Source organism: Lissotriton vulgaris, chromosome 8 (assembly GCF_964263255.1).
Source record: "Lissotriton vulgaris chromosome 8, aLisVul1.2, whole genome shotgun sequence".
NCBI lineage: Eukaryota > Metazoa > Chordata > Amphibia > Caudata > Salamandridae > Lissotriton > Lissotriton vulgaris.
Genome location: NC_141696.1, coordinates 1340090197 through 1340162285, shown reverse-complemented (window position 1 = coordinate 1340162285; position 72089 = coordinate 1340090197).

The following is a 72089-nucleotide window of genomic DNA, read 5'->3' as shown; positions in this document are numbered from 1 at the left end:
TTAGGATGGTATGTAGAATTTATATCAGAATTTGTATAGCTACGTTTTGTGTTAACGTCACTACAGATCATAATGTTACATTTGGACTTAGCAGAATTGAAATTGGACATAAGTTTGCCCACAATACCAAATAATTTCTGAAGATTCCTATTGACAGAACAATAAAAATCATTATTATAGCAATAATATTATATAATTTAAAACAATGAGAGCTAGTCAATTCTAACACATGGACCTCAGAACAGCTGAGATTCACTGGGACTATTTTGGCCTTAACTTCAAGTTTCATACATAATGGAAAACCTCTATTTGGTCGCCCCAATGTAGAAGGATAGCAGGGATAGATACCCATGAATAACCACTGAAAATATCTTGAGTAATAGCCCAGGTTTCTTGCAAGATAATAAAATCAAACAGATCAACCAAGGAAAGCAATGTTTCATGACCAATTTCCTATTAATCCCTGCAATATTCCAGGACATAAAAGTAAACATAGCCAAACATCCCCTGGGCTTAATACTAGGTGCAAAATTCTGATCAGGAGAGAAGACCACAATAAAGGCAGGTAATAAAATACCTGAAGAGCAATACACACCTCATATCCAGTGAAATCTCAAAGTTATAGCCATGGACCCACAGGTTCTATTGCTTTTAATTTCAGGATAGTAAACTTTGTATATAAGTTCACAAACTAGGAAGCTGATTTCTTCTATGTTAAATCCCTGGAAGCACATAAAGACCAATTTTTCCATGCACGGTCCTGTTCTTAAACCTCTTTAAACACATCAAATGCACTGCATGAAGTGCATTTCTTCGTAATATTAATTAAATAAGAGTCAAGCCCAACCGGAATCAGTGAATGTTGCCAGGTAGTTGCTTTGAAACACCTCCAAGTAGCAAATAAAGCTTCGAACAATACATAATCGCATTACAAATGTAATTGGCAGTCAATTAGGCAGTTAGTATGCCAATCTCACCCTCGCATGTATCAAAATGTCATGCAAATAATAATGAATTTGGAAACCAATTAAAAATAATCTATTGTCTCTATAACTGTTTCAAAAGAACTGACATTGCCCTTTAACAACACGCCTGCCATTATTCAAAGAAAGAAACCTGTGATTGGTGTGCATGAGGTATAAAGCTGTAACAGAAAATGGCATCTATTAGGCACAATGGCACCACGCCATATCTAACAAAGAAAATATCATATCTGATTGCCATGTTTTCTATCAAATTTTATAATCAAGAAGCCTAATTTTGATTCACTGATGTATGACAGAATCGCTTACTTGCCATGCAAGCGGGGAAAGAGTCTAAGCCTCCTCTTCAGTGTCAACCTTTAAAAACAGAAATGTCCCTCCTTGTCAGGTGTGGGGCAGATCTAGATATTCTGTTGTTATTTGAGCTTGAACATGACCAGTGGAGATGGAACAGTTTCAAAGTAGAGGTTCTGAGCATTGGTGTCAGCTAGATAAAATAATAGGGTTTTGGAAAATATTTTTCGGCTTCAGTAGGGCATTGGGGACCATACTTGCCTGAACACATGGGTTAAATGCAGTAAGGCTTGTGGTGTAATTTATTCTGAGTGTATTGTAATTAGAAATGTTACCTGGGGGAATTGGGGGGCATATTAGCAAGAACCTCGATAAAATTATCGCTGCCGCTAAACGGCGATAATGGGCTTGCTAATATGCATTATAGAATTCCAATAGAACCCCAGGTTAGATGTGGTCTTCCATCCCCTCTCGCTCAGAAGCTGTGCATTCCAGTGCGGCTCTGACAAGCTCTCACACGGCCCAGCAAGAGCAGCATGACGTAGCAACAGTGAATTATGAGATCTGTAACCCACCTTTCTTTCTTAATCACAGCAGTGAATTATCAGATTCAGAATCTGACATTCACAGTGAGAGCCATACATAACACGTTCTTCTAACAAGTTATGCTCGTCTGTTGTAAAGGCTCATCTGATGAGGATTTTCTGAATAAAATAGAAACAGTGCTCAAATGTAGTAGCCCTTTCTATCTTGAAAATCATGTATACTTTGACTAGCTGGGGGGTGCACTGCAGAAAACTGTTTAATAAACTGCTTCCATCTGCATAATTGAGGCGCAGCCCATGAAATACACATCTAAGATAATGTTAAGAAAAACAACCATTGGCAAATTTAATTGGTTTGTCCTTGGGAAGGTGGTGTGAAGCCTATTTTTCCAAAAACATTTATCTGCAAGTATTTGCCTCAAAACAAAAATATTCAGCTACCTACATTTATTCTGCATGTGCTTGCAGTAAAAATGTTACATTGAAAAACATTCCTTAAAGAGAAGTATTAATAGTGATGATTTTATATATTCAACCTTTTAGTTGTGCCATGCATTTTATTATTAATATTTGTGAAGCAGACAAGAATATATCACCAGCCAACTGAGTACTCAAATCGCATGAAGCTACAAAGTTACTATTTCACCAAAGCACTTTATGACATCAATTTAACAAGCACAGGCAAAATCAATAGGTCTCAACTTTCGGACTTAGTTGCTTTGCCAATGCTGTTTGTCATTGCTTTTCATAATTGTAAAAAAAAGTTAAATGCTTTTTGCCAATGCTTACAGACCAAAGCCACTCTAGTATGCATAATATGTATGATTTTGTGGAAGGCAATAATCTGGTGAGACCACTAAAGGTGTCTAAAGGCTAGACTCAAAAATGGAAAAACAAAATCTGTTATGGTTGGAATATTATGGGAAGTTTACATTTGTTTTATACTTGAAAATGACTAGTGTTTACATTGTAAGAGAATGATGTGCTGGTATTATTCTTTTCTAAAATACTGTACTGCAAATGATTTTGGATAGCTACCTTTACTGGAGGGGCAGCTGATGTCAGCAAGCCCAAAGCGTCTGTGCTGGTGCAGAAGACGGTTTGAGGTGGTGTCAGTGGGCCTTGTAAGGGGTGATCGGGTATGAAGTACTGATTTTGGTGGACGAAGCTCTGATCTTGAGTAAAGTCAGCTGGAGATCAGGCATGACCTGATCCTTGCCTCAGCTGCAGGACTCACAGATTTCAGAGTCCAGGAGCAGTTGTGGGGAGACAAAGTCTTTGATTTCCCTGCGACTTTTGGAACAGGGGGCGAACCAGCAAGTCCTTTGACAGGCTGAGCCAAACTGCTCTGATGAGGTGTGAAGTGGCCTGGAAGGAAACAAAGAGACATCTGTTGGGAGGAGATATGCAACTGCAGAGCAAAAGGCAGGAAGGAGGCTGGGTAGCCAAGCAGGTCTTCAAAGAGAGAAAGACAGCAAGGGCAGAAACCAGACCCACCTCTCCTTCCTGCACCACCAGTCATATGGGAGCCCCTGTAATTGAATTAGCAGAGGAGCTGGTGGGAGAGTTTAAGGGGAATTGAGCCATACCTGTAGGCTGGTTTAGCCACACCAGGGCCTCCAAAAGAGACTTTCACGATTTTTGTGAACACTGCTTTCTGGGACAAGACATTGCTACACTTTAGGGGAACTGAACTAGTCATCATAGAGGGTTGCACCCTGCATCCCATTGGTCAGGGGTACCCCCTTCCTACCAGTCGAGAAACATAGATAAATATGGGAGAGTTGCCCAGTAACTCAGATCCTTACCTGGAAGAAACAAGAAGAAGGAAGCCCTGCTGGACCCTTGGTCTGCCCCAAGAGGACTGCACTCTTAAGGACTGCACCTGCTGCACACTTTGAGCTTCACCAAAAGAAGGACTTTGACTTACTCTGAAAGTTTAAGGAGTGAACGCTCTTAAAGCAACAGTTTAAGAGAGCCACACCTGCATCATCTTCACCAAGAAGAACCCTGCTGACCAGCTTCACCTAGACTTTGAAGGATTTGGTCAGGTGCATTGTGTGTCTTGCAGTCCAATCTTCCCAAGGAGCAACTAAGAGCTTCTGGAACTGTGCATTGGTGTTGTGGGCACTCCAAGGCCCCAGAGGACCTTCTGGAAGCAGATCCAGTAGTTTGACACCATTTGGAGAATTTTTTATAAAAAGCACCATAAGTTGACCGACCCATCATCAAGAGCCAAGCCTGCGACATTAAACCGCGACTTGGCCTGAAATCCAGGTGTGCCCCGCTGAAAGCTCCAGAGCTCTTAGTCCTCGATAATGGGAATCAACACCTCCGGGAGTCACCGAGGCATCGCTGGGAAGCAAGCCACTGTCGTGGAACTTCAATCTGGCCTGACGAGGAGCCTCACTCAATGTCGAGAGAAGAAGCTCCAAATAAGGGACTAAGTCAGAAGGTAAAAACTTGACCGGGCCCTACTGCTTATCGTATACGACCAACACTTCATTGTGGTCAGCCTGAAACTTTGACGTCCCGGTCAAGCGCGACCAGAAGTGCCAGGATGGCGCCTTTGGCTTTTGGGCACTAGAAAGGACTTAATATTAAAAAATTCATATCTCCAGTACCCTACATTTGATTTTTGTCCTTTTGGTGTCATTTTAAGCACACAATATTTTTATAAATTAGTGTTGGATTTCTATTGTGTGTTGCATCCTACTTAGTTACATTAATAGGTGTTTTTAAATGCTTTACACAACTGTCTCGTAGGTTAAGACTTACTGCTCGTAGGTTAAACCTGACTGCTAGTGAGCCAGGCTACGAAGAGTTGAGGAAGGGTTGATTTATTGAGACTTGACTCGACCTTATTTGTGATTGTGGTGTTATCACTAACTGTAGGTACCTACCTGCACCTACTAATAAACCACCTTCAAACAGGTTGAATGAACTGCTAGATGACAGAATACATGAATAGGAGTGATTGAGTGTTTTAGATGGATGGATGGATGGATGACTGACTCCACAAAATGTTGGCCTAATTTGTGGGTAAATCTATTAATTGATGAAGGCAGCATGAGCAGTGTATGGGGGCACAGACCGTGTGTGTGTGTGGGCAAAGGAAGTGAGTGGGAATAAGGATATGATCTTAAGGGTTGGGCAATCAGGGGAACAGAACGGGAAAATCTGCAGAGTATAAGGTAGGCTCAGTAGAAAACGCAGGCATGGTATCAGTGATAATGTCCCTGTCTTTTGTAAAAACACTTAGGGCCATCAGATATGATGGTTTTTATCCGAAGATTAGATCATAATATTCCCATTTTCATTAAGGCTGAAATAGGGTTCATATTACTGGTAATGGTAATCTGTACAATTTTTCCCCGTAAAAGAAAAAAAGGCATAGCGTATCATCAGGAGGGAATATCTTCAGTAGAAAAAATAATAGGTCAGTGTTAATGGAACTCAGTGTGAGACTACAGCATTTGTCGCTGCCTACACAGCGGCAGCAAGAGATAGAGGGGTGCTCCTCCCTAAGGGACGCGAGGGTGCGAGGGTGGTGGTGGGGTGTTGACATGGGAGGGGGTGGGAAAGGAAGGGGGTTAAAAAGGAGGAAAAAGTTTATTGCAAGAATTGAATTTGTTTTAAAGAACACTAGAAAATATTTGTTTAACAAAAGGTACCAACAGAGGGAAACTAATCACAGAGGAGAGATTATAAAATATAAAAATGCTTAAATTAAGACTATTAAATTGGAATGTAGATGGTCTAAATAGTAAAATAAAAAGGAGATTAGTACAAGAAGAGATTAAAATGTATAATCCAGATTTTGTGCTACTTTCAAAAACTAACATTAAGTACCAGGACAGAAAACTGCTGTCCCAGATGGGTTACCAATTGGTTGTTTGCTCTACATTAAATGCGACTATTAGAGGGGTCACCATTTTTAAACAAAGAGGAAGTCGGTTTGAAACAATTAAAACAGCTTCAGACGCTCGGGGTAGGTGGGCAATTGCCCAGATACAATGCGATAACAAAAAATGTGTACTATGTGTGATATATGGACCCAATATCGATGATCCCAAAGTATTTGAAGAGTTAAGTATAGAGCTATTAGAATGGGAGGAAGAATGTATAACTACGGGGGATTTTAATTGTGTCATTAATTATAAAATAGATTCTACTGGGCAAGGTAACCCTAATAGGATGCACAATGTTAGATCAGCAATACTAGAACTAGCAAGATTAAACAACCTGAAAGATATATGACGTTCTAAATATCCTTTGATAGCAGGTTACACTTACTACTCTGCGCCACATAGATCTTGGTCTAGAATAGATATGATATGGGCATCAGACCAGATAGCAGATAATTGTGAATTGGAAATATGCCCAAAAATTACATCAGACCACAACCCTCTGCTACTTGAATTTGTAATAAGAGACCAAAAGAAAGAAACACGAAACTTTACATTCCCAAGATACTTATTGGCTGATGCTAGGTTTATAACATTATTGAAAAACATATACAAGCGTTCATATTACTTAATATTAATACTGCTAATATAAATACAGTATGGGATACTTGTAAATGTAGCATCAGGGGGTTTGCCCAACAATATAGATTGACATCAAATGCTGAGAACCGCCGAGCTAGCAAGAGAATCACCTCTAACATATTACAAATCGAACAACAACTTGCCGAAGCTACGCGACACTCAAAAACTGATATTGATGAGATTAGAATAAAGCTAGTTGAATTACAATCTTGTATTAAAAAAACTTTAAGAGAAAGATATAGTGCAAAAATCCATAAATATAAACTAGCTCAATATGAAGGTGGCGATCGTATAGGCAAAGTACTTGCATATAAGACTGTGGATAAAAAAGCTAGAACTAAAATCAAGGCAATAATATGGTTAGACCAAGGCATCTATGAACAAGCAGACCAAATATTAAATTAGTTTGTTAACTATTACCAAAACCTATGCACCCCAGATAATATACCTACCAAAAGCACAATAATACAATACCTCAATAAATATTTAGTAACACAAAGGGATCTAAATATGGAAGTTTTTCAACAATTAAACTCAAAAATAACACTAATTGAAATAAAACGAGCAATCGACGCTTTACCGCTAGGAAAAGCAGTTGGTGAGGACTGTTTGCCTTTGGAGATATATAAAACCTGTGCCCAAGAACTACTACCACTTTTGGAAAATGTGATCAACTCAATACTCATATCTAAGAAAGCACCACCATCTTGGAAAATTGCTAAAATAATTTTTTTCCTCAAAAAAGGCAAACCCGAAAAAGAGTGCGGTTCGTACCGGCCAATCTCTTTGCTCAACTCTGACGTTAAGATTTTCTCTAAGATTTTAGCCAATCGCCTTGCTCCTATTATGCCTGAAATGGTTAATGTACAACAACACGGCTTCGTAACGGGTAGAGACACTACCGCCAACGTAAATATGGCAATCACAGCTTTTGATGTTGCTGAGACTATCCACACTCCACTCGGTATGATCATGTTAGATGCGGAAAAGGCATTCGATCGAGTGGGGTGGGAATATCTGTGGGAAGTACTAAAGAAAATGGGTATATCCGGACCATATCTGGATTGGGTTTGCTCATTATATGATAATCCACTGGCCAAGATTAGTTATGGGGGTAAAGACTCAGCTAACTTTAAGATAGGAAGAGGAACAAGGCAAGGTTGCCCTCTCTCCCCATTACTTTTTGCTTTATCTCTTGAACCTTTTTTAAATGCACTAAATGAGCAGGCTAATATCATTCCGGTAAACCACAGTGAAAAAACCCTCAAATTAACAGCTTTTGCTGATGATATTGCAATTTATACAACAGACATAAATAAAGCAATGCCTGAGATAATTGGTGAAGCGACAAAATTTGGAAATTTATCTGGATATAAACTAAATGTGAGCAAAACACAAATCATTGCTAATTATACCCCAGAAGAACCTATTTATGATATATGCCAAAATGCTATATATTTAGGAATTAAATTAGCTGCGAATGTGGAGAACATATTAAACATGAATTATGAAGCTTTACTAAAAGAAACTGCTTTAAATCTTAAGAAATGGCACAAGATACCACTTAGTTTAATAGGACGACTTAATTTGATAAAAATGAAGATATTACCCAAAATACTTTACTTATTTAGGGCTATACCACTACAACCTAATAAACCTTTCTTTAAAAAACTAGATGGCATATGTAGCAGTTTTTTATGGGGGTATAAAAAAGCAAGAAGGGCTATCAAGCTTCTTGAATTGCCAATCTCAAAAGGTGGTCTCACATTTCCTGATTTTAATTTGTACTTTCTAGCAACCTTTTTTCGTCGAATAAGGAGCTTAATGAAGAATGAAAATCCATTATTTTTCCATCACTAAATGCTAGGGCCTGATAGTAAACAATTCTCATTTCGTGCACACGACCCGAACTATTTCAAACGTGTTAAATTTAAGACGGCTAAATATATTAAAAAAATCTGGCACCAAATCTTGTCTGTTGACAAAAGTTCATTTTTTAATGCTGAACTTAGACTCTGGAACAATCCAGGTCTTCCTGGTATCTTTTCTGATGGGACGGGAAGCCGATGGATTAGACATGGTATTAATACACTGGGGGACCTCTATGGATCAAAAGGAATTTTAGATTTTGAAAGATTGAAATTAACAAATGGTCTAACAAACGATATGTATTTTAAATACATACAAATAAGAGACTTATTTTTTTGCAAAATGAAAATAACGGAAATAACCCAATCGGATGTACTAGATTGTTTATACTCTGAAAAAACAAAATCATTAATAAGCTTGGGCTATCAACATCTAGCTAAAGGCAAGAGTGACGACACAATCAAAATTGCAACAAAATGGTCTGGTAGACTTAACATGGATATCAATCCTACACAGATTGCAGCGGCACTATCCCATTTAAATAGTATAGTACATTCTTCCAATCTTAGATTACAATCCTACAGAACAATTATACAACTTTATTATACCCCACAAAGAATATCTACTTGGACACAGGGGAATTCAGTAACAGATACAACTAAATGTCCAAAATGTGACACATATGCAGCTGGAATAGAACACGTTGTTTTCTTGTCCTAAATTATCTATATATTGGAATGGAATAATGGAAGTCTTAAAACACAAACAGATAATAACTCCGGTGCTTTCTACACACTTAGTCCTTTTAGATATACAAGAAACTAACTGTCTTAACAAGGACCTCATAACTATACTCTTTGCATGTGCAAGATTAGTTATAGCTAGAACATGGATATCTAAGGATCCCCCTAATGTTTCAGAATGGTGTGCTTTGGTCAGCGAAATAAGAATTATGGAACTCACATTAGCAAAACATAGAGGCCCAAAAGCCTTTAAAAAAAAAGAAAAGATTTGGAAACACTTTTTTGAACCTTAAAAATTGGAACTTCTTACTTGTGACTATCTACTATTAGTTGGGCATTATATATAACTATCTAAAATGTACTCTATAACTTTTCCTTTTGTTTTCCCATTTCTCTGTTGTTCTTTTTACAGCTAAAAATTTAATTTAAGCTAATATTCTGTCACTTTACTGTTACATGAATCGATGTATTTTTCCTTTTTCTTATCTTGCAATAATAAATATATTTAAAAAAAAAAAAGAGACTACAGCATTTGTCACTGATTAAAATGTTTGTGGTGGCCATCAGTGCTCAGTGTGTCTAATATATGAAGGCCAATTTGGGTAGGTCCTGTAGGAATAGGATCTCGAAGATGTTATCTACGCTGTGGGGTTTGATCTCATATAAAGCTACCGCAATATGCAACCATGGGATATCACTTTGTGCAGATGAAAAATCAATAGAAAAATGCTGCAGCAGAGGAAAAAAGTGTGCACATTTGATTGACAGCACATTGAGGTGCAACATCAAATATAGGTGTTAAACTGCCCTTGCTGCAACAATAACTAGAATGTAGAAGAACAGTTTTAATGAATAATCAAGAGGAGTGTGACAACATTTCTGAGAGCAAAACCACATTTCAATGCAAATTCACCCTGGCTGCAATAAGAATAAAAGTGCAGAAGCACTTAAGAGTCCAAATCACATTTAAGATAAAAACACTTTCAGAAAAACAAAAAGTTACAAAATCAAAGGTAGGTGCAAAATCAAGCTTGTGGCGTTTTAGGAAACTGTGCTCCATGCCTGCTGGTGGTCCTAATGATAAGAACTATAATTTTGTGGACACTGGGAACTCTTAAATTATTACATGCCAAAAAGGCACTTCAAGCATACAACGCGGGTGGATGGGTGAGGACTGTTTTAATCCTCAATTTCTTGAGGGGGTGGGTCCCAAGAAAAGGCACAAAAAGATGTAACAAAACATCAATTAATTAAGGGCAGACTCGATAAGTGAGTTTTAGGGCAAAATTAGAAAATGTAAAGATATTTATAAAAAACATTCACAGGGTATAATAATTGAAATTTTGAAGTACAGATCCATATGGCTTTACCATGAAGGCTATCAATAATAGGGCAATAGAGAATGATAAGCAAAATCAAAATTATTCTACGTCCCAGTGAACAGCAAAATCAATAGGAAATCGGAGAGCATCCCCAAAATCATAGGAAAGGTCTCAAGACAGTTCTGGCTCACATCACAGTTGACTCCATACAGGCTACTGGTGATCTTAAACACAGATTATAAGATCCTGAGCAAGGTCCTAACAGACGACTTCTACCCCTACTGCCCCTCCTGGTTCATCACGATGAAAATGGTTTTATTCCAAGCCGCAGCACATCTCTGAATATACGTTGGCTCTTTCATGTCATGGAGTTCGCCCCTTTGATCTTTCTAGGTCAGCATGTCTGGGGCAGGACCTATAAAAGGCTTTTGACTACATGAATTGGAGTTACCTGTTCTAATTGCTCTGGGTCCTGGGGTTCAGGAATCATACAGTGAGCCTTAGTCAACTCCTTTGGCACGTGTTCTCACAATTCCATCATATATCATGACTCATCCTCATATATAGGGGTACCATTTAGTGGTGCCCTATCTATCCTCTTACCCTTGGAGGTGGAACCTCTTGCCATCCAATTCTGGTGTGGGGGGCTGCATAAGACATTCCCTTAGGACAAAGAACACAGATAGTCTCCCTGTATGCAGGTGACCTGCTTTAGTATCTCAAGGATGACTCAGCAGGGTATTAGGACCTAGCAGAAGTTCTCGACTTTCACATTCTTCCAGCCTGCAGGTTAACTTGCAGAAATCGTGTGTGTTTCCTCTCAGTTCCTCAGCTGTTGAGACAACACTAGTAATAGGGGAACAACAGGTGGTATTCTGGTGTACTTTACACTGTCCGTGATGGGCAGAATTGCCCTCTCAAAAATGGTTCTGCTCCTCGCCTTCTTTATTACTTTGCCAACCTGCTGCTTGTTGTCCTTTTTTACGGCTTTGCCCCTCACGCTTCCGACACACTACTTCGTGGAATTAAATAAGCTGTTAGTGGAGTTATCCTGGGCATGGGCAGAGGTACGTTGGCACTCACTAAGCTGTACCGACCGATGCACTAACTCTATTATGCAGCAGCCCAGTTGCAATGGCTGGTGCGATGTTTGGGGGTGGCCTTTTGCTCTGAGCGGGTGGTGGTCCATCTTATTGATGGGATACACATACACACCTGGTTGTCCTCCCCTGGGCTACAGATCCCACAAGTAACACACCAGATCATGGGTACTCACAAACATTTGCCCAGGGGCCACAAAGTACGGTCTGTGGTGTGACCGAGGGCCGTACTGATACCAGCAAGGTGGCGGTAGTGTAGCTGGGTAGGTCAGGGTATGTGTAAGGAGGTCTAAAAAAAATCCTAAACGGGCAAGCATTTATTTGCAGAAATGCTTGCCGGTATATTTAAAACTTCATTCTAAATATTAGCACTCAGCAACTAGACTGCAGCTCGTGCTGCTGTACACCAGGGGGGAGCGCAAGTGAAGGCCAGGAAGGACGCAAGCGCTCACCGGGTGTGCTTTGAGTATTACTGAACCAGATGAAGACAGTGGGCCGGCGATTTCAGAAATACATGTGCGGTAACACGGCCGAGCCCAGTATTCACCACTGTTAGAAACGGGATCCCTGGCTGGCCAGGGCTCACGCCAAAGTCAGTCAGAGACCACCACTCCTAAGTCAGGGCAAGGGAGTTACACGCCAAGATAACCCCTGCTCACCCTCTAGGTAACGTGGCGCGAGCAGCAAGGCTAAACTTGGAGGCGGTATGAGTTAAGTATTTGCGCACGCACCCCAGCAACAACACCCAAGGCCCACCACAAAGGAAACTCCACACAAGGTTATATAAAAAAAATAGCCTTTGTATTGTAGTAAAAACACATTAGATAACACACAAACTTTGCCATCTGCCAACAGGCACGGGCAGAATTTACAAGGGATTATGTACAGGACAGGGCCACATGGACCACTGTCAGGGGTAGGCACTTGTTAGAAATAATACTTGTAGGTATACACTTAGCACATAAACATATAATGACTGTCACCAAAATAGTACATGTAGCACGCAACCAGTAATCACTGGTAAAGAGTAAATATCTCCTACGCAACCCTACACACTGTAGGCAAATCACGCAGGGAACTAGGACCTTATCATCAGGACCTATAGGAACATAAACAATCACCTAAGCAAGTCACATTTAGCAAAGGTAAGGGGACATCAACAATCCTCTAAGCAGGTCACTCTTAGCAAAGGGGATAAAACATAAAATACCTAAGCAGGTCACTTTTAGCAAAAGTAATGGGACATAAACAATCCTCTAAGCAGGTCACTCTTAGCAAAGGGGATACAACATAAAATACCTAAGCAGGTCACTTTTAGCAAAGGTAATGGGACATAAACAATCCTCTAAGCAGGTCACTTTTAGCAAAGGGGATAAAACATAAACACATTGCACAAGAGGCCTTAAAACACATTCAGAGGTGCAGGTTAGAACATTTGCGCAAGAATCACATACACAAGTAAATTACAATGCGCAGGGTGCATGTAGCACAACACTAGAATTGTCCCTCAGGCCAACTGGCCTCGCAAGGGGCTGAAATGCCCTGAGTCTTAATTGTCAGGGGGTCTGCGCAGGCAGCACAAACCACAAGCCTAAACGTAGCAGTTGCCCACAAAGTGCTGGGCAACTGGTGCAGGAAAAGTTAGGGCAACGTTGGAGCCTCGTGGGCTCAAGGACGATGGTGAGGGCAAGGAGCCTCTCAGGGGCTCGCAAAGCAAATGTGGCACCTTAGAGCTCCTGCGCTCTACAACAATGATGGGCGCTCAGGAGCCTCTCAGGCACTCCAACAATAAGGGGGGCGGGAGCCTCTCATAGCTCAATAAACCAAATATGCCCCTCAGAGCCTCGGGGCTCTTAACTCAAACTGGCCGGCTTAGTTGGAGTCCCTCACGGGGGACTCTGGAATCAATTAATGCCCCAAGAGCCTCTCAGGCTCAAAATACGCAACTTGCCCCAGGAGCCTCGGGGCTCCAATCACAGAAAATGCGGGGTCGTGGGAGTCCCTCACGGGGGACTCAGAACAACTGCCAAGGGTCGTTGGGGCGGCCCGCTGCCAACCGGGGCCGCCCGGGATAAACACCAAGAACCCTGTCCCTCACTCACCGGGACCCCACTGGCGGGACGGTTCTGCTTCCTCTCGGCCGGGGCTCTCCCTTCGCTCGGGAGCCTCGGGGACGGCCGGCTGCTCCTCTCCTCGCTGCTCGGCTCCAGGGGCGGAACTTCCGGTTCACCTCTCCCGGGCCGCGCAGCAATTGGCCGGCAAATACAGCACTTCCGGGTCGGCGCAGGCAGTGCGGCGGCCCGGCGGGGGCTCACACACTCCTGGGCTGCGGCGGTGATCACGGGGCAATGCCGGGTGGGCACCGGTTTCCAATAATTCAATAAAACGGGGCAATGCCGGGTGGGCACCGGCTTCGAAATAAAATATGAAGCGAGGTGCGCACTCGCTCTGCCGAAAATCGGCCAAACAAAACGGGCAGATGCCGGGTGGGCACCGGCTGCACACAAAGCGCTCTCAAGCGCTTAGGGACTGAATAAAGCGCTCCCAGCACTAGAAATATATGCAAAGCGCTCCCAGCGCTGAGGGGAGAAAATTATAGCGCTTCCAGGCGCTCTGGCCAAAAGCAAAGCTCCAGAAAGGTCTGGAGGCAGGCAGGGGGGCAAGGCAGGGCCCAGAGCCAGCACACTGGGTCTCCAGGCAGGGAGACAACCAAGTGGCGGTCCTCTTGGCCCCAGCAGCAGCAGCAGCAGCCCCCTCTGGCAAGGATCCAAAGCAGAACAGAGAACAATTTCTGTGGGGATACAGCCCCATTTTTAGACAGCAAAATCCCTTTGTCCGTAGGTGCAGGGTGGGGGAAAGCCAGTCGCAGCTGGTTTTGAAGTACCCTTGATAGCTCTACCACCCATTTCATTCACTGGCAGGGCTAGGGACATCAGTCGCACTACAGGGGGTGGAGCCAGCATTGTGTGGGGAAAGTCCAGCCCCATCAGGGACCAGGTGCACTCCTCCCAAGCCATCAACATGCTAATCTCACACTCACCACCGGGCAGACCCATCCAGCCTTCCTGGAGCCAGGCTCACCAGCCAGCTCCAGCCAATCACACAGCAGGCATATTTTACATTAATATGCCAAGTCCTAGAAGTGGCATTTCTACACATGACACACAAATGCCACATACACCATTGCGAAGCATTCATTCTCACAAGCTCGCACATACCAAATTCGAGCATGCACTCCCCACGCATCAGGAACTACCAGGGACACAGACATTACCCATGCATTCCTATGGGAGAGCAGGCCAGCCTAACTACATGCACGCACTTTACTCTGGGACACAGGGAAAAAGTGAGCACAGACCAGAAAATCATCCATACAGATCACAGATCTAAAGCAAAAAGATTAGGGGTGAACCTGCCTTAAGGGCCAAGTCCAACAACCACTACTTCTTCTTTGGCACACAGCAGCTTCTCAAGGGGTTCACCTGCATCATGAGATACAGAGATAGCGAGACGCGGGAATAAAACACATGGGGGATCTTTTCGGGGAGGGGACATTCTTATGCTTCCAGGAAGTTAGGGACACCTACTGGCGGTCTTGCTCTTCTTATACAGAAACAATTTAGCTTTAATATCACGTACCAAAGTCTGAACATAAATCATATGGTATGTCAGAAAGGCAGTTTACAGAATCCCACACACAGCCATGAAAACAGCAGCATGGATTGCATAAGGCAGCCCACGAACAGAGCGAATTGTCCTTTTGTTGTGCATTTCTGCTGTTCCAGGCAGCTGAGTACTTTAATGCAGAATCATAGTGCATGACATTTCATTTTCATAACCTTTCCTATTTATTCTGCCAAGGCTTCTGTTTAATGAAACCCTACACGGGAGGCTGTGAATCTCTTCCTCAGCACGACAAGATTTATTAGGCAGTCTTGTTTTGTCAGCATGTATAGCAAAGATAAACCAGGTGACTAAAACAGGAACGTTCAAACTTTTATTAATTATACCCTCCAATAAAACATTTAGTTTTCTTTAATCTATTCTTAGGAAGGAGGCAGTGAGTTTCATTTCATATGAGGAATAATGTAGAATATATAACCGCATCCTCTTCATGTGAGGACAGCTGTATCTAGCCTTAGCAGTCTTAAGACCTCTTAGGCCCTGCATGCACAATTTGAGTCTCCTGGTCTTCTCTGGGCAAATGGGATTGTCAATCATAGCACAGCAATTAAGGTGAATGCGAAAATAAAATGTGATGTTGATATGAGAATAGTGTTGGCTAGTAGCCCAGGCACATCAATCTCTACTGCATTCTATCAGCTTGTAATACAACATTTTGTCAAAATGGGGAATGGGCACACACACACACACACACGTGATGGGGAAGGGTTATAAATTATAAATATCCCTTTCTAGCTTAAAAGTACTGATTCACAAAGTGTTTTGACACAGCACAGGGTTTCTTAGTGGCACACAAAAAGGCTTTTCAAAAGTAGATTTCCTATTCCGCTACTCAGAATCAGGATTGGTGGATTTTATCATTTGTAGGCTGACGTTGTGAATGAGGAAAGCCCTCATTGCATTATATCATTCACATGTTTGGGGTTAGAGCTGATGGGATGGTAGTAATTTTTTAGATGGGGCGGGTACTGTCATCTTTGTGTCACTGATGACACACAGCTAATTAGTACCTTGACGCAAGATGAAGGCAGGTCTGTGGACAGTTTTAGATCATGTTTGCTTTAGTTAGCAGAATGGATGGACCACAGCTGCCTAAAGCTGAATACTGAAAAAACAGAAGTCCTGGTCTTGGAAAAAACAACCCTGAATCAGGTCCACTGCATGGCCTGATGCTTTCTGACCAACCCCAACTGATAAACAGAAAGTTAAGAACCTCGGCATCTGGTTTGATGATACTCTTTCTTTTGATAATCAGATAGCCTGCCTTGCCGGGGTCTGCTTCGCCATTTTAAACGTCCTACTGTTGTAACTTAAGCTATGCTTCACCCCTCTCCCATTCCCGGTTTTCCCCCCTCCTCATTGTACCATGTTGGTACCTTCCATGTGACAGCCAGGCGCTCACTGTGGAATGTTGACACAGTGACCCGGGCTACCAGGTGGACAAGCTGACGGCAGTCTGTTATGTGTTATCTGACAATAAATTAACTCCAGTATAAGAACTCTGCGTCCCTCTTCACTACATTTTCCTGGCGACGAGGAGGAGGAAACTGGGCCAGGGACAGTGACTGCCGTTTCCCTGGAATTTATGTATTGCTTGTCGACAAGGAAAGTATTTCACGGAGCCTGTGAGGAAAGTTCAACAGGAGCGTGACTACAATGCTGGCGGACGTGGGAGCTGAGAAAGCAAACAAGTAAGGTGACACGGCGACATCGTTTCAGTCCATTAACTATTCAATAATAAATGCTCGCGTGTTCACGTTCAGCTCGGGTGCCTGGTCGGGCATCGAATGATTTGCAGTGACTGGGTCATGAGTGTGGGGGCGAAGTGAAGTTGCTGGGGTCAGAGGCCAATTAACACATTCGGGTGCCGGGTCGGGCATCGTGTCTTCCGTTCTGACTGGGGAATTCATTTCACAGCTGTGGAAAGGAGTGCAGCCGCCAGGTCGAGCATCGAACGAATGGGCAGTGACTCGATCTGAGCATTCAGGGCGGCTCGATCTATAGACATTGTAAAGTGTTTCAGGACAGACAGCGCAGCTAACCGCTCCGTTTCCCTTTGGAAGACGCTTTTCAGCATCAGATTTCTCCTTCACGGCACTAGCCCCAGCGCGCTCAGTCACAGGCGCTCTGACCCACGCCGAGGCTGTAACCTAGCAACAGCTCCCCGCGCGCTCGACTGACGGCGTTCTCACTGATAAGCACATTAAAGCAGCGCAATCACCTCCTGTCATCCTGAAGGGATTGTGGTGACTCGGCGCTGGGTGTTCTTACCTTGCCTTTGTGGGAGCTTCGGTTTAACAGTCTGGAAAGTCTTTTCTTCGAGGTGCACGTCCTGGAAACTTTGGCTCAGCCGGCAGTCGACATTTTTCTGACAGGAACTACTCTGAGGGAAAGCCTCAACACAGGAAGTTCCCGCCAGTCTAGGGAAAGTAGCAGTTCCATTGGACAAAGAAAAAGTAAACCTGTAGAGGCAGAAAGGGGACTGCACGAACATGGGGTCAATGTGATTCTCCTGTATTTTCATGAAGCTTTTCTGTGTTTACATGTGTAATCCCTCAGTTTAGATCCATTGCAGCAAGAGGAAGAGAGTTGCACTGCTTCTGGGGATATTTTTGTTGTAGTTCCATTGAGCAATATATAGACCAACAGGACTTTGAAGTTGTATGGCAATGGCAGGAGCAGGAATGAGCCAACCTCCACCCTTCCTCAATGAGTTAGGTGAACCAGTTATTCCTTGGAGAAGGTGGGAAGGTATATTCAAATCTTACCTAATAGCTATTGGGGGTAGCAACTACACAAAAATACGCAAACAACATATATTGCTACACAATTTAGGCACACATGGGAGGAAAATATACGAAGATATTACAGGGAGATTGATTGAGGATGAGGATGAGGTGGTGGAGGAAGGTGTCAATGTTTATGAAAGCACGCTGAGGGAATTAGCGGCTCACTTTAAGGAGAAAATAAACGTAGTGATGGAAAGGCATAAGTTCTTCAAGAGAGTGCAGAAGAGGGAGGAGAAAGTGAGCAATTATATAGCAGTGTTAAGAGGGTTGTCAGCCACATGCGAGTTTGGTCAGCTCACAGACTCTTTAATAAGAGACCAACTAGTGAGGTGCACCAATGACACAAAGATACAAGAGGAATTACTTACAAAGAACCCAAATCTGGAGGAGGCAATAAACATTGCTAAGGGACTAGAACACACTGCACGTTGCATGAGGGAAATGAAAGCACCAGAGGGGACTAACAGAGAGAGAGCTGAAGGCAAATCCAGTACAGAGAGTGAAACAGTTTGCAAAGTAGGTGACAAGAGTAAAGAGGTCAATCGCAGCAAGCCCAGTCCTTCTGTGTGTTATAAATGTGGTAGTCCCAATCACTTAGCCAATAACTGGAAATGTCCGGCAAGGAATGTACAGTGCAGAAAGTGCAACCGGTGGGGGCATTTTTCTAAGGTGTGTAAGGCCCCGGGAAAGGCAGTACATGTTATTGAGGAGACACACCAGGAAGAGGAAAGGGAAAAGTCTTACGTTTTTCAAGTGGGGGATGAGGAAGACAACAATGATGATATTTACCCTAAATGTGATGTTTTACTTGATGGGGTCAAGTTTAGTATGTTCGCAGATTCATGCTCCCTATATACGTTAGTAGACAAGAAAGTGTTTGATGACAAATTCGCCAACCACCCTGTAAAATTGTTGCCGCCAGATATCAGTCCCAAGGGTTACAATGAAGGGAAAATTCCCCTGGAGGGCATGGTGACTATGAGAATCTCATTTAAGGATAGACACACAGTAGGGAAGGTGTATGTGTCCACAAGAGGTTCGACTCTATTGAGCTGGAAACATCAGAAGCAGTTGGGGATCACTCTTGATCCAAACAATAGAGAGCAGGTGTTGTTAATTGAACCAGAAGGAATATCAGAGGACCTCACCAAAGAGTTTAGAGAAGTGTTCAGTGATAGATTGGGTGTATTTAAGAATTACATGCACAAGATAGTGTTAAAGGAGGGAGCTGTGCCAGTAGTGCACAAGACCAGGTCCATACCATTGCGCATGAGGGAGCCCCTCCAGCAGGAACTCCAGAGACTAGTCAGTGAGGGGGTCATTACAGAAATTGAGAGTTCAGCATGGCTAGCTCCGATTGTCATCATGGCCAAAGATAAAGGGAACAGCATAAGACTCTGTGTGGACCTGAGAGACCTGAATGCGAACATCCTTGTGGACAGGTTTCCTCTTCCCAGGATAGGGGAGATGCTAAGCACCATAAGGGGGGCCAAGTATTTCAGTGTGCTGGACCTATCGTCGGCCTATTATCAAATCAAACTCCATCCGGATTCCCAACTACTGACAGCATTCACGACCCCATTTGGAAATTTCAAGTTTCAGAGAATGCCATTTGGTTTGGCATCAGCCGCTGCTGCTTTCCAAAGGGTCATGCAACATGCATTAAAAGACTGTAGGAACACCATCTGTTTCCAAGACGATATACTTATCTATGGAAGTGGTGAAGAAGAACACAATGAAATGGCTAGAAGGGTCCTGAAAAAGTTGAAAGAGGTAGGCTTCACCACGAAACCCTCCAAATGCAAACTGGGAGTAAGCTCGGTGGACTACCTGGGACACACCCTATCCGAAGACTGCATCAAGCCAAAACATGACTTAGTGAAGGCAGTGGAGAATGCTCCCGCTCCCAAGAGTAAAGAGGACATACTGTCTTTCCTAGGTCTGGCAGAATATATGGCCAAATTTATTAAGGATTTTGCGATGGTGTCGCAGCCGCTAAGAGACCTGATAAAGAAGGACAGTGTGTTTGATTGGGGAAAAGAACAAGAAACGTCCATGAAGTGCATAAAGAAGGCAATCATCGAAGCTCCATATATAGGGAAGTTTGATCCTAACGGGGTAACCATCATCTCCACGGATGCAAGCAACAGAGGCATTGGCGCTACTCTGGCGCAGAAAGAAGGCAGCAAGATAAATGTGATAGCTTTCGCATCAAGAACCCTCACATTGTCTGAGAAAAATTACTCGACCATAGAGAAGGAGGCCCTAGCTGTGTATTGGGCCGTGTGTCACTACAAATTTTTCATTTGGGGAAATCCATTTGAAATACAGACTGACCACAAACCGTTGGTTTCCCTTTTCACCAAAAAGAACATGGAAAGCATGACGCCAAGGATAGCAAAATGGGCAGTGGGCCTCCAAGCCTATAACTTCACAGTATCCTACATACCGGGGCAACAAAACAGAGTTGCAGACTTCTTGTCGAGAGCACCCACAGAAGGAGAAGAGGAAGAAGAGGAGAAGGGTAGCTCAATCCTGGAGGTGCGCTTAGCAGCAGTGGAAAAGGTGTCATGGGAAACACAGATGGAACGAGACGAAGTATTGAAGAAGGTGAGGAGATATATTTTGGCCGGATGGCCCAAGAAATGCAAGGACATGGAGTCAGAGATCCAGCCATATTGGAATGTGAGAGAGGAGCTATCGGTGGAAGGGGATCTCATACTGAAGTCAGGAAAATTAGTCCCTCCAGAAGCCTTAAGAAACCAAGTAGTGGAACTGGCCCACGAAGGACATCTAGGAAGAAGCTTGTGTAAGGCCAGACTTCATGCAGACTACTGGTTTCCTACAATGGACAGAGAAATGGAGGACAAGGTACGTGATTGTTACGCGTGCGCTCTGAGTGATAAAACTAAGATCACGAGAAGAGCACCGCTGTCACCAGTTGAAGTTCCGGAAGTGCCGTGGAGCAAGTTAGGATTTGATATTGCAGGTCCCATCCATGGTAGAGGACCCCAAGACTGTTACTTATTGGTATTAGTAGACTACTTCTCAAGCTGGATAACCTGCAAGACCGTCCACAGCGTGAGCACTAAGGTGATAGTAGATTTCCTGAAAGAGGTGTTCACCCTAGAAGGCATACCCTCAACTCTGGTGACCGACAATGGCGTTCAACTGGTGTCGGAAGAGATGAAGGATTTCCTCAAAGACTGCTCAGTGACCCACATTCGCACACCACTGTATTGTCCTAAAGCAAACGGAAAGGTGGAGAGAGTCAACCGAATGTTGAAGGAGTGCATACAGTTGGCCAACCGGGCAGGGGAGAACATAGATGAAGCCATAAGGGACATGCTGTGGGCATACCACACCACGCCTAAGTCTACCACTGGATGCACGCCCTTTGAGTTACTGAGGGGAAGAAAAGCGGGCACCAAACTCACACCAGGTTGGATGGGGAGAAAACAGACAACGGAGATCGAGCACGGAGAGGTCAAGAGGAAGATTGAAGACAGCCAACCAAAATACAAGGAATGGTATGACAAGAAGTGGGGAGTGAAGGAAAGAGAATTTCAGGAAGGTCAAGGAGTCTATGTGAAGAAACCCGAGAGACTATGGAGAGGTGGCGACAAGTTCTATGCCTCCAAGACCATCCGGCGGCCAAATAGAAACTCTGTGGTCATGGAAGATGGGAGACTTTGGAGCCATGATCGAGTGGTTCCAGCAGAAGGGAGAGAACATAGGACAGTAGTGAGAAGAGCAGGAGGTAATGACGTCAGAGAAAACATCAGACAAGACAGAAGGAGTGATAGATTTAGAACCTCTCCTCAGTGGCACAAACAGTACATAATGAGATAGACATATACATTACTGGCATAGTCTTCCATTCACCTCAAGATAGATTTCTAGAGCACCCTTGTTATTTCCCTTAAGGGGGATTATGTGTTGTAACTTAAGCTATGCTTCACCCCTCTCCCATTCCCGGTTTTCCCCCCTCCTCATTGTACCATGTTGGTACCTTCCATGTGACAGCCAGGCGCTCACTGTGGAATGTTGACACAGTGACCCGGGCTACCAGGTGGACAAGCTGACGGCAGTCTGTTATGTGTTATCTGACAATAAATTAACTCCAGTATAAGAACTCTGCGTCCCTCTTCACTACACCTACCTTGCCTGGGTCTGCTCCCTGATGTATTCCAAGCCATCTGATCTCCCGTCCGGACTACTGTAACTTTTTGTATCTTGGGGCAACACAAGGCAGTCTACAAAGGCTTCAAAGAGTACAAAATGCTGCAACTAGGCTGCTACTGAACATTCCCAGATACTAATCGATAGGCTCAGCCCTTGCCAAAATTCATTGGCCCCCAATCAGGGAAAGGATTTCCTTCAAAGCCTTGTGCTTTTTTCCACAAGATATTGAACGTGAAAAGATCCCAATATCTTCATCCCCTGATTAAGGCATATCATCTAAGCAGATGTCTCAGGTCTACCAGAGCAGCACTCACTGTCATCCCTACAGTAGAAGGAGCGTGGATGGTAGGCCGCTCTGTTAGTTTCATGGTGGCAAAACTGTGGAACATCCCCCCAGCCGATCTGAGACAGGAACATTAAGAAGTGGTCTTTCGGAAAAAACTTAAGACCTGTTTTTTTAGAGAAATTTAAAATTGCCTTAGCTATGTTATTAACCATTTTAGGGCAGGAATACTAGTGCTGGGACAATGCGTATGAGGGAACCAGGCGCTCAATAAACTCGCTAACATAACATACTGGGAGGAATTCTAAATTTTTCTAATGTTCTCCTCACTTTTCCATCCTGGACATCTGATCTGATATTTGACCTCTGGCACAGCAAAGAAAAGCTGACCAGGCCCCAAAATATGTGCCCTAGCATTCCAGATTCAAATTTTTTCATAATGGCATTCACCACACCAGGTTTTTGTCGAGAAGGAAGGCTCGCTTCAGAGTGGAGTGAAATGCAGGAAGGTAGGAATTTCTGAAAGCTAATCCTCCTACTGTCTGCCAAGGATACAGGGGTCCATGATTTGCTAGTGGAGTCTACTTCTTCATTAACACCGTTATGCTTAAGCTGGAGGTGCAGATGTTCCTGGCGACAAAGCCACTTGAGTGTGCTTAAAAAATAAAATAAGCCATTAGCGAATTTAGCTGCCTGCCATGTGAAACTTTTTTGTCTAAGGAGTAAGGAATACCATTTGGATAAGGAGATTGATGGTGCTTCAGCGGAACCCGAGAAAACAATTTGCTATTTACCTGAACCAGAGATGTGGGTAATGCCCCAGTTAATTACCAGTAATCTTCATTACTCAGAGTGCAATCTTCCTCACCACATGACTAACATAGTGAGCTTCAGTTCCCCAACAGAACCCTCCAAGCAAATTAGCACTCTAATACTCCAATCACTCCCTAACATGGCTGACTTCCTTCACCCCATACTTGATACAAGAGGAGGCACGACCCACCCCACTTCCTGTTATTTAAGTTGTGCATTACAGACTCTTCAAGCAAGTTGCAGGTAAGTGGGGTGAGGTCATGCCGTAGTAGGCCTGACTTCCCAGTATGTCCCCGCATGTCCGGGTGACCGCCAAGTTTGAAATCTACCACTGCCGGCCGAAGTCGACCGTGCAGTGGGCAGTTTCATCCACGGTGGACCTTGGTGACCGTGACGGTCGCTGCCCAATGGCTGTGTACGTCTACGCTGATGACAGCGTATGTGGAGTACATGTATGCCGTAATTTGAAAAATAACTACTTAGCTCCTGACACTGCTGCTGTCAACACCTCCTCCACCTTAGCTGCTATTTGCCAACTCTAGGAGCAATCTTGCTAGGACAAGCAGGTAACAGGGCCCCTGCCTTCTCATCAGAGGAGCTGGAGAAATGGGTTGAAGAGGTCCTTCCCCTCTATGGCCAGCTCTATGGCTCACCAGAGGAACAGGTAGCTAGCTCATATACATATTTTACTCTCTTCAACTCCATCGTTTCCATTACCAGAGGCTACAATGTGCCTCTGAGTCCCAGAGTGAATTTAGATTGTTGTTGCAACATTTTGCCGTCCCTACATAGGACAATCATGTAATGGATTGTAGAGCACTGTAATTTGTGTACTTAATATCACCATTGTTATGTGTGATAAGCCCTATATACTACTTGTGTTGCATGCACATATCTATGCATGCATACATTTCATGGAATCTATGACCTATTTGCTAATCAGATCATGGTAAATGTGCAAAGAAATGTATAGGCTTTACAGCATGAGCTGTGTATGTATACTGTTCGAAGCAGTTGATGATGATGCTATCTATCACTTAGCCCACATCAGGCCTCGCCAAGCTGTTATCTGGGAGAAAGTTATATCTCAAAGACGCCTTCAGAGTTTCACACACGCTTGAGGTCACGTACTAAATGGTCACAAGATGTTCTGTTATGTATTGATTTCGTGGAAATGCTCAGCCTGAAGAGAGCAAGGCCTGACAATGAGTTGTGCCCAGTCTGGGCAATGGCCCAGGCTGAGGCAGAGTTACTGTGGCAAAACAACTGATGCACAGAGTAATCTCCCTCTAGCCCTGCAGAACCTTGGATGTTCCCAAACTTAGTTTTCCGAACCAATATTAGCTCTGATTGCTTTTACATGGACTACATTTGGAATGGTGACTGAGGTAACCCCAGGCCAGACCTGATACTTTTTCCTATTGACTCCCCATGAGGGAAATGTATTAATGACAGGCCCCTTTCTCCCAAAAATCTGTTATCACTTTTCCATAAGTCATGCTTGCAGTGTACATGTCTTTTGTAAGTGTGAAACATTAACAGTGCAGATAGTTGGTTACTTCTGAAGTTATTTTAATATGTGAATCACCAGCTTTGTTACATTCAACCAATCAAACAAGACATACGATGGTATGCTGAAAGTCATCCCTGTAGCAGTCCCACATCTGGTGAAAGGTGAGTCCTGTGATAGCAGTACATACCACGCACACTCAATCAGATGTAGTATGATGTCTCATTAAGTAGTTGACATGTCCACACATCCCCAGAGAGGAAGCTCTCAGTGGCACACATGCTGGTTCTTTCATTGTGAACTAAGTCTTAGGATGTATTCTATACTAAGTTACAAGCCTACATGGACTGTATGCACCATGTCAATGGGCCTGGCTGTAAAGGTTTCTGTACAGTCATGCACAAGTACTTTACCCTACAGAAGGTGATAATGGTGTGTTATGTGCCATAGTAGCACACATCACAGTTCATGTAGGATGGCCCTAGGCAACATAATGTTAGTGGGCTGGCTTAGTAGTGTAGGTTATGACCAGGTTAAGAATAGTCAGCAGATGACTACAAAACTCTGTAGTAATATATTTGTAGTGTTTAGCATGTGAGAATTGCATGTGCAGTTGAAGGACAACCAACAGATAGAAGGGGGTGATTACTGGCCAGAGTTGTGCATGTTGCATTGCCAACTTTGTGTGTTACAGACAGGCACTTCCCCATCAATATTAGGGGTGGCCCATGTGCAACACACAAGAAGAGTTATTGATTGTTTAGGTCTGGTAGTAGGTGCTTTGCCAATTGTATTTATGACCATGAACACAGCAGTTACATGGCTGAGTAAAGTGATGATTCACCTCATGTTTGATGTTGTGGGTGACAATTATACCAAACAATCCACTTGTCTTCAGTGTGTCAGGACTGATGTGCCCTCACAATTGTGTCTCATGTGATGGTGGCCCTCCTACAGGTTACATAGCCAGTCAGTCATTCAAATACCTTTATTCAACTATGCAAGTCATAACAGCCTTACAGATAAAAAGTTTAAGAATTAAGAGTATAAAAGTTAAAATCTCATTTAAAACATTTGTGCAAAGAAGCAATAGGAGCTATCATTATATCAAACATAACATGACAAAACAAAGTTAAAAAGCAACAAGTGCAAAACAGTCTTAAGCACCTTGGCAGGCGTAATGGGCCTGCAAGACCTGATATGTCCACATGCACCTACACAATATTGAAGGACTTCATCATGATCATTTACTTGCCCTGATTTGTTTGGAACGTATGTGCCACATCCACCTCAAGAATTTTGCTACCGGGATTGCGTACCTGAGTGATAGATCGGAGCAAAGGATTTGCTGGGCTATGTTGTGTGATCTTGTGCCCAGTTTCTTACATAGCTGAGCCAGCCAAGCTTTCCGTGGGCCAGCGTAAGAGGAGCAGCCAAAAAGCACATGGGAATATGATTCTTGGACCATTTGGATGAAAAGCACTTCAGGGGCAAAGATCCTGATCTAAATTGGAAGTATTGTTTTCGGTCCAAAGGCTTTCTAATAACATCCCGATAGGGTTCGAGACTCGGGCACTGTTTTATCTGAAGAAAGGGCCCTGAGAGTGAAGTAGGGCCATAGCTCCTAAATTCTTTATTTGCAACCATTTCCCAGTAAGTTTCTTTGAGGCTATTTTTTGACGGAAACGTTAATGTGGAAGGGGAATCCAACAGGTGCGATAAGCCCATTTTATTGATCAGACTTCTCAGATCTCGCAGCCAGCTAATTTTGTGAAAGTGATCCAAATTGATGATATCCCTTAATCCCTCTGTGTATCCTGCCAGTTCCTGCGTACACAAAAATCTACACCAGAATAGAAGTGGCAGTAGTCTAGCTAAATCCGCCAGGGCTTTCCTACTTAGGTCATTTCTTAGGGGGAGGGTGGGTGTACTCTGTGGCAGACTAGTGATCACATGCAAAATCGCATTCTCAGCTATTTTTTAGCTGGGTCAAGTTCTCTAGGCCCCACAGCTCAGCCCCATAAAGGACTGAGCTCACCACTTTGCTGTTGTAAATTTGAAGTACCCAACTAAGGGGCTTTGGCAGAGAGGTTTTAAGATCCTTTATAAGGGTGCCAGCTAACTGCTGATGCTTTAGTTCCATGACTTTGATGTGTGACTTCCACCTCATGTCCTTCTTCAGTTTGATGCCCAGATAGACAAAAGCATCAACCTGCACCAGGAGTAGCCCATCCATCATCATTTTCCCTCTGAACGATCTGTGATGATTAAATGCCATGAACTTTGTCTTAGCGGCATTATTTTAAGACCCCTCAGGAGACAGAACTCTTCATAGCGATGGAGGGCATGCTGCAATCTACTCAGTGTTTTAGAGATTATCAGCATGTGATCCGCAAACATTAAAATGGGGATTTTTCTTCCAGCTAAGACAGGAGCATCAGTGTGGGTGGCACCTAGGAAGTTTTTGCGACTCCATTTATGAAGAGAGAAAACAGTGTGGGAGCCAGCACACATCATTGGCGAACACCCTTTCACACAGGGAAAGGATCTGTCTTATTTTCTGCCACTCCCCAACATATTTGTGCATAATTATCGTTATGGAGGTGGAAGGTTAGGGAGAGTAAATCATGAGGTATCCCTATCTCCTTTAAGACCTCCCACAATGTGTTCTGTGAGACCTGGTCAAAGGCAGATTTGAGGTAGACAAAGACAGTGTACTTGCTGCCTTTGCCGAGAATTATAGTTCTCCAGGATATAAGAACAAAATTAAAGACCTGGTCAGTTGTGCTAATATGGGCCCAAAAGCCTGCCTAGAGAGGGGTGAGGATGAAATGAGCCTCCGATCAGGCCTGGACCTTGGCCAAAAAAAGCCTGGTCACCACTTTCTGTATGAAATCTATAAGGCTTATTGGTCTATAGTTACCAGGTATGGATTTGTCTCCTTTTTTGTAAATTTGAGTCATCTCCGTCCCCGCCAGGTAGCTGGATTAGGTGCTCCTTGGGCTATGGCGTTAGAGAGTAATAGTATGTAGTTGGACCATTTTGGTCTATCATACAAGAAAATGTCGGCAGGGATACAGTCTAACCCTCTAGCCCTGCCACCTGTTGAAGCACAAAGTGCACCACAACCACTTGCCTTCTGGGTGTCAGAAATGATGTTCCCTCACAATTGTGTCTCATTTGATGGTGGCCATCTTACATGTGACATAGCATACAGTGCACTTTGGATGCAGTCACTGAGCAATACTTTCCATTAATAAGTGGGGAATGTACAGTAACATACTGATAGCAAACATCACTGGTGCCATCAGTATGAGTGCCTACATGTTGGCATGTGTACCTTTTCCTGTTGTAGTATCGTATGCACTACTGTTTCATACATCATCTATGTGCCTTCATAGGTTGATGTCCATCACAAATATGTGTGTAGGCAAATCTGTATTTGAAAATAGTTATTTGTGATGGGTATACAGTTCACCTGTTACAACATACAGGAGTGTGTAGACATTTGTGGGTGGGTCACACATACCCTAAACCATTACTCAATGTGATAAGTCAAGTTCAATTGATGAAGCAATGAAGGGAATGACAGGTAGTCTTACAGTAATTTATCAAAATGTGAATTCCCATGCCATTGATGTGGGAGTTTTCAGTTATGTGAATAGTACATGTGGATTTGTCAAGGTTAATTCACTGACTGGTGCCATGCATCATGGAATGACATGCTGAAATGTAGGGATTGTGGGTGAGTGTCTACACTCAGTAATACAATTGAATGTGTTTGCGAGTCAAAAAGGTACTGTGATGTGCCTTCCCATTTAGGACACAGGTTAAACAATCTCTTCATGTAATGGAGATTCCCTTAGCCCAAGAACCTTCAATGGTCTATTGGCATTTAGGTATGGAATGTAAGAAGGGTGTTCTCACCAGTAGCAATCTGGACTGGGGATGTTCCTAGGCCTATCTGATTCATTATGCTGTGGATATATGTTGACAAAACGACCGGATATTTAGGGCAGATTGTTTCTAGTCAACTTTTCTGTGTTACATGTGATACGTAGTGATACAGCTTTCATGAGACTATTCTGACAATGGACATATGAGGAAGTTTCTTTTAGGAAGTGTCAACAGTGTGACTGTACATACTGCTGCAACATAGCAGTATTAGTTGACCATCATTTGGCCATGATGTGGTATTAGGTTAAAGACAATATGCTGATTGTAGGACCTTGTGTGGAATCTGTAGGGATGAATTTGTCACTAAGGTATACTACAAGAGCCAACCTAAACAAGGTAATCAAGTATCCTACTAGATACATGAGGATAGCTATCAAATAAGTACACTCATGTAATTGGAGCTGTCGGCGGTTATGACTTCACTGTGAGCAACTGTTTACAGGTCATGTAGGATGCATGCATGTGCTCATTCTAATGTTGAAGCCACTATAGTGGACCTTGTAGCTAACTTCTCTATACTTTATTAAGGTTATGTGATCAAAGCTGTTGGTCAAGTGTGTTCTGGCACATGCAACAAACCCATTTTAAATGTCATTTCCGCATCATCCCAGGCAAAAAAAGGAGACAGGACCAACATCACTGGGGAAGCAGCTGGCCACAGTGGCTCTGGTCGTGACACGACAGACATCAAGGGAGCCTGTGGCCCAGAGGGTGAGGAGAGTGCCAAGGAGGACACAGACTCAATGTAATCATTTTCAGAGTTTATTAATAAAGTTTTATATAGTGCGAACAAGATCCCGAAGGATATCAGAGCGCTTTACAAAAATGATGGAATGAAGGACATAGGAGCAATGATGACATCGAGTAAGAATACAAAAATTGTTTTTTTTTAAAACAAGGACTAATCACATAATTACTAGGCAAATAAGACAGGATGAGTAATGCAATAAACAGGTATATAGCAAGCTACGCATGAGGGCACATTATGTGGTAATGAAGAACAGCATCAAATGTTTGTACAGTGAATGTAGGATCACTTGCTTCGAGCAGGAGAAACCTAGCCCAATTATGATAAAAAATGTATTCATTAGGACTCTTTTAGCTTCCAGTTTGAAAGCCGCCGTTGAGGAGAATCTGCGAATTTCCGGTGGAAGAGAGTTCCATATCTTTGGGGCCACACCCTAGAAGTTCTCTTTTTGCTAAGGATGGGTTTATTTTATTTTATTTTTATTTTGGCAGTTTTGTATAGCGGGAACAAGACCCTTTGCAGGTATCAGAACGCTTTACAAGGCACATAACAGTGATTGACAAATACATAGGAATATGTTGTTTTAAGCGAGTACATACATGGTAAAAATTTGGCGACTAGCACATATCAACAAGAATATATAAGAAAGTTCAGGTGAATCTAACTAAGAGGATTTCTTTCACTTCTTTTTTGAAGAAGGCAGCGGACGGTTTCGGGGGGCAGGGCATTCCAAATCCTGGGGGCCATTCCTGAGAGGGTTCAATTGTAAGTTTTTTTTGGGGGGGAGAACGCTGTGGTTTTAGTAGAAGACTATCAGAGCTCCTAGTAGTTCTGCTGCCACCCGATAGTATTAGTTTCTCGGCAAGGTATCTCGTTGTATTTTGGTGCAATGCCTTGTGAGTCATGCATGTGATTTTCAAATGGATTCTGGCCTCAAAAGGTAACCAGTTGAGGGCACGGAGGTCGGGGGAAATGTGGCAATTTCTTCTGGAGCCTGTGATGAGTCTAGCCACTGTATTGATTGAGGCTCTTAACGGAGCGATTGTTGATCTGGGAAGGCCGCAGAGAGCGACACTCCCGTAATCCACTCTGGGAATTACTAGGGTTTGGACTGCCTGTTTGAAGTAATTCGCGGGTATGAATGGTTTCAGTCTTCTTAGTGTGTTCATCTGAATATTGGCTGCTTTAGTTGCTGCGCTGATGTGTTTCTGCATGTTTAGATTGTTATCCAGAGTTATTCCTAGGGATTTCGCAGACTCAATAATATGAGGTTGACCATCGAGTGCAGTTAGGTTCTGCATCCATTCACGGATTGTGTCTGTTTGTTTGGGGGGAGTTATAAGGAGAAATTCCGTTTTTTGTGTGTTAAGTTTTAAATGGTTGTTTGCCAGCCAAATCTGTGTGTTTTGGAGCATTGAGTTAAGGGACTTGATGTCTTCAAGAGTGTCGACCTTAATGTAGAGCTGTGTGTCGTCGGCGTACATGTGATATTGGATGTTTGAGGAGTTGAGAAGCGCAGTGAGTGGTTCCATAAACAGATTGAAGAGTGTAGGGGAGAGGGAGGATCCCTGAGGTACTCCCAAGGTGACTGGAGTGAGTGGGATTGGATAAAGATTGGTTGATCTTAAATCTTTGCGTTCTGTCTTGGAGGAAAGAAGTGAACCAGTTGAACACTGTTCAGGATAAACCAATTCTATGTTGTAAGAGGTCTAGTAAGTTGCTGTGTTTGACTGTATCGAAGGCTGAGGATAAGTCAAGTAGGATTAACAAACAGGCTTTGTTTTGATCTAGTATTTGTAAAGCGTCATCTATGATGTTGGTTATGGCTGATTCGGTACTATGCCCCGATCGAAAGCCAGATTGGAATTGATCTAACAGATTGAAGTAGTCGATGTGGTTACTCAGCTGCATGTGGACACATTATTCGAGCAATTTGGCCAGTGTCGAAATGTTGGATAAAGGGCGATAGTTATTCAAGTCTGATGGGTCAGCTGATACCTTCTTTAGAATGGGGGATACCTGACCAGCTTTGAGGATGTCGGGGATGGTTCCTTGACAAAGAGAGGTGTTTATAATCCTGGTCCATAGGGCTACTAGCTATGGCAGAAAGGTCTTTAAGTGGGATGCCAGGAGAGGATCTGTGAAATGGTTAGAGGGATTCAAGGCCATAAGCGTTTTTAAGATAGGTTCTTCACCGTAGGAGTTGAAGGTGGACCAGGAAGCATTGTTCTTGAGGTCGAGCTTTGAAGAACAATTGGTCAGGGTCACTGGTATGGTCAGCGTGGTAATAGTGTGTGTATGGGTGTGGGATAGTAAGTCATTACGTAGGTCTGTCTTTAAATTTTCAGTCTTTGTAGTGAAAAAGGGGGCCAGCTCCTCGCAATTGGGGAGTGTTTCTGGACTAGCTTGGGGGGAGTGGGAGACACAGTTTGATTATTTTTTGATTATTTAAAAAAGTTTTTAGGAGCGGTTCTTAATTTGGTCTAATTGTTTACATATGAAGTCCGCTTTTCAGCGTCTAATCTTGCTGTAATAGGAGTTTCTGGTGCTTCTTAGTAGTTTGAGGTGGGCAGCGATTGGTGCTGATCTTGCAGGCACCATCTGGTGCTGTGTCAGTTTAGGTCCCCATATGACGCACTGTGAGCTACCCAGGAATTAGGTCAACAAATCCAAATGGTATGCCCGGACTCAGTCCCACATAGTTTTGATGCTTATGTTGCCCAAACGCACAGTCTTACTGAGAAAACAAAACTGTACAATATCTTTCGGATAGGGTATCCAGGTGCTTGCAGGCCCCCAGAGGCTTATTCATACAGCCAGGTCTTGAGGGCCATTTGGAATTCCGGAAGTGAGGTGATGGTCCAGACGTAAGTGGGGAGGCTGCTCCAGGTCTTTTGCTGCAATATGGGAGAACATCCTCCACTTCTTTATCGAAGGCTAGTCTCCCTTACACTTCGCTGCACAGACCTTGACTGGTGGCACAAAAAAGATTTTGAGATGCAATAGTGGCATCCTGGACCATTAGCCTACCTAAGTAGACTTAATCCAGTAACCTAGGTCAAATAGTGCACCGTAGTGTATGTTTTATGATAAAAAAAATTCACAACCTTCATGTTTTGGAATTATGCATAAGAACATCACAAGATGTACCTTTATGGTTACCTGTAAAAGGGGAACCTTTCTTAATATTGAGAAGCACAGTAGAAGAAGGTTAAATACCATAAATCCTTACAGGAGAGATCCAATCCATCCAGCCTTCTCATCTACATTCCACTAATAGTTCTAAAATACCTCATGACATTCTAAAGCAGAAGTGTAAAGGGACATTACAAACCTTTAATTATATATATATATATACATAGAGACTTGTCTTAATAGCAATGTCTTTGTATTCAATAACGAGGTGTTTAGACAACTAAGAGGGGTGGCCATGTGGGCATGCTTTTCACCTACCTACGCGGGGCTCCACGTGGGGTGGTGGGAGGGTCACTCATGAAACATGGTGGAATAACAATATCATTAATTATTGGAGGTATATTGATGATATTTTCATCATATGGCATGGCAGTGTGCAAGAAGCTGAAACATTTGTTACTGATATCAACAGTAATCAATTGAATCTTAAATTTTCAGCAGATATTAGGAAGGATGAAGCAACATTCCTAGATGTGCATGTAAAAATAAAAGAGGGTAAAATTGTGACTAGCCTTTACAGGAAATCTACCTCTGGGAATACCATCTTGCATGCCCAAAGTTTCCATCCTAAGCACACTATAGCTGCCATCCCTTATGGAGAATTTTTGAGAATCCATAGATCATGTAGCACAGTAGAGGAAAGAGACCATCATCAAGAGGAGTGCAGACACCGACTCCTATTGAGGGGTTATGATAACAAGAAGCTGCTTGCTAGCATGATTAAAGCCAACAGAATAGATCGTCAAGAGCTTCTTGATCTCCTCAGACCCAATCTTAATGCCTCTCCCATTTAAAAAAACGAAACCAATACCATCCGCCTTATAACTGGTTATAGCCGGCAGGCAAAAGAAATAACTAGAATAATGAAACGCGAATGGCCCATTATACTAACTGACAATGTCCTTAAAGACATTATGCCACTTTCCCCCACTGTCACATTTAGAAGAGCGTATTCAATGCGCAATGACTTGGTTAACAACAGCCCTGAAATACCCTTGGACAATTGGTTATCTCCCCGTAAGGTATTTTGTCGCTTTATTAGTTGTAGGGCTTGTAAATTCGGTGTTAACACTAAATCCTGCTTGACACCGTTCGACAACAAACCAATTATGCTTAAATCCCACTATACATGCCGTACAGAGTTGGCGGTTTATGTATTGAAATGCAGCTGTGATCTCATTTATGTGGGAAGTACCAAGGGAGCAGTATATTTGCGCATTCTCCAACATCTGAGGGCAATTGTAAATGCGGACCCCACGTACCCGGTTGCTCGACACTTTCAACAGGCACACAACCAGAATTTAAATCATCTGAAGTACTTTGTTATTGATGCGATCATACCGAGTAAAAAAGGTGGGGACAATGAGAAACGTTTACGCCAGCTAGAATCCAAGTACATTGTCATGTTAAACAGTAAACATCCGGGGGGATTGAACACAGGGGAGGACCTTCGCAACTTTCTGTACAATCATGCAGTTTATCAAATTCTTACACATCTAACTGCATGAGTCTGGTTATCCGTATATGGGCAGAGTAGATCTTATAAACCCATTACATAACCATGTTTCGGAGGTATAATACACAGTTCAGGGTGTCTATAATTCAGTACATTTTTTGAGGCCCCACTTACCTGTACCCAGAATCTCATATCCAGGAGGAGATAAAAGGTGGGCAGAAAGAGTCCTTCATATGAACTAATTAAATAATTTTTTGTTCAACATTACAGCACTTTATTTGCACTTATTATACACTTTTAAGGCTCTCACATTATTTATATGAGATGACCTTTTTTAGCCTTCACTTATGTATGGAGTGTCGAACTAGGAATTACATTACGATCGTTAAAGGCAGTTAATGTTGGGCCCATCCACTAATCAATTGGATTGTTTGAAATAACAGGGAATATAGGAGGAGGTCTTGATTAATTTGACCACACTATTGTTATAATGCCCTTTTCTGGTGATAAGTTACATGAACGTGTGTGTCCCGAGGTACCTAATGGTACAGTTTATAGAGGGAATCAGCTCTGTAACTGACTTCACGAGATGACAGAGTTCATCTATCTATACTCGCTATTATTTTAGCTTGTTCTGTGTATTTGTACAGATAGTACCCAACATTTATCATGTTTTAACTTAACCAACCAATACTGTAACACACATTGCATTGAGATTTGTGGAGTATCATTTTTGTATTTTGCAATCATAATCACTGTACCCCATGAGCATGCATGAGATATGATCAGTTTGCATACAATATAAGTATTTGTACGGATAGTTAATCACACACAAGTGTGGAAAGCAAACAGAACATCGTTCTATATGATACACTCATGGGGTAACGTTATGAATAAGAGTGTAATATTGTTCCCTATAGGCACAGTTACGAGAGTCACATTAGCATTTTATACATTGGTAATGATTTGTGATGGTTGCAATGACGAAAAACAGACGATTTAACACCATGCACTGTGTTACAGTTTTTATGTTGTGTTGGACAGGGTATACATTCATTGCACATCTTTTACCATTGTAATATGGCGCCCACGAAATGGGATAGGAAGGAGACTTGTAATGTTAGTCCATCCTTTATCTTTACTATGGCCTGCGAAGGCGCGAAATTTGAATGTTTACCAAACCCTTTTTATGTTTGACCTCCGCCATACCCGCTCATCAGTGAGCAAGGACGCATGTCCGAAACGCGTCTGATGACTGGCACCATCACTACCACTTTATGAAATAAATAACTTCTTGAACTCAAGACTGGTTTGCGGCAATCATTTTGGGAGTCTGTGTACCTGTTCACTGACTGACGGCTGCAGCCGGCGACTCGTTGGAGTTTCATATATATATATATATATATATCACGCTCCCTGTCCCACTGGAAAGTCAGGGCACTCGCGGGCGGGTGCGGTTTGCGGTAATGGGTACCCGCAATAACACTCTGCTCGGCTTCAGAACTCGTATCTTCCAAAGAACCGCACTCGTGGAACCAAAGTTTTTGCAGTGCTCACACCATAAGTTTATTCACAGATGTTAACAGACGCGTTTCAGCATTACGCCTGACGAAGGCGTCTGTTAACATCTGTGAATAAACTTATGGTGTGAGCACTGCAAAAACTTTGGTTCCACGAGTGCGGTTCTATATATATATATATATATATATATATATATATATATATATATATATATATATATATATATATATATATATATATATATATATATATATATATATATATTACCTACTGGCGGTCGCCAGTAGGTATATATAGTTAGTTTTTTTTCTCTATGGAACCTTTGAAAATTCTATGTCTAATAAGTTTGGCGTTTGTGGACGGAATCGGCTGAAATTTTCAAGAAAATGGCACATTTTGTTTCTGATCAGCCCCTGAAAATTTGGGGGGGTTTCGTCAAGGGGGAGCCGAGAAAAAAGGGGGGTCTCAAAATGCGTTTTTCCCATTCATTTTTCCATAGGGCCTTTGGCCTCACTTTTAGCTCGAACGGCTGAATGGATTTACACGAAACTTTGGCAAAATTATAGGGACTGTTAGCCTGATGTGCCTTTTCTGGGTCTCAATATATGTGCTCCAGTGGATTTTGAGAAATTAACGTTTAAAAAAACAGATATATCTGTGACAGCGTCCTAGATAGCGCACCAGATTGCGTACTTTTCGCGTAACGGAGCTTTGCGTAGCGAAGCTGATTGGCTCTCCGGTGTCTGTCAACATTCTAAACAGTCTGGTGCAGCCGCCATCTTGTCTCTCGGTAGGATCGAGAGACAAGAGGAGGAGAAAAACGAAGGGGGAATTTAATGAAAGGGGGAAAGGTAGATCCTTCTTGACCCCCTAGGAATGATGTTGGGGTTATTAAAGGGTCCCGTGGGGCAAATAATTCAAATTTGATTTTTCGCGGTAGAAGTGCTTCTCAGTTCGCGAACCGGGTCGCAAACTGGTAGCGAAACGTGAATTCGCCATTTTGTGTTTCGATTTAATTAAATTACTAGGTATAAGGGGGTACGGGAGACGTATCCTGACCCCTTATGTTTTCGGAGGGTGGCTGAGGAGGCTCATATATGTTGATACATGTCTTCCAGCGGCTGTGCGTGAGCTTTTTTTTTTTTTGCTGCGTGACGTCTGTTAACGTTCGATTCGATGGAAATCAGGAACTGTTGACCGCCATTTTGTCACTGCGAGTAAATATTTTGTTAAAAATAATTGTTATAAATTATTCCTTATTGATAAACATTGTCTGCGCCATCTTGCCTTTTTTGCAATGCCACACTATTGTTGAGCACGGCAGCCATTTTAGATGCCTTGACCAGACCTACTCTCGGCACGCCGCCGATCCTCAGCATGGCTCCCCACCCTCGCAAGCATCTCCCCCACGCACTGGTCACCCCCGCTCTCTCTCTCATGCATGGGCCAGAAACCTCCTCCCATCTGCGCTGTTCGTGAGCGTTTTTTTTTTTGCTGCGTGCACCCCCGCTCTCTCTCTCATGCATGGGCCAGAAACCTCCTCCCATCTGCGCTGTTCGTAACCTTTTTTTTTCTTTTTTTGCTGCGTGACGTCTGTTAACGTTCGATTCGATGGAAATCAGGAACTGTTGACCGCTATTTTGTCACTGCGATTAAATATTTTGTTAAAAATAATTGTTATAAATTAATCCTTATTGATAAACATTGTCTGTGCCATCTTGCCTTTTTTGCAATGCCACACTTTTGTTGAGCACGGCAGCCATTTTAGATGCCTTGACCAGACCCACTCTCTGCACGCCGCTGATCCTCAGCATGGCTTCCCACCCTCGCAAGCATCTCCCCCACGCACTGGTCACCCCGCTCTCTCTCTCATGCATGGGCCAGAAACCTCCTCCCATCTGCGCTGTTCTTCTCTGAGAATCACACCCTGTGCCCGCCCGACACCTCCCTTTCACCCTATTCACTACCGCACCCTCTGACACTCCTCTTCCTCTGTGTCCGATTGTCCAGGCCGGTCCCAGGCTATCACCTAGTCCTGCAGGTGTAGTTTATGGCCCCAGCTGTAGAGAATCACCCCTCTTCAAAGGAGTTACAGTAGATCAAGGCCCCCACCCGATGAGATCCGTCACACCACACGCGTTCCTACTATCTGATAACCATCCTGTATTGTGCTTGGGGAGGGGATTCTCACTGTGAGGGTGTGTGGGTCCGAGCCTGAAGCGGAAGATTCCAGGGATGGCTCTTTGTACATCAAAGTTTTTACAATTATGTGTCACATTAAAAATATATAGCACTCCAACAAAGTAGTAGGATTATAACATTTTAATAACTTAGAAATATATACAACGCAACAAAAACAGTAAATACATTTAAACATTTTTTTTAAAAAGAAGCAACAATGGTCAGTATCTGTGTTTTGTGCGAATAGTCCCAAGGCACCCAGGTGATGTTACCTGGGTGCCGCACTGGTTTTTGGTATCCTACAATGCAGCTCCGAAAAACGGCGTGGGGCGTCCCGGGTGGTGCGGGGGGAGGCCTCGTCAGTAGCGGTCTGTTGTGCGAATAGTCCCAAGGCAGCAGAACGCCCTGAGATGTGGATGGCACCCAGGTGATGTCCAGTAAGTTGCCGCACTGGTTTTGGCATCCTACAATGCTGCTCGCTAAAACGGCTTGGGGCGCCCCGGGGGTGGGGGGGGAGGCGGCGTGAACGGGCCTCCCCAGGTGGAGGCTCGTCTGCTGTACTGGGGCGCCTCTTTACCGTTTCAGTTGCCATTCCACCCGCTTTTGCTACACTGTGCCTCATCCTCCATTCAGCTGGTTATCGCCCGCTCTTGCGGCTACAGCATCTTGCTCACCATGTAGTTGAGTTGCGCCCACTCTTGCGGTGCAGCGATAGGCGGCTGCTACAGGACTCTTAAAATGGCGGACGGCTCTTCGGATTTGGGCCTGGTCCACTAAAATGGCCCTGGGACACCTTGGAACTCGGATGTCCCCTGAGCCTTGAAGATTTTACAAAAGTCTTGAGGGCCCCCGACTCCTGCAGGCTTCCGGTGGGGAGCGGCTGCCATGATTGCTCGCGGAATGACCACGACAGAGCCACGAGATGGTGGTGCTCTCATGCTGACGCCAGCTTCAGTCTGAAACATCCAGAAACAAGGTGGGGCTTTCATCGTTTGGGAAAAAAATAAATGTTTTAATCCAATGAAAAGTGTTATTTTTAGGTCATATGATCAAGCCTTCTATCATTAGGAAACCAAAAGTAAAATGAACCAATGAAAAGTTTTATAAACAAGTCACATGACCTGTTATGCTTACGTTATGCGCTGGTATAAAAAGCGTAGAAAATCCGTTGGCACGTGAGGCGGCGTCAGTAGCGGACCGATGTGCGAATAGGCCGAAGGCAGCACAACGCGCCAAAATCCGGATGGCACCGAGGTGGTGTTCAGCAAGTTGACGCACTGGTGTGGCCATCCTACAATGCTGCGCCGAAAGTCGGCGTGGGGCGCCCCGTTGGCCTGTGAGGTCGCGTCAGTCAGTGGGGGCTGTTTGAGAAAGCAATGTGATGCTGTGCGTCGCCCCCAAGATGGAGGCTCCTCGGCTGCAGTGGGGCGCCCCTTGTTGTTTCACTCGCTATCCAGCTGAGTTGCGTCCGCACTTGCGGCTACAGTAGGCCAAAGGCAGCACAACGCGCCGAGATCTGGATGGCACCGAGGTGGTGTCCAGCAAGTTGCTGCACTGGTGTGGCCATCCTACAATGCTGCGCCGAAAGTCGGCGTGGGGTGCCCCGTTGGCTTATGAGGTGGTGTCAGTAGCGGACCGATGTGTGAATAGGTCGGAACCAGCACAAGGCGCCAAGATCCGGATGGCAAGTCCTGGATGTTGGGTGCCATAGTTGAGAGCCAAGATCCGGATGGCAAGTCCTGGATGTTGGGTGCCATAGTTGAGAGTTCTGAGCAGTGCATGTAACACTGTCTGAAGCTTATTTGCACCTGCTGCAGCTTCACTATTGCCCTGGTGTGGCCAAAGATCGCCCATGACATAGGCGGCCGGCTCCCATGGTCCGGCGGAACTTTTTTCCTTTTCCTTTCTGCATCTTGTCCCACAATCCGTTTGACCTGAAGACACGACCAGGTCCCTGAATGTGTGCAGGGACACGCTATTGATTGAATCAAAATGGCGGCTTCACACAAAGCTGACTCAAGCGTTGCTGGTGATGCTATACAGACAAAAAATGGTTTTCAGTTTGTACATTCTTCAGGATTTTTCCATCCAAGTCTGGTTGAGAGTTTGTAGAACAATGGCTTTAGATCTTGCCCTCCCCTCTTTTGACTGTTGGTTCTTGTTGCCTATCTCTTCTGTTGTCATTTAATTGAACATTTTTTGACTGCCGAAAGGGGTTCTGGTCCGACCGCTGGTTGGTGGAGACATTTTGACTATATCCTGGACCTGCCCGGCCTCGCCCAAAATGGCGCCGGTATAAATGGGACTCGTAACTCCTTGTTGTGTACTGGTTGAACAACCTTGATATCACGAGATACGTATGCAGTTTTGAAGCACATGGCGGGCGGGGACGAGAATTGATTGAATATTTCGACATCCTTATTGATATTAAGTTCTGATGTGTTATTGATTACTGTACTATTGTAAGTTCGAATTAACGTCACCCATGACGTATATCTAGAAAATTTTATTGTAAGTGGCCCTGTCGTATTTTAATTACAAAATGTACGTCCACCGATTCTGCAACTGTTAGACACCTTAGTTCTTGCAACCTAATGGCCCGCTCGTTACGTTCCTCTACAGTGTGAATGTTTCCTCATCATATACGATTCCAGTTTGCTCCGTGGCCGGCCCACGTGGTTATAGGCCCGTATTTGTATACTGACATTTTCACAATAAAGGTTTTTAAAACAAAACATGGTAGTAGTATTTACATTGGTAAAGTTTTTAATTTTAGTCACTGTTTTCGAATCAGTAAAAGGCAAGTGAAATAAAGCAGTCCAATTATATGACGGATAAAAGGTATAATACGCAGGAACGCAGTTAAGATAAATGGTCAAGGGCTGTTGTGTTTTTTACTCCTGCAACATAAAGTGATCGATAAGAATCTGATATTCAGGCGTATCGGCGACTAAGACAGCAGGCCGAGCATCTTTTGCTCAACGGCTCCGTCATGGGACGAAGAAACGCCCTTTTGCTAAAAAAGGAATATATTTTACTTGCAGGACAGTTGTAAATTTTCCGGGAAAGTACATTAGCCTGGAACATTATAACATATATGTTTAAGAAAAAATAATGTTCGAAAGCAATAAAAAGCGTAATTTTTAGGTCATATGACCAAGCCTTTCATCATTAGAATAACAAAAGTAAAATGAACCAATGAAAAGTTTTATAAACAAGTCACATGACCTGTTATGCTTACGTTACGCGCCCCGCCCCGGATCGCTTCCGGGAAGCTGCGCTTCGCGCACCGGAGCACTGCGCTAACGCGGCGTGTCATATAACGCATTACGCGACAACGTAGGTCCAGAATATAGCCAAAATGTCTCCACCAACCAGCGGTCGGAACACAACCCCTTTCAGTAGTCTAAAAAGTTCTGTTAAATGACAACAGAAGGGACAGGCAACAAGAACCATCAGTCAAAGAGGGGAGGGCAAGTTCTTCCCTACCGGGTCACGTTGGGGCGCTACCGGAACTGATCGAATTGGTAGTCTACAGTGTTTCTGGATGTTTCAGACTGAAGCTGGCGTCAGCATGGGAGCACCACCATCTCGTAGCTCAGTCGTGGCCATTCCACGAGCAATCATGGCAGCCGCTCCCCACCAGAAGCCTGCGCGAGTCGGGGCCCCCAAGACTTTTGTAGAATCTTCAAGGCTCAGGGGACGCTTTCGAGAATGGGGCCCAAGCCCTAGCAGACAAGCGTCCGAGTTCCAAGGTGTCCCAGGGCCATTTTAGTGGATCACGCCCAAATCTGAAGAGCCGACCGCCATTTTGAGAGTCTTGTGGCAGCCGCCTATCGCTGCATCGCAAGAGCGGGAGCAACTCAACTACATGGTGAACGAGACGCTGTAGTCGCAAGAGCGGGCGGTAAACAGCTGAATGGCGGAAGAGGCACAGTGTAGCAAAAGCGGGCGGAATGGCAACTGAAACGGTAAAGGGGCGCCCCACTACAGCGTGTCTTCAGGTCAAACGGATTGTGGGACAAGGTCCAGAATGGAAGAGTCATCAAAAGGCAAAAAGTTCCGCCGGACCCCGGGAGCCGGCCGCCTATGTCGGGGGCGATCTTAGGCCACACCAGGGCAACACGACTTGGGAAGGGGGCAGGAGCCAAGCGCCCCCTCCCAGTCTGCGCCACCACACCGTATGTTGAAAATCTGAAGCTATCGTTCTACAAACTCTCAACCAGCCTTGGATGGAAAAATCTTGATGAATGTACAAACTGAAAACCAGTTTTTGTCTGCATAGCATCAGCAGCAACGCTTGCTATCAGAGTTTATGAGTTTCATGCTCGATCGATTGAGCTAGCCGGATCAGGCAACAAACAGTATAAAATAGTTATGTAAATAGTTATTTAATAAAATGTTTTACCCTGTTACTTTGCTGGTGTGTTGTATATATTTATAATATTTGCATAGAGTTTATCGTTATTTTGGGCGGGGTGGGTGGCGGAGCCGAGCTGTCTTGCAGCCCTCATGGTGTGGAGCTCAGTTCATCTCACTATTTTCGTATTTCTCATGAAGGGTTGTTCCTAATGTTTCTATTTTAGCGACGTCAAAAAGAGATCCCATTAGTGGCCTACTGATTTTGCTTGATTACTTTTGTTTTTTTACACGATTTTTCACTATCTGCAAAGACTAAACAGAGTATTGCGACTTTGTGCTTGTTTGTAAATAGAGAATGAACCAAAAAGAATCAATTGTAAAACAGTAGATACTTGGATAACAATCAATCAAATGGAGAGACAAGCAGGCACGACGGATTACAACGGGGGTAAAGGCCTGCGTTAACTACCCTTCACTATCTACAAAGAGAGAGTACTACTAAGAGAAAAGAGGGGGGGGCAGCGTTCAAAGCACATCAGCGTGCATAAACACGAAAAAGTTTTTACCTATCACGTACTTGACATTTGACAGCTTTTGATATTTGCTATTAAAAAACCAATGAAATTCACTGAAAAAAGCATAGGTTTTAGCCCATATATAGTTAGGGATTAGCATTTACAAAACCTTAATTTACTCGCACAAAACCATAGAATTTCGCATATATAGTTAGATGCAATAACTATATATCGCGCACCCGCAACCCACTGCTGATGATGTCACATATTACATCATTCATGACATGGTCAGTGACATCACTGATGACATCACTGATGACATCTCAAATGACATCATTCATGACATGGTCAGTGACATCACTGATGACATCACTGATGATATTTCAAATGACATCACTTGTAAAATCACTGATAACATCTCATTTGTCATTACTGATCACATCACTGATGATATCATTCATGTGATAATACGATCAACCTCTTCAGGCTCTAATATAACCTTAGATACAATCAGTGTAAACAGACTCTCACAGACTGTCACTCATCCATGGAGTTACTCACACACCTAGTCAGTCATGCAAAGAATCAATCACACCTCCATTTCCTCAACTATACAGTTATACACACCTTACTTAATCAAACATATACTAACACATATTTACTCTCTTATACAATCCCTGATACAAGTTCACAATGATCCATGCAGCCACTCACACATTCACTGGCTCTTATGCACAGTTATTTATATATGTCAACTCTTACATGTACTGTGTTTTACATATGTAGTTACTTTGACATGTAGCACTGAGATATCCATTCACTCACCAATACACTCATGCACACAGTCAACCGCCCATACAGCTGTTTTCACATGCACTTTTGAACCCATACATCTACTGAATCACCTGCTCACACATCTATGCACAGAGTCACACACCTCTCAGCCACCCCCACACACACACTCAGTCTCCCATACAAATATTTGGGCAACCAATCAATAATCCATATAGTTACTCATATAGCTACTGATCAACAAATGCAGCAGTTTACAGAGCTACAGTAATAATGATGCACAAATTAAGACAGTTTAGTCACTAACCCATGCACTCAGTGAGACACATTTAATCATTCTCTCATACAGTCAGTCATGCACCTACTAAATCCTTCATCCAAACATTTATACATCCACTCATTCTTCAATATGTAAGACATATTTTAACTTTACAGAAACATACAGTCACTGGATGTTGTCATTTGAGATGTCATCAGTGATGTCATTTGAGATGTCATCAGTGATGTCATCAGTGATGTCACTGACCATGTCATGAATGATGTAATATGTGACATCATCAGCAGTGGGTTGCGGGTGCAACATATATAGTTATTGCATCTAACTATATATGCGAATTTCTATGGTTTTGCGCGAGTAAATTAAGGTTTTGTAAATGCTAATCCCTAACTATATATGGGCTAAAACCTATGGTTTTTTCAGTGTAGATATATATATATATATATATATATATATATATATTAGCCCGAACGGCTGAATGGATTTCCACGAAACTTGGCAAAATTGTAGGGACTGTTAGCCCGATGTGCCTTTGCTAGGTCTCAATATATGTGCTTCAGTGGATTTTGAGAAATTAACGTTTAAAACAAGATATATATCTGTAACAGCACTCCGGGCTGCGCTCCGGTTCGCGTACTTTTCGCGTATCGGAACTTTGCGAAGCGAAGCTGATTGGCTCTCCGGTGTCTGTCAACATTCTAAACAGTCCGGAGCGGCCGCCATCTTGTCTCTCGGTAGGATCGAGAGACAAGAGAAGGCCAAAACAAAGGGGGAAATGAAGGAAAGGGGGCAAGGTAGACCCCTTCTGACCCCCTAGGATTGATGAGGGGGATATTATAGAGCCACGCGGGGCCCCAAAAAAAAAAAAAATCCGATTTTTTCACCGTAGAGACGCGTCTTGGTACGCGAACCGGGCAGCTAACCGGGAAGCTAACCGGCAGTGTAACGGGAGTCTGAGGAGTAGCTGATAGGCTGTCAACATTGTAAACAGTCCGGAGCGGCCGCCATCTTGTCTCTCGGTAGGATCGAGAGACAAGAGGAGACCAAAACAAAGGGGGAAATGAAGGAAAGAGGGCAAGGTAGACCCCTTCTGACCCCATAGGATTGATGAGGGGGATATTATAAAGCCACGCGGGGCCCAAAAAAAAAATCCGATTTTTTCGCCGTAGAGACGCATCTTGGTACGCGAACCAGGCAGCTAACCGGGCAGCTAACCGGGAAGCTAACCGGCAGTGTAACGGGAGTCTGAGGAGTAGCTGATTGGCTGTCAACATTGTAAACAGTCCGGAGCGGCCGCCATCTTGTCTCTCAGTAGGATCGAGAGACAAGAGGTGGAAAAAAAAAAGGTATAAATGAATGAAAGGGGTAAGGCAGACCCCTCCTGAACCCCTAGGATTGATGAGGGGGCTATTAAAGTTCCCTGCGGGGCATAAGAAAAAACAAATTGCAATTTTTCGCGGTAAAGGTGCTTCCTGGTACGTTAACCGGGCAGCTAACCGGCAGCGTAACGGGAGTCCGACATATTGTGTTTTTTGAACGTTTGTGATATGTGCACGTGTGGATTTTGTCTAATTAAGGTTAAAAAAATATATATATATCTTTAAGCGTGTTCTGGCGCGCTTACGTTTTGGGTTTGGTTTGCGCTGCAGAGACGATACGTCACGGTTATGCGATGCATCATGAGGCGTCTCACGGGCTACGTGATACGTCACTTAATAAAGAATATATTTTACAGCTATAGATATTAGCTTTTAAAAAACCAATGAAATTCACAGAAAAAACCATAGGTTATAGACCATATATAGTTAGGAATTTGCATTTACAAAACCTTGAAAATTCACTGAAAAAACCATAGGTTATAGACCATATATAGTTAGGGATTAGCATTTAAAAAACCTTATTTTATTTGCACAAAAACATTGAAATTCCATATATAGTTAGTTGCACTAACTATATATCGCGGACCCGCAATCCACTGCTAATGATGTCACATATTACATCATTCATGACATGGTCAGTGACATCACTGATGACATCACTGATGACATCTCAAATGACATCACTGATGACATCACTGATGACATCTCAAATGACATCACTGATGACATCACTGACATCTCATTTGACATTACTGATTACATCACTGATGATATCATTTATGTGATAATACATCTTCAGACTCTAATATAATCTTAGATACACTCAGTGTAAACAGGCACTCACAGACTGTCACACATCCATGGAGTTACTCACACACCTAGTCAGTCATGCAAAGAATCAATCACATCTCCATTTCCTCAACTATACAGTCATACACACCTTACTTATTCAAACATATAGTAACACATATTTACTCTCTTATACAATCCTTGATACAAGTTCACAATGATTCATACAGCCACTCACACATTCACTGGCTCTTATGTTCAGTTATTTATATATGTCAACTCTCACATGGAGTGTGTTTTACATATGTACTTACTTTGACATGTAGCACTGAGATATCCATTCACTCACCAATATACTCATGCACACAGTCAACTGTCCATACAGCTGTTTCTACATGCACTTTTGAACCCATACACCTAGGGAATCAACTGCTCACACATCTATGCACAGAGTTATACACCTCCCAGCCACCCACACACATACTCAGTCTCCCATACAAATACTTGGGCAACCATTCAATAACCCATATAGTTACTGATATAGCTACTGATTTAAACATGCAGCAGTTTACAGAACAACATAAATAATGATTGCCAAATTAAGACACTTTAATCACTAACCCATACACTCAGTGAGACACATTTAATCATTCTCTCATACAGTCAGTCATGCACCTACTAAATCCTTCATCCAGACACTTATACATCCACTCATTCTTCAATATGTAAGGCATATTTTAACTTTACAGAAACATACAGTCACTGGGTGTTGTCATCAGTGATGTCATCAGTGATGTCATCAGGGATGTCATTTGAGATGTCATTAGTGATGTCATCAGTGATGTCACTGACCATGTCATGAATGATGTAATATGTGACATCATTAGCAGTGGATTGCGGGTCCGCGATATATAGTTAGTGCAACTAACTATATATGGAATTTCAATGGTTTTGTGCAAATAAAATAAGGTTTTTTAAATGCTAATCCCTAACTATATATGGTCTATAACCTATGGTTTTTTCAGTGAATTTTCAAGGTTTTGTAAATGCAAATTCCTAACTATATATGGTCTATAACCTATGGTTTTTTCTGTGAATATATATATGTATGTATGTATGTATGTATGTATGTATGTATGTATGTATGTATATATATATATATATATATATATATATATATATATATATATATTTTTTTTTTTTTTAATTATGGAATGGCTGGAAAACAATACTGCATGCTCACTGAACATGATGCGAATTCTAATCAAGCATGCCAAAATTGACATAGACGACATCACTATTAAGATAAATGAATTAGAAGAAAATATAAAGCAACAAATACAAAAGGATGAAGCATCTAAAATGAGAAAAGAAATGGACGACAGACTTGAGAAATATGAGACTGAAATAGAGGAGTGTAAAGAGAGAAAATTCAAAAGAGATGAAAAAGACTATTCGGTGGGAAGAATTCTCACATTTGCAAAAAGATTTGACCATCTCAAAAAGAACTACCAACGTCAAGTCGTACCTAATGCACCAGCCAGTGTAAGTGGATCTGAATTAAGTGAAGACGGAGGGTCCGATAGTGGAGCAAGTATCCAAGGTTTTGATTTTTTAGACGAGGTCCTCCTGTGGAACATGGACAAATCCATGTCCAGAGGAGGAGGCCGCGGAAGAGGATCATACCAGCCCAGAGGAAGAGGAAAAAATCCCGCTACGGGACAACAAGGAAAACCAGAAGAGCCAAAAGAAAAAGAGAAAAAGACATATCCTCTGAGGAATCGGAAATAGAAAATCTTATAATAAATCTCTCAGAGCATACACTAACAGAAGAAGAAACTACTCTGTTGAATAAAGGTCTCTCATTCTGTCCCGAAAAACACTTTAACCCTACAGAAACCAGAATAGACTTATACAAATACATTCACAAGCTTAAACTTGCGAAGTTTCATGCCAAGCGCCCTAAAAAGACGTTGAACACGGAAAATGGAGAGGCATCAGACAAACATCCGAACTGGCAGATTGAAGAATTACCTGATCTCCAGAGTATATTCGGACTCCTATATGAACCCAACACAGTAGAAACACCAGAAATCTCGGGAACACAGCTGCTAGAAGACCTGAACATCAGAACTGACCGTAGAGTCAAGAGCGGTCTAAAGAGAAAATCTAAATTCTGTCCAATTTTGTCACCAGGTAATAGAATTGATATGTTCTCAGAAGCTGTGGTTGAGAGATTGAAAAACTGACGGCACAAAGAAAAGGAAACAAAAGAGAAAACCTCACTCAGAGAGAAAGACAAGCTATAAAGGCTTTGAATGATGATATCAATCTCACGATAAAGCCGGCGGACAAAGGCGGGAATATCGTCTTAATGAATACAACAGACTATGTACAAGAAGCCAAAAGACAGCTAGACAACCGAGACAACTACTCTAAATTACCAACGAGCCCGATTAACCAGATGACGTTGCAACTAAATGGATTAATTCACAAATGGAAACAAGACGGATTATTAGATGAGGAAGAAAAGAAATTCCTAATGAATGAGCACCCAATAATCCCCACAATTTATTTTCTGCCGAAAATTCATAAAACCCTAACCAACCCTCCCGGCAGACCAATTGTGGCATCATGTGAAAGCCTCTACGAGAACATCTCACAATACGTAGATCTGTTCCTAGCACCCATTGCTAAAAGCATGAGTTCGTACATCAAAGACACTGGGGACTTTTTAAAGATATTGGATAACATTGCCTGGAACGAGAACTACCTATTGATAACAATTGATGCAGTCTCACTGTATACCTCGATAAGACATGATATTGGCTTAGGGGCTTGCAATTATTTCCTTAAGCAACGAAACATCGGAGAACGTAGACACACAGAAATGCTCATGAAAATGATTGAGTTATGTTTAACCAACAATGTATTCCTATTTGACACCCAACTATACAAACAAGAATGTGGAACTGCTATGGGGATTTCATTTTCTCCCAACTACGCTAATGTGACAATGGGATGGTGGGAGAAAACCGTTGCATGGGATCCCATGAACCAAATAGATCTGGAAAAAATAATACTGTGGGTTCGATATATCGACGACCTGTTCTTAATTTGGAATGGAACCAAAAAGGATTTTGAGGTATACTTTGAAAAACTGTGCAATAATGACATTGGGCTACAATTCACTCACTCCATCAGTGAAAAGGAAATTGACTTCCTGGATATAAAGGTGTATGTAGAGAATGAACAGTTACAAACCACACTTTTCCGGAAACAGACAGCCACCAACAGTATCCTCCATGGGACAAGCTTCCACCCACAACCCTTATTGGCTAGTATCCCATATGGCGAATTCATTCGCATGAAAAGAAATTGTTCCGTAGAACAGGATGCAGAAAAGAAAATAATGGAAACCACAGAAAGACTGAGATCGAGAGGATACAGTAAGAGAATACTTGAAAAGAGCAAGAAAAAAGTTGAACTGAAAACAAGATCCATGATAATGTCTACAAAAAGAGTAAAGGAGAAGTCTGATGAAGCACCAAGATTTGTGACAACGTTCAGTAAAGAGAGTGGCATCATTAAAAACAAGATCCAAAAATACTGGCATCTAATTTCTGGAGACCCGGATTTGAAGAAGATTATAGGTGCCGGACCAAAAATGAGCTACAAAAAACCTACGTCCTTGAAGGATCAATTTGTAAAGAGTCATTTTAAATCCAAAAAAACGGGGGGAACCAATAACTGGTTAACGAACCAACGAAATGGATTTCGAAAATGCAATGTTTGTAAAGCATGTAAAATTGGCCTGAACACAAACACATACGATGAACCGGACGGCAAAAAAACACTCATTGAAGGTCAAATCACCTGCTCCTCCACATATGTAGTCTATGTGATACAATGTAAATGTGGATCATGTTATATTGGAAGTACTACTTGTGCCCTGAAAAAACGGATTTTAGAACATATCCGAGCAGTAAAAAACAAAAACTTGGCCTATGCGACAGCAAAGCACATGATATCATGTCAGAAAGGAGACTGGAAATCAATGTCGTATTTTGGGATACACATGGTCAACCTGGGAGAACGAGGAGGAAACAGACTACGCAAATTAAGACAAATCGAATCCAAATTTATAATCAGATTAAAGACCAAGATGCCCAGAGGGATGAATTTTGATGAGGAACTTTATGTGCACTTGGAATGATTGGGAAATAATGACTTAATTCATATGCAGACTGAGAATCGATCATTGTACTGTAGGGTACTATACCCTGATATATGATTCATGTTTGACAATTGATAATTCGACACCTTGAATAATCCCTACAATACCTATAATTTATGCTGTAACTACAGCTAAAGTCGATATATGCTGGGAAATCGATAATGTTGAATGAGAACTGTACTATAATAGAAATGGGTACTACACCCAATACTTGAGAATATGTCTACATATGAACACAATATGAGGCTGTAAAAATGCATTATGCGCGTAAATCAGAGCGTGTGTTTTAAAAACTGTAAATATTATAAGTATACGTTGCAATCTGCAATCTGCAAAAGTCATGAGAAATGTAACTTGACCACAAATCCCATAATGCACCATAATTGTTTTAAATGGGATAAACGGTGGACATAGAAAAAAGCTCACTTACCGTGAACAAAGCCTGTGATGGCTGAAACGCGTTGGTCCGAGCTGGAGAAATAAAGTATATGCTGTTTAAACCTTATAAACGCTGAGTGCCGCATCCTTGGGGAGAAAATTGTTATGGGCCCTGATCCGGCCCCTTTGCAGAGCACCCACAGTTGAGCGCCCGGAGCCCGAGGATCGCTTTGGTGGAGAAATATATATATATATATAAATCCACGAGTGTCCCCACTTAGGAAATCACACCTGAAGGGGTTACCGCACTCGCACCCATGGTCATGGCAGTCAGCACAGTACACAGCTTCCAGCTTGCACAGAGAACCAGACGCGTTTCAACCGTAGCTCTTCTTCGGTGGCATGCAAGAAAGGTAACAGAGGCATCACAGCATTTTCGAATATTTTATTAGTTAGCTCAGTCCCGCCCTTGTGGGCGTGCGCAGGCTAGGCATTATGGTTAATGAAGTCCGTAGCCCTGCTTCTGAAGTTCGATCTGCCCAAGTGGGTCTAGATGCCTCTGTAGTACACTGCAGTCCCAGTGGTTGTGTACTAATATCAAAATAAAAAATCCCAGTGGATGAAAGATGTCACTGACCATGTCATGAGTGATGTAATATGTGACGTCATCAGCAGTGCATTGCACGCGCAAGTTATAGTGAGTCCAACTAACTATAACATGGGAATTTCAATGGTTTTATGCGAGTAAAATTTCCACCTAACTATAACTGGTGTGAAACCTATGGTTTTTTCAGTGAATATATATATATATATATTGGTATAAATGTGCATTACGCTATCTTCTATCTCATATGAAACTGCATTCATGCTGTAATGTTGTGCAAACCCAATATGCAAATAACTGAATGAGGCCTTTAAAAACTACAAGTCCCACATGCATATTTGTTTAGTATTTCCTCCATTTCTATACATCACATAGAGGAGATGAAAGCATCACACAAAAAAACTGTATCAAAACTAAAAGTGGACTACATGTTTGTTAATTGAGAAAGAATACAAAGGTATTCGAAACGCGTCTGACAAACTGGTGAATTAAAGACCTGCATTTTCCACAACATTTGGAGTCTGTATTTCGTCCTTTGGTTGTGTTCCGGCTGGGCACTGCAGAGAGGTTTGGAGATATCCATATATATATATATATATATATATGATGCTCCAAATCCTCCTAGAACTCCAACGAAAGGATGAGACAGCACTCGGAGGGTGAAATGTTTCAAACACGCTAGATTTTATTCCGCGCAGGGGCACACACAATATATATTTATGTCACCAAAAAGAAAACGCAAGGAAAACGCAGCACTCTCTCAGATTTTGGCAGTATAGGGAGTTTAATCAAGGCTTTAGCAGAGCCATATCTCCTTCTCAACTTGGGTGAGGAGGAGATATGGCTCTGCTAAAGCCTTGATTAAACTCGCTATACTGCCAAAATCTGAGAGAGGGCTGTGTTTTCTTTTCGCCTTGCAAATTTACTGAAAAAAACAGAGGTTTCACACATGTTATAGTTAGCTGGACATTTCACTCATACAAAACCATTGAAATTCCCCCCTTATAGTTAGTTCAGCCAACTAAAACTCACGCACCGGCAATGCATTGCTGATGACGTCACATATTACATCACTCATGACATGGTCAGTGACATCACTCATGACATCACTGATGACATCTCAAATGACATCAGCGATAATGTATCGCCTTATATTGTTGATAATATGCCCCTTCGTTCCGTGCCCTGTATCGCATTTTGCGATGCAGGGCGCGCTACGAAATTCGGGGCATATTATCAAGGATAATATGGCCCATAATCCTTTAATGTTCAGAGAGGCACAAACTGATATTAAACAAAAAAACATAACAGCATGCATTATAGCAAAACACATTTACTAATATAAAACGTTTAACAACGGACGAATATAGGGGCATATTATCAAGACAGGCGATAAAATTATTGCCGCTTTATCTGCAGTTTTCTACCCATAAAGCGGCAATAATATTATCGCCTGTCTTGATATACCCCATAATTCCTTAATGTACAAAGATGCACCGCACAAACTCCCATACAAATTATCAACTCACCTTGCAAATTGATTTGTAGATTAAGAAGAATACCACTCACACAGTGGATATACTTGTACAGAATCTCTCTAGTTCCGTGTTTGCACCAGAACTGTCAAATGGAAATTTTCCCCTCTCATTTTAAACATACATACATATAAATAACCAATTAAAATCCTGCACACATTAATTCAAAACAAAACACACATTTCTATTGATTTAACATTCCAAATCTTTCCAACTGACATAACTTTCCACCCTACCCCAAACAGATCATGCAAAAGTCAACTGTCAGCAGAGGTCAAAAGTTAAGCACTGTATAAAACACTGCTCCTCAACAAATTTAGACTATGGATAAGCACTTACTTATAAGTACCAATAAATCAAAAACGTCTCATTACAAGCAACAAAGATATACACACATAAACTTGATAAATATCTGTAAAATATTTATTTAAAAATTTTTTTTCTTGCTGACGTATGCTTATGGAACAACTTTCAAAATTCACACTGTACGCGCACAATAAATATACCATAAAAAAAAATAGCACACATCACTCATTTTTTACAATCACCGGACATCCCATCCACCAAGCCTCAAATATAACATTCAAGACGTAGGTAGAGCCCCAAATCCAGCACAGTACCAGCCGCCTCCCTGCATCATTCGGGAGCGGGAATTGCTTTTGGTCAGAGAAACTACCTTACATACTGCTCTCCAGGCCCGGTTCTAGCAGGTGGGTCGGGTGAGCCAGGCCCACCCAAACTTCGGCTTGACCCACCCAAACATAAACCTGGGCCCTGGCAGTGACATCAGCAAGGCCAGCAGAAAATGGCCACTGCAATTTAAAACATTCTCTGAACGTTATTTTTCTTCTTTCTTTAGGAGTTGTGTGATTGGCCCTTGGCTCGTACCCCCAATCACGTATCTCCTATTGGAAAGGTGGGCTTTGTCTCTGCCCACTCGTGCAGGTACAATTGGGGCATGGCAAAAGGCACAAATCCTTTAGTTGGCACTGGATTTGTGTACCGTCCTGCTGCGTGGATACTTCATTCTTCTAAGCTGGTGAAGAGGAGTTTGTTTTTGACGATTCATTTTCCTGGCCTTCCTGAACCCTTGAGCTGTTTATCAGATCAGGCTGTACAGAGTTCGTAATTAGCAGGTAAGAGACTGTGTGGCTATTGTTGTGTTTTTAAACCTGTGACCAAGACACAATCTTTGTGTGCCGCGTATACTTAATTTAAATCGTTTGTTTAAATCTTGTCATTATCATTCATGACTTGTTCTGCCAAGGATGCACGGCAACTAAATGTCCAGATAACTCTGGGGATTAATATACTGCTGACGAGCAATATTTTGTCTGTTTGTAGTTTTTAAATGCAGAGAAACTGCAGTTAACGTGGATAGCTCAGTGGGTTACTGCCTTTGTCACAGATATCCTTTGATTATTTGCAGTTCAGAAGTTACAATCCTAACATAGGACAATGACCTATGGACTATCATCAAAGACCTGCATTCAAACCAGAATGGTATAATTAGATATTTTTTTTTTGTATTGCTAGTTAGTTCGAATTTTCCCAGTCTTTCATTATTCTAATGTTGCAAAAAAGAGTTTGGCCAGATATACATTCTAATCAGTAAAGTCAACCACAAGAGTATGCTTTGAATCCTGTGTGTGTGCTTCTCCAGACCCAACCCTCTTAAAACATATGCCCCAGCAGCATGGATGACATGTGATTCCTACACCTGCTAATCCTCATGTAACATTCCCTATAGGCTGATTTGCATATTTTTATGAATCATTGTCCCTGCATAGTGTGTGTGATGTACAGTACTGTGACACCCTACACTATGAATAGCGCTGTACAACAAATAAAATGCATATGAGAGAGGGGCTACAGAGAGATGATTGGCACTGTTGGAGGGTGTCAATTAGGGAATCCGAGGGGGACATCATGGGGGTGGGGCTTTGAAGAGATGAGGGGCACTGGGAGGCAATGAGGTAACCCGAGGAGGAGGTCCTGGGGGTGGAGATACGGAGAGATGAGGGGCACTGGTATAGGTTATTTGTGAGGGAATCTGAGGAGTAGGTCATGGGGAGGGGCTTTGGAGTGATGAGAGGCACTGGTGGAGGGTGGTAGGAAGGGACTCTGAGGAGGAGGGTGGGACTCTGATGAGGAGGTCATGGGGAGGGGCTATGGAGCGATGAGGGGGGAGTGGCTTTGGAGCAATGAGGGGCACTGGTGGAGGGTTGTAGGGAGGAAGTCTGAGGAGGAGGTCATGAGGGGAAGGTCATAGGGGGCTTTGGAGTGATGAGGGACACTGGTGGTAGTGGGGGAGTCTGGGAGGAGGGTGGCAATGAGGGAATCCACAGAGGAGGTCATGAGGGGGAGGCGCTTTGGAGCGATGAGGGGCACTGGTAGAGGGTAACAGTGAGGAAATGAGAGGAGGAGGTCAATGGGGAAGGGGCTAAGGAGGGATGAGGGGCACTAGTGGATGGTGGAAGTCTGAGGAGGAGTGTGGCAGTGAGGGAATCAGAGGAGGAGGTCAATGGGGGAAAGGGCTATGGAGCAATGAGGGGTGCTGGTGGAGGGTATTTGTGAGGACGTCTGAGGAGGGAGTTATGTAGAGGGGCTTTAGAGATGAAGTGCACCGTTGGAGGGTGGTAGTAAAGGTGTTTACCGAGAAAGAGGTCAGTGGTTGGACGCCAATAAATACTTTCGCACCAGCGCTAAAATAGACCCTGTAATGGCCTTTCTGTTTTTGCTTATTTAATTAGCAGTTGGGTCATTAGGGCCACAGTGTAATATATTTTTGAAGTGTGTGCTAATAGTATTGACTGTTATATTCACGGTTTTGAGTTTGAAGGTAATTTTACTAATGTTTATTTAGTGGGAATAAGGAAAATGAACCCGGGTGGTGGCTGATATGGGGCTGGGGACCAAGGTTAGCTGTGAGATAAGGTGCACGGTAGAGGGATGGTAGAAAATTGATAATCAGGCCTTGAAGGGAGTGTGCTGCAGAGTGTGGGTCAGGTGGATGTATTGATGAAGAGAGATTCTCTCTGAAGGCTGGCAACGAGGGAGGCTGAGTAGTGTTACTTGCCTGATACTCCCACCTCAGAAACCTCCTCTTCCCATCAAAGGGACCTTACATGGGGAACAAAACACTTTTTGAGAGTGTTAACGATTAGAAATATTTGCAAAATAATGCATTTTACTGGGCCTTGTAAGACTAAGGAGAGATAAACAAGGGCCCTGAAGTAGGCCTTGCTAGATATATGGGCCCATCTCTAGGGGTGGGTGGGACAACAAATTAACAGGAAGAGCCGAGGAAGTTGAGCAATCTGATTGGCTTGGTTCAAAGACCCTGGCAACAAGCCGAGAACTGAAAGTTTGCACTGTAAATTGTACAGCATACCGCCTGTGAAATCTCTTCAATATTAAAAAAGTCCTTTCTTAAATGTTGAAGAGATTTTCCAGAGGGGTAACATCCATTCTCTGGAGGAAATAGGTTCTCTGCATAGAGAGTACCAGCACTTCTAAGGAGCAAGTAGGTTCTACGGAAAGAGATTTCTGCATGTTCTCAGGAGCAAATAGTTACTCTGAATAGAGAGTACTACACTTCTCTGGGGAAAATAAGTACTCCGGAAATAGAGCTCTGTCATGTGCTTATCTAGGTTCCTGATCGATACTGTGACCTTATGCCCCTATTCGGCTATAAATCCATTTATTCCCTATATTGGCATAACCGTTCAAGTGCGATTTTCTGTAAAGTCATCTCTGGCCTCACACGAGCAGAGCCACAGAGCCACATTCCAGCATGACTCTCTGCTACTTCCTTTGCGACCAATTAGTGCAATGACAGAGCAGCAGTCACTATCTGATATTCCTAGATAACACTCCGAGTTCTTCAACAAGATAAAAACTTAGCAAACCTGGAAATCCCCGCTTGCTATGTTTTGATTAGTAATAGAACTCTAATGAGCAACTGATAGCTGCCACTTCCTAGTGACATCTTTAATTGACGTCTTATGTCCAGCAAACTTGCGTCAAACCCGGCACCTGTCAGGTATAAATATTACCAACGTTGCCTTAAGCAATGAGCGAACATGTTGCTGATGCCAGCTGCCTGCATGACCCCGTGTTGGTAAAAACTAGCACTCTGTCGCTGCAGCCTGCTATCCTGTGGTGGTGAAGCTACTGATTACCATTATCGCCGCTACAGCGCGACCTATGGTGCAGTACGCTTGAGGAGCCGTGCAGCCGTCCTCTGAGAAGACATCCAGCCCAGCTGCCCGCGGACGCTGTCACCCCTCCTTCCTCCAGACGCGCTGAGAGAAGCCGCTGCCTTTCTCGTGCAGAGAAATCCAGTCCCGGCGCTTCCAGTTTACCCTCGCGGGTGACTGGGATATCGAGAGAGACCCCTGAAGGAGATACCAATCCTCCATCATTCTATTCAGAGGTATGGTGTTGACTAAACCCTTAGAAGAGAATTCTTGAAACAAACCTTGGCAAAACCAACTTAACTTTAAGCTACTTACTTACTCCCCTTCTCACGTGTTAGGCTTAGGTCAGGCACACCGGGGTAGGCTTAGTTAGAAGCACCAGTTGAGTATGTTAGCCTAATGTATATATGACTGTATATATGTTTTATTACTTTTAAACCATTGTATGGCTAAGAAACCATATCAATGCTTTTACAGTTCTATTTCGCTATTCTTATCTTACTGTACGTACTTTTTATAATAACAGTTATTGCAATTGTGGCAATACATCTCTCTTGTATGAGAAGAAAGACTGTTCAATAAATGTTAACCCTTTATTGATACACGCCCGTCTCTCTATTCTCTACATACTGTGAAAGTAAACTGCACTAGACTGACTGAGTGAAATCTGTGTCTATTGTTTCACACGACCCTAGAGATCGACTCTTGATCTGAGGAGCAAAGTTGTCATGTTGCACGGTTGTTGGAAAGCTGAATCCCTTCTTGTCTGTGCCAAGGAAGCTGATCACTTCCTATGCAGAGAAGAAAGTTTCCAGTGACCTCTGAGCTAGTTGGTAACACAACCCAATTAAGTTTAGCATAGTCAGTGGAGGCCTGGAATATAGCCAGTTCCACGTCGATACTACTGTTTATGTTATTCCAATGCGCAGGGCCTAGTGGGAAACTAGGAACTACACTACATGGCGCCCTAACGTTTGGTAAGGCGATAAACTAACGTAAGACTTGTAGAGTAACTCAGTCGTGCATATTTCACACCCCTTTCTCCCGTAAATACTCCAATAGACGTCTGGAGTGGGTGAAAGGTTAAAATCCGCCCGACCTTAGTAGGAAGAGATTCCTATGTAAAGCTCTGGTTTATTCAACGTTGAAGGATACAGTGTTCCAAAATATTGTGCATCTAATCTTTGTCTCCTTGGAGACCTACTCTGCAAACCTGCATTTTTTGAAATGTCAGTAGAAAACAACGGCACCACTGGGGCCGCAGTAGATGCGACTCAGCAAGGTCCCGAATACACAGACCCGGATGCTATTATCATCCCGGTCCACTTAAGAAGATCTATAACTTTAAAACTTATAGAACACGGACTGCCACCTCAAGGTGGTACAGTAATTTTCGTGATAGAGGCTCACGAGTATCGGCAGACAGAGGTATTCTATTCATGGATAAACTTTCCAGCGGTAAACGCTATAACACAAGAGTTTCACTATTACAAAATAGAGGAACCTCCGGATGAGTACGCCCCTTTCGAGGAGGTTGAAATTCCACTTAAATTTCAAGAGCACCTGCTCTGGTTTAATGGCGCCCTAAAACACAATGATCACATAACCAGGCTCGGTCCACTAGGTAGACCAGGAGCCACGTGGCCGGTTCTAGCCAGCTACACACCACATCCTGACATTATAAAAATGTCTAGAGAAGAGCTGTTAGCACAGCTAAACACATTAATAAAAATACATAGGCAATTAGTCCAATATGTAATACGGACTGCAACAGTCCAGCCAGCTGTTAATTCACACCAGCTGACCCCTCATCAGGGGAACACAAATAAAATTACACCACAGAACATACAGTCATGTCTTGGTAAAACACCCGTAAAACGGGAACAAATTCCTTTCTGGTTAGCCCAGAAAATCACTCAAATAGAGGCAGTATTTCCTGATACTACCCCTATTGAGAAACACAGAATCTTGACCATCTGCCTTCCTATGGGAATCGCACCACACGTGGAGGACTGTGACACTTGGGGTACAGTCTTTGCTTCCATTTACACAAAAACACACGGTGTTCCGTCTATGGCGGTAATACCAGACGTGCTAAAACAGATTCAAAATGAATTCGGTCCAGAACCAGCTTTAAATCTAGGTATGAAATTACTGAAAGACTTCAAGCAGGTCACGGCTATATTATTAGCCAATGTAAAGGGAGAAGCAGCATCTGTGGCGATTCGCCAGAAGTTGAGGGAAACAGATATAAAAGATCCTGTTGAGCTTGCAAAAATCATAGAAAAATGCTATGAAGAATTAGGTAGAGACAGCTTGGGTGGGAAACCAGTAAAGCCCCAACTGCTCGAAAATCCTGAAAAATTATTTATTAAAAATAATTTAAACACTCCTAAAAAGAGCTGGGATGGAAATAAACAATCCACTCCCAAGGAAAAAGTTTTCCAGTCCAGAGGAAGGTCTCCTCGACGGAGGGAAAGAACTCCGACTCGAGAACGCCAGTCTCCCCAACGGGAGCCCTCTGAGAAAAGATATAACCTTAGAAATAGGGATAATATAAAAAAACCTGATAGATATCAAAGTATTGATACACGTCCCTCTCGATCTTTTCCACAGAATTCGGAAAGAAGAGGACGGTCAGACCCAGGAGAGCACACCAAGTCCAAAGACAAGGAACCTGCTCAAAATAAGAAATCTCAATTTCAGAAAAAGAAGGTAGCCAGTATTAGAGTAATCAACAATGCCGAGAATACTGAGGACACAGTTGAAAAACGGGGAGTGGGCATTGACAATGTTGGACAGTGCAGCAGAAATCAGTATAGCGCGCAAGAACTTGATGAGTCATCTGGAGACAGTGGACACGAATGAATACATTCAGGTTGAAACTGCCGACGCCAGACTTAGCGAGCCCCATAAAATATACGAAATAACATTGCGTATAGAGGGTGATAAGACTAGGAAAATTAAGGGTCTGTTTTGGGATAAGCTCTCAAAAGGCTATGATATTCTGTTAGCTGAAAAAGATTGGCCCCCGGAGTTTGTCAGGGAGTGCCCTCGTGGCGAAGAAGTGATTATGCCTGCCTTCTCGAATCACATACCGATTCACAAAAAATATACATATGCAAGGAAATGGGCTGTAGCCCAGGCACCTGCATTGTATAAAAATCATGTAGGATGGGATGAGGATTCTACACCTCACAAAATCCAACTAAAAAGTGAACCAACTGCCCAACGGCAGTATCCCATAAAGCAAGAAGCTAAAAAACAGGTCAGGGAGATCTTGGATCAACTTGAGTACCAGGGGGTGATTGAAACATGCACCTCTCAAATGAACAATCCTTTGTTTCCTGTCTCCAAGCCAGACAATTCATATCGTCTAGTTTTGGACTACAGACATCTTAATACATGTTGCAAAACTTTTGCAGTACAAAACTCGCATAGTGCAGCCCTAATGAATAATATAGTTAGGAAAAAATACAAAACGACATTAGACATTTCTAATGGTTTCTTTTGTCAAAACATTGCACCAGAAAGCAGATACTTGACCGCTTTCTCCGCATTTGGGTCACAGAAAAAATTCTGTCGACTCCCACAGGGGTTCAAGAACAGCCCAGGACTATTCTCAGCTAGGGTAACAGAGTTACTACAAATCTATGATGATGAAGCATTATCTTACGTAGATGATATTTATCTCACAGACGACGACTTGGATACTCACTTGAAAAGAGTGAACACCATTATACTTGGGTTCGCAGCAGAGGGTTACAAATTCAACTTTAAAAAGTCTCGAATTGCCCATCTGACAGTACTGTTTTTAGGGTACGAATTATCAAGTGAAGGGAAAAGCCTAGCGGACAACTTCTTAGAGAAGTGCGCTGTACTCCAAGCTCCAAAAACGCTGAAGAATTTACAATCAATACTAGGTTTTCTGAATTTCGGAAGAACTTATATTCTAAATTACGCAGAGAGGGTTAAACCTCTCTACGAACTAATAAAACCTGATTTAAAACAAATCAATTGGACTCAAAAACACACAGAAATTTTGAGATCACTGCAAACAGACATGTTAGCAAAAACTAAATTAGATACACGTGACAACACGATCGATCTTGTAATCCGAGTCATCCCAGGAAGATGCGGATTCACGTACCTAACCTCTAATGAGGGAGAAAAGGTACCAATTTCAATTAAGTCTCACTTGTACACACAAGCAGAAAAAACATTCAGTCGCACAGAAAGAACTGTGAACGCAGTGCAAATCGCATTAGCAAATGAAAGAGAACTAGCACACGGCAAACGGATTAATATCCTTACAGCGGAATCCGCCTTCGAGGCGCTATTCAGCCCAGTAAACCTGCCTACAGTGTCACTGGATCCAAAATGGATACAATACATAGATTCTCTAGGAGCGGAAGACGTGAAATACTATTTCGCCCCGCAATACGAAGAACTGAATGATTTAGAATATGAAGAAGAATATCCTCTGCCAATCGAAATCCTGCCTCTCCCACAATACGCATGTATAATCTATACAGATAGCTTTGTACAGCATTTTAATGTAGAGAGCAAATCCTACAATGCAGCATGTGCGATCATTAAAGGTCGTTGGCTGTGCGGTAAATTCAGACCGAAAGTAACAAAAACTGAATCTGTAAGAAACTGTTCGGTTCAGAGAACTGAAATCAGATCTTTAAAGATGGCGCTCGAAAATGCAGAACGCGAATTCCCCACACTTATCGTGTGCGATTCTCATTTTTGCGTCAACTCTTACAACAATAAGCTGCAGAGTTGGATTGAAAATGACTACAAAGATGACACAGGTGCCACAATAAAGCATAAATTGCTCTGGAACGAGGTAGCTCTTTTACACAAAGAACTACAAAAGACTCACGTGATTCACGCACAGAGTCTTCAACGTGATGGCGTTCACGTTGCAGGGAATTCATTGGCTAATACAGCCACCACGGAAGCAACTAAACCGGCTTCCGTAGCCACAAAAAAGCGTACAGATAAGTATATAGACGGGGAAACCATGCTAGCAGTAAAAACGACCGTAAAAGGCGACTGTGCAGCACTACCCGTAAACTATCCACTCAATTATGCATACATAATCGATGCAAACTCCGTTCCTTTTGCTCGAATCCCTGGAGTGGGGGATAGAGTAATTCCAAACAGGAGCAGGAGGGGCTTCCTCCTACTGGAAGCACACATGGGGTTGGGTCTGAAACACCAAACAATCAAAGCCTCTCTGAAAGAATTGCAATCAGAGTACTGGTGGCCAGGAATGAGTATAGATATTCAATGTTTTGCTCAAAATTGTGAAGACTGCAACAGAGATCGCAGTAATGAACAGGCCAGTGTAGTTTCAGGATCCCTGCTAGACAGCATAAGGCGGTCTATCTGCGCAATCAAAGAAGAGAAGCGCGTCCCAGTGTACAACGTTTAAGACGAAAAGCACTTAAAAAAATGAGGCCACCAGCACTCGGCTGACGCCTAGAACGGTTATAAAAGATTTGCGAGTCTTTATCGGCACATACGCAATTACCACGTTCCATTCTGACCAGGGTCCTGCTTTCAGCTCTCGAGCTTATAGGGAGGCCATGGCCAGCATGGGAATTGGGTTGCGGTATTCTTGTCCGTCGCACAAGTGTGATAGAAAGAAAAAACCGGGACATAAAGCAATCTATAACAGCGAAGGTATTAGGTTCAGGCGCTGGGTGGGTCAAACATTTAATAAGTGTCCAGACTAGTCTTAACAACATGCCAAGAAATTCTCTAAAAGGTTTCAGCCCATACGAACTATTGTTCGGAATAAGAATGCGCGTTCAGGACCTCGATAGTCAGATGTCAGTGGTACAAGAAGAAACAAAGCAGTTTGAAGTAAAAGACCGTTTGGCTGTTTTACAGGAACTGAATGAAACAAGAAAATCATTAAGCAACATAAAGTTAAAGCAACAGCCAAATACCACTGACGAGGCACCACCCGCAACAGCCCCAGCAAGGCCTGTCTGGATTCCAAAGATTGGGGATCTAGTCAGAGAAAAGATCGCGGTGAAGAAGGAATTTGGGCCTTCTTACAGAAAAGCAGTACCTGTCTTAGCAGTCACCGGAACAAGATCAGTTGTGCTACCGCCCCTTGCTGGTAAAAAGGAGAACAGAGTCGTGTCCATCGATCTGGTAAAACCACAAGCATGTGGCCTATAATCAACAGTAGGCCCAGTGGACTCCCAAGAAACAACAGAATACCCAAACTTGCAACAATCCAAGAGGTTCAAACTGAAAGACTAATCACATTCGATCAGCCTGCAGTGCACAATGAAGGACTATGCAATACAGCCATGGAACTCGTGCCTCTTGAAACACAGATTGAAACAGTTCGTCAAGAAACAACACCAGTCTACAATGATGTGGCATCAGAAAGTGCTACCGAGAGACAGATTGAAAGAACAATCCCATCAATTGACAGAACTGCCTCTGGTTATTTCATCAACTTCGACAACTTCTCTGAAGATTTTAACGACCCCGAAGTGATGCCAGAAACAAAAAAGTCTTTTAAAGAAAAAGCAACGGAACTCTTTCATCAACTGAAGGAAATCTACCTTATTTCCCCTTGGTTAGAGTTCTGGTTCGGTCTAGGTGTATTTTTCCTCCTGCTTTGGCTCATCATGGTACTGTGTTTGGGAAAATTCATTGAAGGAAAATATATTACAATGGACACAGCAAGTCAGAACATCAACCTAGTCCTGAAACCACACAGATCATCCCACGTGAAGAAAAGAGAACTGTCAACAGTAAATGTCACAGCAATTCCAATACCTGGTGGGGTAGTATGGGAGAAAACAGACTATGAGATCTATAGTCCGGTCGAAATCCTGAAGTATCCTCATCAACTAAAGGTTTCCTTAAGTGACTTTGTGACACCAAGTACATTCTCTGATGATGGGGACTTTAACAGTATTAATGACATGATGTCTGATCTAGTAATGTCAGCTAGATTCACAGATCATGATTATTTACAAGGTTCATCTAGTTATGAGCAGTTATTCTGTTACACCCACTATGGGGATCATTACTTGCATAAATCTGCACAGCCTAGAAATGTTTTTATGTATAATCAATGGGAACATTGTTCTACACCACCTAAAAGCAGTTCTAAAGCATTTTTTGAGAAATTCAAATATTTTTCAGGGTTTAACACCAGTGATGCAGAAACGTTTTATTATAAACTGTTAGATAAAACAGGAATGAAAACAATGCTGACAAATTCTAAATTGATATATTCAGAAGCATTTTATGACAAAATGATGACATTCGGTTTTGATTATTGGAAAAATAATATTGAAACAAAAACAATTTGGGGTACAAAAGATTGGCAGGTGCAAGGCATAGAAGCACTGTTTAGAACCTGCATGATACCAGAACAAATGTTATTTTTAAATGACACTGTACACCAAACATCTTGTCTTGGCCTAGCTAAGAACAAAGAAATGAAAACACCGTCTATACCAAAACCAATAGCTGAGAATACAACTGCAGATAATGAGTTAGACGTGTCACACATTTTACATTTCAACAGAACACATCCTGATTGGAAAAAGTGGTTAATCTGGCCTACAGACACAAATAGCTGTCAAGATAGGTTCCTGAATAAAACACAGGGTTTAAAAATGACCAGATTAGACTCAAGATATTCCCAGAGACAACATCCAGGAATTATAACCACATACAGTGTAGGCAAACTCTGCCTAGAATGGCTAACTACATCCACACTGGCTGAAATTAAGCAACACTTGTCTTTATTAAAAGATGGTGCTGATTTGCGCGATTTCATTCTTGGACCACGCAAACAGCGTCAAAAGCGTTTCATAGCGACCAGCATCTATGCTGCTTACAACGAGGCTTGGAAAGTAAAGCAAATTGAAACTGCTGAAAAGATACGAGAAATTGATCGTATTAATTTGGAAAAATCACTTTCTGTAGTAGACAATGGGTTAATGACTCTGTCTTCCAGAATATATTCTTTGGACAATATTGTATCCTCTGCCTTTGATGTGATAGACAGAGATTTGCTAATGTTACAACATGGCCAGTCTCAATTACGCTCTATTATAGAACTAGGCTGGACGCTGCAAAATCTTCGTTCAGGCTATGTGCCTTGGCGTCTGATAAACACAACGTCATTATTTTCCATTTTTAACCTTACTGATAAACAGATCAGTTTGGCACAGAAAGGAGCAGACTATACAATCTTGAGCATCGAGAAACTCGAGAGATTACCATTGACAATGTCAGAGAGTCCTGTCATTGAATGGATAATACACGGAATTATCGCAATTCCGATAACAACTTTCCGCTTTAAGAAATGCCTTGAATACATACCTGCTGGCCAGTATGAACAATTGGGTAAGGGATATGTAAAATCCGAATGGAAATTACCATACACTCATTCTTGCTATAGTGACAGCGACAAAAATGTATTTCTTAGTGGTGAAAATTGTAAACACTCACTAAGCGGTATACTTTTGTGTCAGGGTATTAATTTACACGGAGCATGTGATGGCAATTCAAACAACCTTTCATGCCACCAGCTAGTCACACCTGCAACTCAGATAGAGCCCTTCTTTATGCAACTCGCAAACGGGAGTTACATTCTAAGAACGGATCACAGGTGCTGTGGCCTCGCGCCCGGACTAAGTTATCTAGTAGAAGTTACGTCCATGGTCAAATGTTGCATGCAAGCATTGTTCCCGAGCGGGCCTCCAGACACAGTGACTCCCCTCTGGCCTCGTCTGAATCTCTATTCTATACGAATTGATACATTAAGCAAAATGAAATCTGTGCTTTTACAGACAACAGTGCCTATAACGTCATCTAAAGAGACGTATGATCTTCTAGTCGCAAGGACGGCTACTGAGGTCCATGACCTTTTATCGACAAATTGCCCCGTGCATTTCGTACAAATACTCGAGCAACTCCTTAACATGTCTAGTGCTACAAGCATCCCAGGCATATTTAAGACAGTCTTTACGGGACTGCTAACACCCTTCCAGGCAATTTTGGGAATCTTTCCTAATTTTGTGCACTCCATCTTTGGTGGTATTCCACTATTTTTTGGACTCATCGCAGGGATTCTATTTTTGACCCTCCTGCTACGTTATGGCAAACCTCGGCTCAGACATAGCTCCCATGGGAATGGAAGAAACAATCCTAGCAATGCGCTACAGGGACAGGATAACTAACGTCCTCGGATTGGCCAGGCTGAGAGATCTAAACATGACCTGGTTCCTTTCATTCAGACCAATATGGCAAAATTGCATTTTACCTGTGCTACGGTGTATGCTTTGCGGCGAGGAATGCGTGTTGGACATCTGTCTTTCACTTCCATCAGCAGTACCAATGGACGTCGATACTTTGCTAAGTCCAATAACGGCTCACGCATTGTGTTGTCCCCAGCGGCTACCAATCCTGATGACGGCATTCGTGGAGACTCCTGTACTACAGCCAAGTGGTAACAGTGGAGCGAGTGACAAAAGCAACATCATCCAGGTACAACGTTCTGTGAGCATTGCTGATCCTGCATTCGATGACAGCAATCATTCTCACACCTGCCAAGTTTCAGCGCTATCTAATTTGGTTGAACTATCACCTGATTTTGTAGACCAATTCTTTGCGAGCCTGTCTGATACGATGTTCTCACCCACAGAGAAACAATAACTTTTGAGAAGCTTTCCGACACACAGCGTTCCCATGAACTCTGAATTCGGCCTTCAGTTTTGATCAACATAAAACTGCCAGGAGCTTTGGAAAACTGATTTTTCTTTGAATTGGACAATTTTTTAAAAAAAATATTGACCCTTTCCTTTTGGCACGAAACAATTCTTTGCTTAACGTAAAAACTATTCTTAGAGAACAGAAGCTTCACACTTCTATTTCTAAACACATCTAGAGACATAACAACATAACACCAGCCTCTAGCACACATGTTATTACAATGCATTTTTATGTGATGATTTATCTCGCATTTCTTCTGTCAGAGATACTTCATGTGTAATTCTTTATGCATAATCGTTCATTGATTTCATATGCAATAATTTTTTGAATGATTACTATGCTTTTTAAAAAAACGTACAGTACCTAAATTCCATGTATTACAAGTACGCCTATTTCGAATGCATTTATGTATTTTGGGGTGGGCTATGTTACACAATGTTACACATACATCTAATTGCTTAGTTTTAGTAATTTTGATGGACATGAATTCGTGGAGTGGGTGTCATGTGCTTATCTAGGTTCCTGATCGATACTGTGACCTTATGCCCCTATTCGGCTATAAATCCATTTATTCCCTATATTGGCATAACCGTTCAAGTGCGATTTTCTGTAAAGTCATCTCTGGCCTCACACGAGCAGAGCCACAGAGCCACATTCCAGCATGACTCTCTGCTACTTCCTTTGCGACCAATTAGTGCAATGACAGAGCAGCAGTCACTATCTGATATTCCTAGATAACACTCCGAGTTCTTCAACAAGATAAAAACTTAGCAAACCTGGAAATCCCCGCTTGCTATGTTTTGATTAGTAATAGAACTCTAATGAGCAACTGATAGCTGCCACTTCCTAGTGACATCTTTAATTGACGTCTTATGTCCAGCAAACTTGCGTCAAACCCGGCACCTGTCAGGTATAAATATTACCAACGTTGCCTTAAGCAATGAGCGAACATGTTGCTGATGCCAGCTGCCTGCATGACCCCGTGTTGGTAAAAACTAGCACTCTGTCGCTGCAGCCTGCTATCCTGTGGTGGTGAAGCTACTGATTACCATTATCGCCGCTACAGCGCGACCTATGGTGCAGTACGCTTGAGGAGCCGTGCAGCCGTCCTCTGAGAAGACATCCAGCCCAGCTGCCCGCGGACGCTGTCACCCCTCCTTCCTCCAGACGCGCTGAGAGAAGCCGCTGCCTTTCTCGTGCAGAGAAATCCAGTCCCGGCGCTTCCAGTTTACCCTCGCGGGTGACTGGGATATCGAGAGAGACCCCTGAAGGAGATACCAATCCTCCATCATTCTATTCAGAGGTATGGTGTTGACTAAACCCTTAGAAGAGAATTCTTGAAACAAACCTTGGCAAAACCAACTTAACTTTAAGCTACTTACTTACTCCCCTTCTCACGTGTTAGGCTTAGGTCAGGCACACCGGGGTAGGCTTAGTTAGAAGCACCAGTTGAGTATGTTAGCCTAATGTATATATGACTGTATATATGTTTTATTACTTTTAAACCATTGTATGGCTAAGAAACCATATCAATGCTTTTACAGTTCTATTTCGCTATTCTTATCTTACTGTACGTACTTTTTATAATAACAGTTATTGCAATTGTGGCAATACATCTCTCTTGTATGAGAAGAAAGACTGTTCAATAAATGTTAACCCTTTATTGATACACGCCCGTCTCTCTATTCTCTACATACTGTGAAAGTAAACTGCACTAGACTGACTGAGTGAAATCTGTGTCTATTGTTTCACACGACCCTAGAGATCGACTCTTGATCTGAGGAGCAAAGTTGTCATGTTGCACGGTTGTTGGAAAGCTGAATCCCTTCTTGTCTGTGCCAAGGAAGCTGATCACTTCCTATGCAGAGAAGAAAGTTTCCAGTGACCTCTGAGCTAGTTGGTAACACAACCCAATTAAGTTTAGCATAGTCAGTGGAGGCCTGGAATATAGCCAGTTCCACGTCGATACTACTGTTTATGTTATTCCAATGCGCAGGGCCTAGTGGGAAACTAGGAACTACACTACAGCTCCTGCACTTCTGGATTCTTGAGCTCTTACAATGCATCTTAGTACTGATTTGCAGCCCTGCTATTTCTGCATTAATAATCACTAAAGTCCTTTACATTACATTTAAATGGTGACTAGTAGTACTCCTGCTTTGCCGTCTTGAAAACTGCCTCCAGGCTGATTATTGTCCTACTGTTTTTGAACTTTTAAATACTCACATGTTAAACCTCATTCACTGTTCACTCGGTGCACATCAACTAGGATCCTTGCCTGCAGTGCCATTTCTGTATTAATCAAATCTGAACTAAAAGGCCAGCTGTTATGTGTGACCTACTTGTGGCTTAGATTCTTAGTGCAGAAGAAGCATTATTATAGTATACTTAATTAAACAGAAAATGTGTTTTCCATGGTGCACAGCTAGAACACATGTATTTGAAGGTGCACTCTTATGTGATGGTGAATAAAGGAGACTCTTGGAAATAAAGATTTGGCTCAGATCACACAATTGGGTCAAGCATGGAAGCCAGGATTGATCCCAGGTTTTGGAGTTTCACATTGTGCAAGTCACTCAATAGATATGTGTCTCACTCTCCTGTTTTGCATTACAGATTAATGCTTTACCTTTCATACTTGGCATATGACATTACAGCCTGGGCAGCAGGAAGAAGCCAAATGAAAGCTAGGCTTGTTTTGGAGCATGAGGATCAAAGAGGACCTTGAGCTGAACCAGGCATCTGGCTCAAACCTTAAGTGACTCTTGCAGCAGAACTAACTGTTTTAAAACCATTGTTACAAAAGAAAGTCCCAGATGGTGCAGATGTTGCCACCATTTGTGAACTGGTATGTGATTATGCTGAAGCTTTCCTAGCACTTCATGAAATGTATGCTTCTGCGCTGGTTATAGGGCTTTCAACCGCAGCCTGTGAGAGCTCCTTTTCAATTTCAAACCTATCCCACGTCCTCACAACTTTCCGACGCACAATGAATCGTGATTGGAAACAGAATTTGACTATTTTAGCACATGAGAAAGAGCTCACAGCAAGCCTATGTATGGATGAGTTTGTAAGGGAGTTTTCAAAGAACAATAGAAGATTACCTCTTACTGGAACTGGCAGTTTTGAAATGGTCGGTGTGAATACTGCTGGCAGTTTTCAAAAATACTCCTTTCTCTTTTTTCAAATGTGTTACTGTTTTTCAAGACTTTTTATCTATGAAAGTACTTTGCAAAAAAATGACAAGAAAATAAAATGTATAAAGTTACATTTGTGCAGAGAAATAAGTGTTGGGCAAATTGCAATGGGTAAATTGCCAGCCTTTCTAGTGCAATGGTGTCAAGGCTTTGGTGTAGTAATAGGGACTTCCTTACTTTTGAATGCTTCATAATATGCTTAGCATTCAAGTACTTGTGTTGAAGCCAGGGAGCTGGAATTTGGGGGTTTGCAGTTAAGTCCAGACATTGCTCTTACTGCTTGACCAGTTGGAATTCGAGGGTTTGCAGGTAGGCCCAGACATTGGTCTTACTTTAAAATAACTCTCCACATGCTCTGGGTACACACAGAAGCAATCCGTTGTCTCATGCTGCCTGTTTGCAAGTGCATATGCTAAAAATCTAGGGCTTGTAGGCTACCTCTAGAAGCGACAAATTGGGCCCGCAGCGGCCCACCCGAATGCGCCCTTGGCCCAACCAAATAAAAATTCTGTGGAGCCGAGCCTGCTGCTCTCTCAGACGAAAAACAATCTGCTTTCCTACTTCAAAGAGAACTCTCGCCCAACCATAGCAAACAGCAGTTACCCACGAATAGGCACCCAATAACACTACAAGAGCTGACCCTCGGAGACGGTGCTCCCCAGGGCCATCAAAGGCTCAACAAAGGCCATCAAAGATTTTGAACTTGGACATCATTGTAAATCCCTCTAAGCAGTCCTATGGGATCAGGAAGTCCTATAGCAAATAGCAAACTTTTCCGATCAAACTACACACTCAATCTACACACACATATACAAATAAATAAAAAATCACATTTAGTCCCACAGTAAATTCAAAACGAAACGCATTTATATTGCTTGAACTTTTGCACCCTTCTCAACTGACAAAACTTTCAACCCTTCCTCAATACCACAATCTGCCAGTTACCATAGAAACACTTCAGGGAACACCTAACTCAGCACACAGGTGAAACGTTAATCATACATTGTTGCAAATTAAAACAGCAAGTATGCTTCACTTGAGTACATACCAGCTTATTTTATATAACGTTCTTTGCTAACACTTATTCTTAACCCATAAAAATCTGCCTTTTAAAACACAGAAACATTCATCGTAGCTTAGTGCAGAATGTTCTCGAACAACTAATCAATCCTTTTCTTTTCTCAAAACTGCATGTTGTCCACCATTTTAGAAAACATCTCACTTTTCAAACTGCCACTTCATTTACAGAGAAATTCATAATGCATCCAGACCTCTCTTCAAGATGCTTACAGTTTGGATTCCCGGGGACCCCATCCCCCAGAACTCAAATCTAACGTTGCGGACCGTGGGAACAGCCGCAAGGCCTCCACGATCCCAGCCGGCTCCCACTTCCTGCGGGAGCCGGCATTGCTATTCCTCACAGAGAGCAGCTTACATGCTTACATTCTAATTTCAAACATGATTTCAACAGTTTGTTATACATTTTATAAAATAATATAACACTGCACGCTAAAGCAGAAAAGTCAGCACAATTGTGATAGAATACAAAATAGATAAAAAATATATATACTTCTACACTCAACAAACTCGTAACCAGAGTACACAGTTTAAATTTAAAAAACACCCTACCACAACTAGTTTCTCACATGCATTGTACAATAAAATGTGTCACATACATGGTGACTCTATAACATCACATAGAAAAAAGAAAGCCACTCTTACGCTACCAGGAAAACACAATAAAAGTACAAGGCCCAAACTTCCATTGTAGTGATTTCTACAGGTCTAGTTGTCAGATCGACACACACACTCCCTCATGACTGGTATACACCCACACCACACCCATTTAGCGCATCACTCACTACTCACGGGACCCTATCTAAAAAAAAGATGGAGCGCACATGTTGTACGCCATTTTAGAGTTGTTACCAAAGCACAGAGCACAGGGCCCACTACCACATGCGTGGCCTCTTTGGTCACTGAGTTAGTAGTGCCCGAAGCACTGAGCGGGTGAAGAACCTGCGATGATGATGATGATGGGAGCACGAGTATGTCGTGAGCCATAGAGGTATCAAGACTCGGCAACACGTATAAGACTTCTTTGTTGAAGATCGCAACTACATCATGAAGAAACTCGTTTCCACAAAAGGTGAGCAGTGACACTTGAGTACGCATCAGAAGGAGTCACAGGGTTGTAGCTGACTACATATAAAAGTGCGACTTAATATTTTAGGCAAACGCACTCCTATATAATGTATTCATTTACAAATGTAATATTTTTTCCCAATAGCAGTAACGTTTTTATAATCGCTAAAATGTTTGG